Raw genomic sequence first — 72,089 nt, 5'->3', positions numbered from 1 at the left:
TTGTATATGATCTGTTTGCTTGTTTAATGTTGTTGATTAATACAGCACCTTTGCTTAGATGGCTGAGTCAGATGACCGCTTTCTCCCCAACATATCAACGTGAAAGTAGTCCTGTGACTGAATTCTGCAACCTTTCAGCACATATTGAGGTTTCCAGCCCTTTGTGACGGGCGGAAAGGAGGAAGCCTTCGTGACACAACCATTCACAAGTCACTGACCACAAGGAATTCCCCTACTAAGTCTTTCCAAATGGCATGCTAAAAATCAAGTCAGTGCTTTTTGCCAAGCTGCTCCTGTGTGCGAAATCAATGCCACCTTCCAAGAACTGAGATTATTTCCTGATTCCACTCACTGATGTAGTGTTATTTCTGACACTTCAGCACATCTCATAAAAGTAAACAAAAGATTTTGGACATACTGTACATTCCATTAATTTCAACAACCTAACTTTAAATATGGTAGTAACCTGCATTCTGCCCCCTTGGATGTGCCACTATGCTAGCATTTATAGGCCAATAGCATTCTGATGCTTCAGTTGTTTGCATTAATGTTTAGTCAGCTGTCCCGGCAGTAGCGATTTGTTCTGATTTGTTGCTGATGAAATCCACCCCACATTGTGAGAGCTATTCAGATTTACTGGCCACTGCCCTGTTGCAACATGGCTGCAGCATTACTTTCTGTCTGCGTAGTTCTGTGTGATCTCCATTTTGTCATTACATAAACCAGAGATCCCCCCATGGTAACCCACGCTCAGCCTCATGCTCGTGCAAAGAGCGCCTCTTACCTCCTTCCACAAGTTTGGAGAAAGCCCACCTGTGGATCCCATGGACAGCTGCATCTGCTGACCAAGCAAAGAGGATGCTATCTGTATTGAAAAGCTGTTTCTCAGAAATGCTATATTTATCCTTTCTAATGCACTTGGAGCGGAGGGAAAAACCAGAATTGATTTAGATGCTAGAAAGATCCAACACAAAGAAATAGAAAAAATAACATTTTTATTTACAAAAAAGAATCCAAATATTGGATGCTGTAAACAAGTTTCACAATCTGTTCCCTCTAGCACAGAAGCAAACGCTTTTGTTGGTTACGAGTGTCTGTTTCCCACCCGCTCTTTATTTCAACTGCTAACAGAACCCAGAGTTTAAAAAAAAGTTCCAAAATGAGCAGTGAAGGGAGCAGTCGGATGGAAATGGATGTTTCATTGAAGACAAAAGTTGCATGGAATTTGAAGGAGAACAAAACCAGCATCACTTCCCACAGACTAGACGTGTTTGCAAGGTCATGCCCAATCCATTCCAAAGTCTCTGGACCCTTCTGGTGTTAACTAGTTGCAAAAATAGCAAACAGCAATACCTGTACATGGATTTTGGATTTTCTCCATTGCAGTGGAAACCAGAAAGCCGTACAAAAAGAGAGAAATAAAATAAAAAATAAAAAGAAATAAAAATAAGAACAAAACAAAAGTGCTGATTATGTTTTTAGATATATATATATCTCCTCCTCTTTCTCTCTTTCTTCCTTTACATTTTTTTCTTTCCACAAACCCTTTAAAGCTTCCTCTCAATTGGTAAGAGCCTTCAATATAATACAACTTGCATATAAAGCATTTTACAACAGGAATTTATAAGCTGTGCATGAAACATTGTGCAATATCTAGCAGCAAAAAAGTTTAAAGCCTTTAAATAAAGAAAAGTATGGAAACAAGAATTCTCCTTTTTAACTTGATTCCTAGTTTTTGTCTGCTTTCTTTTAAAGTTTTGTTTGTTTTTGCACGTTGCAGATTATATATACAGTACAACTCGGTTTAGCTGCACTGAATGTGCTAGGATTGAAAATGAAATGTTTAACTATATGAGAGTGATATTTACATAAGCATAACAAAGGTATGCAATCACCTAGCGTGTACACAGCAGACATGGACAAATGAGAGTTTCAGAATAAGCAACATTAAAATGATTGTGCATTATTTTAAAAGAATCTAACATCTTTCAACTTTTCTCCACCAGCCCACTGAGAACTTCTTTTACTGACAATTAATCCAACAAAACACAAACTATTTGCAATTAAGAGACTCTCAATTGTGTTAGCACTGAAAAAGAAGCCTTGTTTATGTAAAACAAACTTTAATCTTCAGTTCTGTTGAACTGATAGCACTGGATTCTGCAGAGCATCACACCAAGATCTGAAGTCATGACATTTTCTCATTGCTTACCCCAAGACACCTTTTTAAAAAAAGCAACTATCCAGTTGCAACCAAACCCCTTGAGTTTAAAGACTTGGATTCATATAGAAAAGCAAGAGCAGATAAAATTGTTAGACCTTTGAAATAAGAGAAATCATCTTTTCTTCATCAAATGAATCAAGCCCTGCAGCATTCCATATAAAGACAACTGTTTCCTGCTTCTCCTAAAATGCAGCTGAGATTTGAACGAGGAGGAAAACTCCAGAATTTAAAAAATTGGGAAAAGCTGTTGCTTTAAAGGATAATGTATAATGTATTATTTGTAGCAAAATAACTGTGGCAAGGACGGACCTACCACATTACCAACCGATCCTATTTCTCCAGCCTCTATCAGCTCAGCCTCCATCGGAAGGCCCCTCCAAACAGGATAACCTGTGATTTTGGCATCATCTCAATTTGTGAGAGGACAAAGCCGATGGAAGCACACACTGCCTTTTTAAATCTGGGCACCTACCAAAATGTATATTTATATATTTTCCTTTCTGGCCATTTCTTGCTGAATTCATACTGATGGCAGTTGAGTAAACAAACTGAGATCCTGTTAAACTGCCCTTTGGACATGAAAAAGCACAGCGAAAATAGCAAAGGCTTTAATAATTTAAAATGAGTTGTGGGATGGGGGCGGGCACTGCCAGTAGTTTTATTGGGACAAAGGGAGACTGAATTGCCTAGTGAGCAACTGACTTAATCCGTCCACTTTAAATATTTTATGCTGCTTTAACGTGATGTTGCGTGCACTGCATGTACAGCACAGCTCCGTCTGACTCTATACTGGTGGGAGGCATGGTGACATTTCCCCTTCAGCACTGTAACCTTTAGTTCGGTCCTTAGCATCAAGAAAACAACGCACATGCCACAAGCCAATGCAAAGTTGTAGAGTCTTTGCACCCAAAGATTTTGTTTTAAAGGCCTGATTGGCTCTGTGTTTGGATGCAGCCAAAGCAATCACTGTTAGATGTTGTTTTCTCTTAAGAGTGACCCAAAAGGGTAAGGAGAGAGTCAAACTATTTGGGAGGACAATCACAACAAGAATGGAAGAAAATGTCCAAGCAAGACCCTTTTCTTGCTCTCTTCTCTGACTCTTGAGCAAAAGAAAATTAAGTCAGAATTAGTTAATGTTAAACAAAAGTGCATTTTAAATAAGGTACAGTACTGATCTGAAAAATGCAGTGTGACAACCAGATCAAAGATGTTTGAAAGTTGCATAAAACATATCTCTATATAACATATAAATTTTAAACTTCCATGCAACACTCTTTGTAATGGTTTATTTCACATTTACTCACACCTAGTGGTCTTGGAATGCACAGTGCATTTTGTTTGCTTAAAAAAAAATTAGTAACAACTATTCAAATCACTGGCTATGCCAATATTTTTTTGGCTGTCAGGGAAAACTAGTAACTCTTTGAGCCACATTCCAATGGGGGTGTAATACATCATGCCAGTATGCAGTTAGGGAACTAAGTGAGTTAAGTGTCCAAACCATGTTACAGTATCAAACAAGAAAAGTAAGTCAAAAGTTTGCCCAGATATGAATGTGCTATGGCTCACAAGTACCCCAATGAATTATTTTTTATGTTCTCTCATTGCAGCTAAAAGCACAATTTGAATTCCACTTTATTTGTGACCAATTTATGTATCCAGATTTTCTGGTGCAGGATAACCAACTCTTGTCTGCAAAGTGCCCACAGTATTCTCATGTTCTGTTGCAGACTAAAAAACACATTTTATTTTATTTAAAACATTTTTAAATGCTACATTTTCCTAGACCATATAAAAATGTTATGTGTGTCTCTGTGTGTAATATATATTTTTATATATATATATCACACACATATACACACAAACACACACACACATACAAAACAAATACACACATACATACACACATGTACCTGTGGTAACATCACATCATCATCATCATAAACTTTATATAGGTATTTTTCAGGAAAAAAATAGGCTTTTCCTCCACCATTTATTCACGAGCTTATTTTTAGTTTTCTTGTGTCCCTGATAAAAACAAAATGCAATATTCAATCACAAAACTATATTTTTCTCACTTCAAATTTTCTGAAAGCATCAGGCACTTTTGTTTAATGTTTTGTGTATACAAATATAGTATTATATATATTTAATAGTCTACTGTGTCCGTCTCGTTGCTTGGATAACTTATCTGTGAAATCTTTGGTCCTGAAGCATATGTTGCTTGCTACAGCTGGTCTTCCTGCTTTTCCACATTTTTAAAACAATGTGAAGCATGCACACAGCTGGAAATAATGATATTTGCCGTAATCCTTCAGACAGACACACACTGCTTCTCTTTTTCAAATAACTGTACCCATCCACTGCTCTTTGTCTGGAGCAAGCTGTTTCTCTTAAAGCATTCTATTCAGGCAAGCTATACATTCTATGGGATCATTCCACTGACAGCATTTAACTTATGCCCCAAAGGCAGTAATTCCAAAATATATCTTATTTCAATGCTTGTCATGATATGCCTCTAACTTTACATTCCTGGATGCATATTTATCTTCCACCCAGCCCTAACTTGAATTCTCCCCCATCCCGCACTTAAAAATTATTATTATTTTTTTGCAGATCCCATTTTTAAAATTAAAGGCTTCCCAACTTTCACTACACCATAGCTATGGGAGCAGGCTTGGCCCACCCATATTGTCATCAAGCATTCCTCCCTGGTTTATTACAAGGAGACTCTATTTGCTTTTCATGACAGGCCTCATGCTGTGGGGTGGAATCCAGTAAGTGTTTGGTTCTTACCTACCTTTAACATAAGAACCAAATAGCTTTCCTCCATCTTAAAAGCTAGAGCAGACGACCATTGCACAGAAACCACCCCATGTGTGTGTGTTGTTGTTTTTTTAAAGGGGAATACTGCCCTCCCCCTTTCGTTGGCTTGATAGAAAACATGTTCCCCCACCAAGTCTGTCAAAACTGTTAGTTACAGGGCAACCAAGTTGAGTACGCATGCTGCTGACACGGGAACACCGGCTGAACCTGGGCAATATAATAATTGCTGAAGTTGGCATCGGTTACATATGGGGCAGGCTGGTAGTAGCAAGTGACATTGGCCACGTTGGGAATGATGTTTTGCTCAGCTAGCACCCGGATGGCCAGCATGGTGATCAGATTTAATGTCTGTCTCCTCTCATGTCCCATCAGGCACACTGTGCTCTCATTCACCACGCCATGAAGGGTCATGAGATAGTCATACTTGCGGTCCTCCAGTCCCACAAAGTGGTTCTGCAAGTAGGACTCCAGCTTCCGCTGTTGTTCTCCAATGTCTGAGAAGTCAATGAAAAACCTCGAACACATGTATCTCTGAAGGGATTTAATCTCCGATTCGGAGGCAGCCCTGAAGCCTCTTACTAAGAGATTGCAGTACTTGAGGAGACCACCTCCCCTGATTTCTTCTGGATTTCTGGTGGCAATGATCTTGTTGCAAAGGTGATCAAAGGCTTCTTGGAAATCCCCATAGACGCTCTCCCCAATGATGGTTGGGTGGAAAGTTTCGGTCATTGGGTTTTCTGAACATTCATAGAAAAGAAGAAGAGAGTCTAGCTTGATCTGGAAAGAATCTACACTGAATTCAAACTGCCTCCTCAGAGAGTCCACAAATTTCAGCTCCACGTTTTTGCCACTGTTGTTGGACAAGGAGATGAGACTCCATCGGTCTGAATCATTGCACACTTTCACCATTTTCTGCACATAGGCCTCCTACAATTTAAGACACAGGGGGGGGGGAAGGAGAAAGACAGGAGGAGGAGAGCAGATCAGGAAACCAATTAAAAAAAACCTCCTCTTTGAGGTCTTCATTTGCATCTGGATCCCACCTCCACCCTGCCCTAAGCCTGCAGCAGAGCAATTTACATAGCCTAGGCGTAAGAAAGAGACACACTGTAGACAGATTTAGCATGCGGTTTTGCAGACATGCAGTTGCACAGAACCAAAGAGAGAGGGAGCGTGCGCAGCATGGTAGCTACACAAAGGACATATTCTGTAAGGATTTCCTTAAGGCTTTTATTCCAAAGATATGAAACTGGTACACACAAGAGTGCAGACAGTATGCCCAAAGTCTTTAAAATCACTGGCAGATTCTCCTGCAGAGGGGGGAAAGTGGCTAAATATTGAAGTGGGTCTGAGGTGATGTACATCTCCATTTCCAAACCAAAGACTTATTTAATAGGTCATTTAAATCATAGGTTTTGAAGGTAGTCTCCCTGAAGCGGAGAGGCAAAAGAGGCCTGATTCACAACCACATTAGAAACACTAACTGGGATTGAAAGGGACTGGATTTCACCACGCAAAAAAGTGACTTCCAATGCTGTATAAGCACCAGCTTTCCACAACCTGGGGTGCTGCAGATATTGCTAAACCATCATCCCTTGCCAGTACAGCCACTGGCCATGGCAGCTGGGGGATGACAGGATGCCCAGTCCAACCCAGAGGGTGCCAGACGCGACTGGCAGCAAGCACAGCTTCTTGGAAGAGAAAGTAGGCAAGGCATACCAGGCTGTCAACATAGGGCAGAAGAGAGATCTTAGCCCACTTCAGCAGAACAAACTTGGGAGCTCTCTAACTGGGCACATTTGTTAAGATGTAAAATTTCTGAAAAATTCCATTTTTCCCCCAGGGGAAAAAAACAACAACAGGGGGAAAAACTTTTCTTCTGGAAAAAAATGGAAATTTTCAGTAATTTTACATCTCCTAAGCATTTGTAGGGCCACAGGACAAGGCAGGAGCACTGTACTGTTTCCCTCTAGCGGGCCCTCTCCATAACCCAATGAAAACCCAAGCGGTAATGAGAAAGCAGGAACAGAAGTGACTTTACCTACTAATCAGGCTGTCATTAAAGCAACATGGGCTTCTTTCTCCTCCACAGGCCAATAACAATTAAGTTGATTACTGATATATGTACGCCCCCCCTTCTCTCCAAGGAATGGTGCCCTTCCAAGTTCACTTTTTCAATCAGTTGTGTAGAAGAGGTGTGTTTGTTAACACCCTTCACTAGCAGCCCTGGAAAGGCTGCGGGCCAGCGGTAGGGGGGTGGGGGGGGGAAGGAATCTATTCTGCATTTTTGCAGGAAGCTTTTTTTTTAAAAAAGGACCAGCTTCTCTGCCGGGGGCTTCCCTGGCACAGGTCTGGAAAGACTCCGTTCGCAGAAGAGCCAAGCAGGGGCTGGTGGCGCGCAAACGCGCGTGTCGGGCTTACCTTCAGGGTCAAGGGGGTGATCTTCTCCTTGTTAACTCCTTCGGGTAAGAAATCCAAAAGGCAGTCCAGGACCACGTCTTTGACGGTCTGGAACTCGGCTTCCCCTTTCAGGTCGGCGCAGAAGATGAGGTCCAAGTCTTTGTAACCCAGGCCGCTGTCTTGGTGCAGGACGTGGCTGGCCGCCGAGCCGTTGAGGCGGACGTCCCGCACGCCGATGCTTTTCTCCTCCAGGCGGCTCCGCACCACGTTGACGATCTGCCGCGGCTGCATCTCTAACGTCGGGAAGTTGCCCCGGCCGTGGATCGGGATGGTCTCGCTCAAGATCCGGTCCAGGCGCTGCACTTGCTCCCAGGTCAGCACGTTGCAGCGGCTGCTCTCGCAGCAGCCCGGGCAGGGCTCGCGGACGGCCGCCTCGGGGCTGCTCCTGCTCGGGGGAGCGGAAGGGATCGTGGGGGTGCTGGGAGCAGTATGTTCCTCCTCTGCCATGGTCCGGCGCCGATTGCAATTTTTCTTACAGCAATCTATCTAGTGATGTATTTTAAAGATGCAGCTTCGTTCCCGCGACGAAATTTCTTCTTTCTTCACTTCCTAGGGAGGGAAAAAGAAGACGAGCAAAAGCCATCAGCGAGATAAACGCAGGCACATGACGGGCACGGCGATCCTCAAGCCTTTGAACGCTTGTCATAAAGCCTCGGAGGATCGCGGCCGCTGTTCTGCGCTCCCCCCCCCCCCCGGAGGCGCTGACTAAGGGGTGTCTTCCCGGCGCCTTCACGAGGGGAAAAGTGGGAACACCCCACCCCAAGCCGGCCTTTGCTTGCGCTTTTCTCAGGACAAGTCCTCTCGCTGAACCCAGGCAGGGCTCTCAGCGCCCCCTCCTCTTCGGTCTGCCCCCCCTCCCCGTCCCCGGTCTCGGGACCCTGACCTGTTCTCCTCTTCCCCCCCCCCCAAGATACACGCCGGGGCTTGCTCTTGATCACCTGCAGTGCACGGGGGGGGGCGCGGCTCGGGCTGCCTTTCCGAGAGGCTGCGGGGCAAGGAGGTGAGTGGGAAGAGCCGAGCACGAGCGCAGGGCAGACCGCACACCCTCCGCGCGGCTGAAGGCGCCCCCGGCGTGGCGGGCACGGCTTGCTGGGCTGCGTTTAAGTCGGCATGTCCCGCCGGCCCTCCTCCCCAGCTCACCGGGGCGCCGCCGCCGCCTTCTCCTTCTCCTCCTCCTCCTCCTCCTCCTCCCTCCGGCTCGGTCCCTAGAGCTTTCGCTAATTCTGCTTGGGAAAGGTCCTCAGTAGTTTGTTATATGGGGCTCCGAGCCCTTCCGGGGATCCGAGGCACCCTCGGCTCCCCACGCCCCTCTTATCTGCATACGGCGCGGTGCCTTTCCGCCCCCTCGGTTCTCGACACGCCCCCTTATTTGCATAAACAGCTGATTTCTCTTGCTTTTCGCCGCCGTTTTTCCCCTCCCTCTAACAGTTGCTTCCTCCGCCTTTCCTTCTCCCCCCTCCCTCGGATTTTTCCTCTCCTGCTTAAATTTCTTCCCGCTGGACGCGGAATAAAGGTGAACGTTGGAACGATCTGGATCCTGCTGGAACTTCCTGGAGGGAACTGGCGGCTCCCTGACACTAAGAAACGCGGGGGGGGGGGTGGTCCAGGGAGCGGGGAGTCCTTTGCAGCCCAAAGGTCCGCGATCTTTTATCAAGTCACCGAGGGAGCATCAAGAGAAGGAGGCGGGGGGATTTGTATGTCAGCAGCATGTGGAACATTCTTCGCCTCTCCCTGCTGAGCGTGTGCTTTGCAAATGTGGGGAGCCGAAAGGGGCGGGCGTCCTTTACAACCGAGGGTTGACTCCCTTGCAGTAAAAGGGGTGTGTGTGCGGTTGGATTAATAATGGGGAAATCTGGGAAATAATAAATCTGCTTTGCCCATTTTCAGAATCCCCTCCTGGATTTCTAGATTCCAGAATCCTTCTTTCCCTGCATTTTATCGCTCCCTCCCTCTCCGGGGAATATAGAAGAATTAATCAGCACCTTAAATCTTATGGAGGGGGCAGGTGCTCCCGGGGGCCAAAATCCCGATTCCAACGATCATCTTTGGAAGTAATTTCCAATGGGAAACTTTGGAAGTGTATTCAGAAAGGGCCAACATCAAAAGAAGCGACGCCGCAAGAATGTTTGAGACTAGCCCTTAAATACCCAAATATTATAGGTCTTTATCGCAGATTCTCAAATTCGTGACTTGGAGCTGAAGATTTTTTTAAAAATGTCACCGGAAACTGGCTACGCATGAAGTTGGCCTTGGCCAAGGCGTCCTCCCCCGCATGCACACACCTGTTGCTGCAAGGGACAGAAGTAGCAATGTAAATAATGGGGGCAGGTCTGGACCCGACCACCTTCAGGCCTCCCAGCTAGGTAACGACTTGCACCGTTTAAGATAGGAAAAGCTGACCCAGTTTAAAACACGGTCATCGCTTTCGCCTCTTTTGCATATGTTCTCTGCGATCGATCTTCTTCAACTTTAACAATGTAAAATTGCAGCCATAGATTTTTGCTTCAATAAATGCAAGTCACTAGTGAAACTGCACACTACGCAGAACGGGGGGGGGGGGAGGACAGAGAAATATCTGTGTCGTAGCTCATACAACACACGTCAATTGCAGAAAACAAGTAAACAACGGGACATAGAATGAAAGGCAAATGTCTGTTTGAAACAGCTTTTTCCTATTACCGTTGCTACAAAGTTTCAAGAAAAAAAGACAACATAAAATGTTACGAAACATGCACGCGATAGTTTATATTCCCGGACAAAAGCCAATAATGCATAGCGCATGCATAATCCATAGAGAACAAATTGTACAGAGAAAACTCACTCTCTTCTTCCCTTCCAGTGTAATCCTTCAGTGCGTACTCATACAATCCCCTGACAACAGAACAATATAGAAGTAAAGGGCGATTTTCGAGGGAATCCACCTGCTCTCCTTCAGTTCCTCTTTATATACTGCTGCGCAGGACTTTAGAGGCATGACAAGGCGCGGGATGGGGTGGCTGATGTGCACCGATGAAGAGACGGCTGTCACGCTTCCTGCGGAAAGATGAAGGAGAAACGGTAGGAAAATAAGTCGCGGGGGGTGGGGGGGAGAGAGAGAAGAGGATGGACACAACAGCAGCAGCTGGAGGAGCAGTAATAGGAGACGGGCAGGACGTCACCGGGACTGACGTTCCAGCAACAGCTGCAGGGCGATTCCAGAGAGCCGTGATGTGCGAAGGGTTCCGCCAATCACCGCGGGCTTGGCCGTGACGGCGTCCTTTCCTCCTTTCAGGCCCCCGGAGCGAGGAGCCAATGGGAAAGCTGCTGGGGGGAGAGAGAGCGAGAGAGAGCGAGAGCGCTTCCGCGTGCCAGTTTCAAGTGAATGAGCTCCCTCCGCGCAGCGGGGGGGGGGGGGACTGGGGAGTAAACACGCCCACGCGCTGCTGAAGACCTGCCTATTCACGGGCGCGGGAAGATCCTGCCACCCGGGGGCGGAGGGAAGAGAAGTCCCTGTCCTTCTTCCTCTTCCATGAACTTTTATGGCAATAGCAAAGCTGCCGCCTTCGGGTACCCTCGAGGTCTCTTCTTCCTTGTCAGGACTGAAGGAAGCGTATGCTGCAGGAAGAGCGGGGTGCTGTGAAGCCCCTTACTGAATGAATCATTTTATCTTTTATTGTATTTTAATTGAATTTTAATTGTTGTAAGCCTCCCAGAGACCTTTGGGTAGAGTGGGCGGCATATAAGTCAAATAAATAAATAAATAAATAAATAAATAAATAAATAAATACATACATACATACATACATACATACATACATACATACATACATACATACATACATGATGCCGGCTCCCCTGGACTTGATCACGCTCTGTAGCCCTCTGCTGGAACGGTGGGGGTTCCTTCTTTAAAAAATGTCGTCCAACTACTGTACAAGACGTTTTTGGTCGGTTCAGGGTTGGGGCCCACTGTTTATTTGGAATGGTTAGGAAGGATCCCTCCAAAAAAACCAGAGTTTTCCTGCTGGGCAATGGCCTGTGAACTCCAGTGTCAATTTGCCAATACTATAGTGAAGTGGCTTAAGTGAACCACTTCCAGATATTGGAAAATTAATCACTTCCTCTGCTCAGCAGAGGGCAGGGGAAGTGAATAAAGTATATATTTTTTCCTGTTTAAGATTATTGCTGATGTGCTATGTCTGATTTTTTAAAAATTTTCTTTGCCTAGCTGGGTTTCTCAACCAAATATGAACTCTATTTTTAAATTTTTAATATCTGATTTAGCATATTGGCAATCGTTTTAAACAGAAAAAAGTAATTTTTATTCCCTTCCCCTGCCCTCTGCTGAGCAAGGGAAGTCATTAGTTCGCCAATGTGAATATTGGGAAAGGGAATAATTTGCCAGTCCAGAAATAGCTCACTTATTAAGCCACGCCATGATATTGGCTTTGGAATGGACACAATGAGAACGATCTACTCAAGCCTGACCATTCACACAGAAATGGCAGGAGCTGCAAGGCTTAGTCATTAGATCCAGTGTGGATTTACAATGGGCTGTAACCTGTTCCAGCAAGATGTGGTGCAAACTCTTGCTTTTGCTGCTGCGTGTCCTGAAGTTGCTTCAAAAATTAGCAAATTTACATTTCTTGCTGAGGTTCAAAGCCTGCCTGGACGTCACACCTCCACCCTAGAGGTGTGAAGAAGTGCCCATGTATGGTGGAGAAAAACGTATCTTGCCTGTTAGAATGGGCATGCAGAAATTATGATTACTGTTACTCATGATGGCAAATGAATTAGTATTGTGCATAATCCAGGACGACGCGGTAGCATTTTTACCAGTTTAACACAATTCAAAGCTTGGTTGGTTCATACTGGACCTTATCAACGAAGAGGAAAGGGGGGGGCGCCACTCCCTCAAGGGTTCAAGGAAGGGGGGGAGACTATGTATCTTTCATGAAATGTTTAAATCTTTAGAAAGTCTCTGCCTCACTTTTTGGTCGGGGCGGAGGGTGAGGTGCAAACCCTTCTCAACTTTCCCCCCCCAAATCCCTCGGAAGGAGCTTCTGGGCTCGTCCTTTGGAAGGGACCTGGACCGAATCGGCCCCCACCGTAGTTTTACGTCCGAACCCCCCCCCCCCCCGCGAAGGCAGCCTTCTCCCTGAGGTAAACTTTTGCTGCCACTTTCTAAGTGCCTTTCCCAATGTTCCCGCCTCCCTTGGTCCTGACAAACGGAACCCGTCCACCCTCTTTCATGACGGGGCGGCGAGTGGGGGGGGGGAAGGCTCGGTGCTACCAAGAGTCACCCCCCCCAGAGACGGCGTGCCGAAAGCTGTCCCGGCAGAAAGCAGCGAAGCCCGACCCGCCTCTGCTCCCGCGGGAGAGGCGACGGGGGGGGGGGCGCGCGATGTGGTTTGTGATTGTTGTGTGGTAACGACGCCCCCTGCCGGCGAAGAAGGAAGGCACATCCCTCCCACCCCGGCCTCAGGAGGCAGAGGGTCCTCCGGCTTGCGTCGGGGGTGGGTCGTCTTGCTGTTTGTTTTGAACCGCTCCTCGGAAAGACCTTCGGCAAGACCGTCGCCTCCTTTCAGAGAGCGGAGTGAGGCGCTCCCTCTGCGGAGCTGAACGGCTTTGAACGCTGAGCCGGAACGGGGAAGTAAGCCGAATGGGCCGCATTATTGCTGCCTAAGTGGTCTGGGATTGACCACGTCCTTGCCCAAGGATGGAACAGCTGTGCAGAACTGAGTTAGTCGCCTGTATTCAAACATCCAGGCCAGTTTATGGGTCTGATTTTTAAAAAAAAACTTTCCCAAGAGATATGAAGTCCTGTTACGCCAATAAATATAGAAAATAAAACATGGCCCATTTTTTTAGTAGTACAGTACTTGTGTTTTCCATTTTTGTGTTTTCCATTTCTCAGAGTGACTTCTCTTTGTTTTTAATATTTATATACTTCTCGTTCTTAGCTTTAACATTGCTTTTTAATGATGTAAGATGCCTCTTTACCGTATACTCCTCATTGTTCTTAGCTTCAAATATTGTGTTTTAATGGTGTTAACCACTGTCATACACTCATTGTTTTCAGCTTTAAATATTGTCTTTCAGTGTTGTAAGCTGCCTTGGGTCCTTTTCAAGGAGAAAGGGATGAAATATGTGAAAGAAAAGAAAGAAAGAAAGAAAGAAAGAAAGAAAGAAAGAAAGAAAGAAGAAAGAAAGAAAGAAAGAAAGAAAGAAAGAAAGAAAGAAAGAAAGAAAGAAAGAAAATGAGAGCATTAAATATGTATATTGAAGAAACATGCATTTCTTCATATACGTTATCTTAATATATATTTTCTTAAAGAAAACAGATACCAATGAATTCCACAATTGTAGGACTTTGGCATTAATTTCCCATGCAAGCAAAGTGGGGCTCAAAGTGTTGCAACAAAAATTCGTGCCCTATATGGAAAAAGAAAGGGCCAGTGTTCAAGCCGGATTCTCAGAAGGAAGTGGCACTGAATATCACATTGCAAACACACTTTGGCTACTGGAATGTACATACCAAAGAATTTCAAAAGAAAATCACTCTTGTGTGTTATAGCTGCAACAAAGCCTTTGAATAGGCAGCTCCTGGGCAGCAGCTGAAATTGACACGGGTAGAGGAGATGACACTCAAGCTAACTTTTGTTAGCACCATGAAGAAGGTGACAGTGGTCAACCCCGGCTGAACTTTCATTACAGGGGTTTCATGGTAAGGATAGTCTGAAATGAAACAACAAATAATGCTGGAAGATAAGACTCCTGGAAAGCATTCACTCAGGTACTGGAGAAGAGCAAAGGGCAGGTTAGAATTGCTGTGTCACTAATGAGGGCCTTCTCAGTGGTTGCTCCCAGGCTTTGGAATGCGCTGCCCCAAGAAGACAGGTTGCCCCACCGCCCCGTCCTTCTCCTTCCCTCATCAGGCAAAGACTTTCCCCTTCAGGCAGGCTTTTAAGCAGCAATTGTCTCAGGGATATTGGTTTTTGACTTACAGATTTTAGAATTGTTTTTAATCTTGGTTTTTAACTTTAATATAAGTTTAATTGGTTTTAATGTGATGTTTATATAGTGTTTTAAACTGTGTTTGTTTTATAGTTTTATCTGTAGTGAGCTGCCTTGGATCTCTTATAAGGAGAAAACTGGGCCTGTAAATAATATAAACAAATAAATAGATTAAAGCTAAAGGATGTCTAGTGGCTGACATGCACAGATGTGAAATGAAAGTTCGATGGTGCACAAGAGATATAATTGGACCGTAGAACATGAGAAGTGTGAATCAAGGTAGATTAGTAACTGTAAAGCAAAAAATGGAATGTATAAATATTACAGTACTTGCAGTCACTGAACTAAAGTGAACTGGAACAAGATATTTTCACTTAGACAGCTACAAAGTGTCCTACTCTGGAAATAAATGAAGCAATTCACTGGCTCCAATAATGAGACAAAATGTAGCCCTGGCAGCTAGGGGCTATAATGCAAAATCGGACAAAAAAATCAGACTGTTTATTGCAAACATATGCTTCAGGCAACCAGACAGACAGCTGTACATGTGGACTTCACCAGATGGTCAATATAGAAATCAAATAGACTGTGTAACTGAAAGATGGAGATTGAGATACTGTATTCTCTCAGCCAAAATGAGACCAGGAGTGGATTGTGGTATTGATCATGAACAATTAATATCCAACTTCGGAGTAAAGCTGAAAAAGAACATTAAAAGTATCTTAGTGCCAACATGTAATTTAAAGAATGTTCCTGATGAATTTAAAGTGCACTTAAGGATCAGATTTGCATTACTAAACTCAACTGATTGTGAACCAGAAGAATTCTGGTTTGAAATCACACAAAAAGAATGCAAAAAGACAATTCCTGTAGTATAAAGGGAAAAGAAACCTAGATGGATGACACACTTAAGAAACACTTAAGAAACACTTAAAATTGTAAAAAAAAAAAAAAAAGTGAGAACCAAAAGTAAAAGGTGACAGAAGTAGTCAATACCCTGAATGCAGATTTTCTGCAACTGCCACATAGAGTGCTTAGCACTCGGTCAGAGAGTTCAACAGGCCTCTTACCTACTACCTTTGTGCTGGGGCAAGCCCCAAGACCTCAGCAGTGTGTAGTGTAAGCCCCTTGAACAAGTCTGACCTTAAAAGAACATTGTACTTTTACCCAATACTTTGCAAGTACTGACACATGGGCTTTGTGATTCCTTAGAATTCACAACAGCTCAGTTAGGTAGGACTCAAAGATAGCTAGTTTGTGGCCCTCTCCACTCCCTGGATTTAGCCAGACTGCTGTTCAAGAGATCAGTCCTTTTGTAAGAATTTTTATAATTATTTTTTATTAGAAAAATAGTTTCATGGAATCAGTTTATATTGCTCAAGCTTTAGCATAAAGAACATATTCAAAGATTATTACAGTTAAATAAAATAATTAATCCCAATTAAAATAAAAAACACTACTAAGCTGGGCTAGACCCACCTCCTTCTTTCTCTTTACTTACATTCTTTCTCCTTCAAGCCACATGCTCAAACCATCAAGTTCTTTTTCTCTCCCGTCATCATGGAATTGAACCTCACCCACATAATCCATCATCCAGTTTCTACATTCTCTAACTCCTCCCTTCTTCTTGACACTCCATGGCTGCTAACCAATTAGCCTCAATGGGCTGTAACACCTTCCTCCATCCTCAATTCCCATGAAGATCTGGATGTTATATCTCTTCCACAATTAGCTTGGAATGCTGAGCCTTTCACTGGCCTCTTTGTCCGACCTTCAGCTTTATCTTGAACCACACTCTACCGGTCTTCAGAAAAACACTCTCATAGCACTTAGAAAAGCGCATTCCAATGTCTCTCAAATCATCTTCACACAGAACCTGTCTGACTCCATCTTGCATTTCTCTGACTACATAGCCCACACTGCTTCAACTCCATCACAGAGGTAAAGAAAAATGTTGCAATAACCAGTGCAAAAAAAAAAAAAAATACAGGAGAACAACAAAAGGGGAAAAACAAGGGATCTCCTCCAGAAGATCCAAGAAATCAAAGAGAAATTTAAGCCTAGATTAGGAATGGTGAATGACCAACAGGAAAGCATACTATTTGACCAGGAGAAAATAAAGAGAAGGTAGAAACAATATACTGAAACCTTTATAGAAGATATTGAAGGAGGGCAGACTCTTTTGAAGAGGATTCCTATGGAGAAGAACCTGCAGTTCTAGAAAATGAAATGAAAGCTGCTCTGCAAGTACTGGGAAGAAATAAATCAGCAGGAGGAGACGGGATAACAATAGAACTGATTCAAGCCACAGAATGAATCTGTCAAAATCATAACAAGAATATGGAAAACAAAACAATGGCCCACAAATTAGTGGTGTTCAATATATATGCCAATCCCCAAGAAAAGAGATGCCAAGGACTGCAGTAACTATAGGACCATTGCTTTAATTTCTCATGCAAGCAAAGTAGTGCTCAAGCTGTTGCAACAAAGACTGCAGCCAAGAAATCAGAAGAAGCCTGAGACTTGAAAGGGCAAGGATGAAGGAACTAGAAAAAAATAATCAAGTATAAGGATGTGTTACTAGAGACCAAGGACAGGAGCATCTACACTACTGTATTCTTTATCATGATGTACGGGTGTGAAAAATGGATAGTTAAATGGGGTGGGGGTGGGGAATTGCTTCATTTAAAATATGATGCTGGAAGAGAGCTTTACAGATAACCTGGATTGCCAAAAAGACAAGTCATCCTAGAGCAAATGAGGCCTGAACTATCTCTGGAGGCAGAAACGGCAAAACTGAGATTGTCCTACTTTGGGCACGTTATGAGAAGGCAGGGTTCCCTGCAAAAGGCAAAAAAAATGCTGGGAAAGGTTGAAGGCAGCAGGAAAAGAAGACGACCACACAAGAGATGGTTTGACTTCCCAAAGGAAGCCACGTGCTTGAATTTGCAAGAGCTGAGCAGGGCTGTTGAGGACAGGCCATTTTAGACATCTCTCATTCACGGTCACCCTAATCTGGAGTCAACGACAGCTGTCTCCTGCCCATATTTAGACCCCACTGCTGCTGAATTTGGTACTGTGGTGGGAGCAAAAGAAAAAAAGGGGGGGGGCATAATTTCTGTTTTAAATAGGACATGAGGGAATTGCATCTTGTTTTCAATGCTCCAAGAAGTTTGAGTTGCTTAAAAAATTAGGTGTGTACTCTGCACATGCCATGTATTCAAGTGAAACTGTGGAGGCTTTGAAGCAAATTCGTCGGGCTTGTGATGGAGGTCTTGTGTGATCAGAATGGGGCTGAGAGGGCAAGTTACCCACCTCTGCTATGCCATCTAATTATGCTTTAGTACAGAATTCACGGTATTGATTTTGGAGACAACTGCAGTTTTATATAGAATTCTTTGAAATCTGCCATAGTACATTTTAAAATTTGCTCCATAGGCTCCATGATTTTTTTAAAAAATAATTGTGATGCTGATGTGAGATAAAACAAAGATTTCTGCTCATTTCTCCTCCAGCTCATATATTGCAATAATGTCTGTGGATGACAGCGCCATTAGCATCATGAATATGGCATTTTGTGATGTTGCTGTTGCCTAGGGGCATGGTAAGAATCCATCACCAAATTGCAACACAAATTCAGGCTGATGGACTATTAAATTTACTAATCTAACACAGCCTGGCACTATTATGGTGCAGATAATGGATTTTTAAAATGTTGTTTTGTTGTTGTTGTTGTACCATTTTACTAGCATAACAGGTAGGCATGGACAACCTCCTTTCAGTGTTTTTTTTAAAAAAATAGAAATAAATGAATAAATAATCACGATCTGTCAACAAGTCAATTCTGAGTTATGGCGACCCTTTTCAGGTTCTTCCTATTCAACAGTACTCAGAAATAGTTTACCATTTATTTACCAAAATTTATCTTGCTGGATGACGTACTTTGTGAGCTGAATTTATAAAAATATTTCCCAAAATGACCATGTGTGGTATGGTATACAGGACATCCAAAAAAGAAACGCTCCTCCTTTTGAGTTTGATGTAGCTACAAATGGATGGTATTGTGTCTCTGTAAAACCCCATCCCCACCTCAAATGGCAGCAAATGGTGCTGATTTTTCCAGCACATATCTTAAATTAGAACGAGTGCACTCTTCAAGAAACTATAGACATTTACACATTTCCCTGCATGAGATTGAATTTATCTCTATTTCAGGCAAAGAAGCCCCACCATTATTCTACCAGTATTGCAGGAGACAAAATAATGGCTGAGAGTCTGTGGTTTATCCCAGCTCTGTGTAATAAAACAGTGTTATTATGCCCATTCTGTTTCTGGGAGTTAAAGGGTGGTATGACAACCCTGCAGTGTAGTTTTATGTTTTCTGGTTTCTCCGTGCATTGGTTTTTGGTAGGTAAATGCAAGAGATGAGAAGTTGATTGTAATAGCAATACAATTTATTCAGGGACGGAGAAGATTATAGTGTGCGTGTTTGTGTGCGCGCACACACATGTGGCCTGAACAGAGACTGCACCCCTTCCTTCATAATTCCACTTAGTGATACGGCATGATTCAACTTCTTTCCCCTTCTCCTTCCACTGCTGTTTGTAACATCCTCCCTCATGAAACAATCTTGCGGACAATATGCTACAGAACTAAATTGCTGGGAGTTATTTCGGAACCAGATAGAAGATACCACAACTACAGAAGTGGGAGAAACATAGGGTCTAGTATTAAACAGTTTAGCAGAGGTTAAGCCACTCAGTCACATGCAAAAGCACTTATACACTGGAAATTGTAAGTTAAGATATCATTTGAGGAAGGGGAGGTTGAAAGCACAATCCACAGATGCCGTCATCATTCAAATATATTTACCAAGATGAGACAATGACCTAAAAATAATTATAAGACAAAGGCTTGTTCAGAATGCATCTAGTGCTCATTTATAACAAATCTAAGAATGCAAAGGGCAGGATCTACAGTACAAAGTAAAAACAGAATAAACAGAGCACGAGAGATGTTGTATATAAAAGAATAGATTTGCCTCTCAAAGCGGATGTAATATACATATCAAGTATGTGATTTACCCTCCCTGTCCTCTGGGGGCACCCTGGAGCTTGGCCAAGGGCCACACAGCCTGGCTCTACTCACAGGAGGCACAGTGTGGTGTCGGATTCCCTACCTCCAGCGCTGTAGCCAGATACCTAAATGACCAAGCTATCCAGCCAGCATATGTGCCATCAAGTCACTTCTGGTTTAGGCTGATCTTTTCCAGGGTTTTCTAGCTGAGAGTACTCAGAAGTGTTCCACCATTCATAGATTATGGCTATTAGACCTTGCCCAGCAGACATTTGACCACCTTGCCTGACAGTAATAGAATTTATTTTTAGAAAGATAGCTGTGCCAAGCTGTATTAATCAATTAGAGCAAAAACGACTGAGTCTTGTGGCATCTTAAAGGTTAGCAAGTTTCATTTGGTACAAGCCGTCAGAGATTGCAGCCCACCTCAGATGCCATAATTTATGAATGGTAGAACACTTCTGAGTATTCCCCTTCAAGTGCATTTAGGGCTGCGCGAAAGCTAATGCTCAATGAAACTTGCTACCTTTTTTGGAGAGATTTTATCTGAAGTAGTGGACTGTTAAAATTACATGGTAAAAAAAATCCTTTAAAATATGACCAGGGGATTTCTAAATGCCAGCGTGTTCCATCTTTTGAAATACTTTGTAACTGAGAAGGAATCCAGTGTTCTGTCAATTTTTTTATATTGTGCTTCTCAGTTCTGGTTGCAAGGTATGCAGGGCAGTTCAGTGGATCTCAAACTATTTCAGGCTGTCTTAAGTTGCCAACCACATTTCTCACGAGAAAATATTAGGTTTGTGGTAAAGAGGTTCATAACAGGCCTGCCCAGCTCTGCTTTTCAAGCACAAGGTGGACTAATGATGCAACAGACAGTCATGATAGTTCACATCTGTGTCTATACTTATGCAAATCTACTTGGTCTTTGTAACACTGCGGTTTCACATTCTCAAAATATTTATGGATTCTCCCCCACCCATCGCCATATAGGACTCAACTCTTAAGAGACTTAACAGGAGTTTTTCATCATATTTCAGAAGCAGAGGAAGCTGTGTCATCCAATATCATCCACTCACACTTCTAAACATTTGGGAATGTATTTTCCAAGGTTCAGTCCTCACAGCGAGAATCATGGGCAGTAATGTTCACGATCTACAAAAATGAGATCACCTTAGAGTGTCAAGGGAAGCACTGAATACTTGCTAGGAAACGATAGCAATCGCCTTTGAGCATAACAGGGTGGTGGTAGTCTTAAAATGAATGAATCCTCATCTTCCAGATTTTTTTAAAAAAAACTTGCACATTGAGTGAACTCTAGAGTATTTCTGACCCTTTCATACAACATGTATTCCCTGGATCGATTAAGAAGTACCCTCCGTCCTGACATGGGGTTAACCTTCTGACAAGCAGAAAGTGGGACTTCTGGTTCTCAGCCTCATGGTTCAAAGGAAGTTTCTCCCTTCCATATATTATAGGGCTGGGAAAGAATAATGTCCAATGGCAAAAAGAAATAATTTAAAGATGTAATCCTTACTCGTCAAGACGGCTGGGGGCTGATGGAGCTAAGGCTGTGATGAATCCAAACCTGTCACAGCTTGGAAATAGATGGTTGTTGTGGGTTTTTCGGGCTCTTTGGCCATGTTCTGAAGGTTGTTCTTCCTGACGTTTCGCCAGTCTCTGTGGCCGGCATCTTCAGAGGACTGGATTAGGAACTCTGTCCATGCTTTGTTGCCGTTCAGGTGTAGCAGACGTCAGCTCTGGCTCTGTGACAAATTTGGAGAAGTTTGGAAAAATGTTATGATTTTCTGGAAGTTAAACTGTTTTACAAATGTTGAAAAAGAGCCATGACAGTTGCTTTGTGTTTGGGTGAGAAGTGGTTAAAACTGATGAAAAGAGGAGTCAGCTTCTGGGATTTTCCCTTGTGTGGTGTCGCTTTGTGAACGGTAGTGAGCAGAAGAGGGTATCCTGTAGACCAGTGGTCCCCAACCTATTTGGGACCACGGACTGGCTGAGCCTCTGAGGAAGGCGCGGCACACACCCCCTGTCTTCGAGTGGGTGTGCATTCACTCTCAGGCGCATGCGCAAAGCGATGGGGGAGTGCCCACCTGCCCCCCAGCACCGGCGTGAGCGCTCCCCCACCCCTTCGTGCATGCGCAGGAGCGTCTGCATGCCCACCCATGTGCCCACCCACCCCTTTGGGCAGGCATGCTGGCGCATGCATGAAGGGGTGAGGGAGTGTTCACACTGGTGCTGGCACACATGTGCACACACAAAGCAGCTGTGGGAGGAGAGTGCGTGCAGGGGCCAGGAGGTCTGTCTCCATGGCCTGGTCCGGCTCAGGCCCTGGACTGGGGGGAGAGTGCGTGCAGGGGCCAGGAGGTCTGTCTCCATGGCCTGGTCTGGCTCACGCCCTGGACTGGGGGTTGACGACCTCTGCTGTAGACCATCTGGACTGCAGCTATTAGTGTTGTCAACATTCAGGCTGCCTTTACTTTGTAAAGCTTGGCATCCTCTTCCCTGCTGGCAACACAGGCACAATATTGCACAGCGATATCAGGCCATTTCCTCGGATTTGGAATCACGGATACAGAAGCACCATATCTCACATTCATCAACCAGAAGGTTTTTTTTTTTTTAAAGAATTGAATATTATGATGCTTGTGTAAGTTTTGACTACAGAGTTTGTGGAACTGCATTTCAGTTCATTATGTAGTCCGTTGCCCTAAATGAGATGAAATCTTTAAGCACAAAAATAACTAATTGAAACTGAGATAATTTCATTGCTGAAATTGTGGAAACATTTGCATAGGTTAAATAGATCATCATCTCAGTTACGCTTGTGTGCTGTTCTTCACGTCACTAGTTTTATGGACATTAATTCAGTTTGTGAATATATTTCATATAATTACAAGAGAGTACGTAAATGTCATTAAGGGGAAATGATTTGTAGACTTCTTAGGGTTCATTTTAAAGGTTCACTATTCTAGACCAAGATTCCCAGTGTGACATAGTGAACCGAGTAATGGACTAGGACTAGAATGGGGTTCAAAACTGTGCTCGGCGTTTGGGACCAAAACTGGTAAAAACACTCCCCAAGTATTTCACTTGCCTTTAAAAACCCTGTTAAGGCTTTTATAAGTCAGTTTCAACTTGACAACACATAATAACAAGCCTAGAACAAGACTGGGCAGACGAGGATCTACTGGTAGATCTCTGAATGATTTGCCAAGGTTTTTTTTAGTTCCCTATTGTTTAACAATAAAAGCAATGAAATGACACTCTCTCCATTCACCACCCCGATTTATACTGCTGAAACAAAGAGAACTTGAGGCAACTAGGTGTGATGCAGCTGACAGAGTGACAGATCCCTGCTCAACAATGTGAACTCATTGGGCAGGGCAATGGTAAACTCAGGCCCTATAGGGGAAGGAGGGCATCAGGCCCCTTTGGTACAAGCAGTCCCTGTGTCATATACCGTGACATGCTTCAGTAGCCAAAACAAACAACATAAAGGAAGTTCATCAAATCTTTTCTGGAGCTGAGGAAGGGACCTACTGTATTTAGGTTTGTAGGTTACAAATTAGACAGACCTGGTCTACACACACCCACACACCCAAAAAAAGAAAACAGAAAACACACAGATTAATATACTGCATCCAAATTACATTAAAAAGGAAGATTTCCTCAGGGGAAAAAAGAGGAACAATCATGATCCATATGTAGAAAATATATGAAAGTAAATTAGAAACATTTTTCATTTTATGTATTCTTGAAAGCTATCACGGCCGGGATCCAATGGTTGTTGTAGGTTTTTCAGGCAGTTTGGCCATGTTCTGAGGTTGTTGTTTTTTTCCTAACGTTTTGCCAGTCTCTGTGGCCGGCATCTTCAGAGGACAGGAGTCAGAACTCTGTGCTCTGGTGCAGTTTTGACTGTTGTCCTCTGAAGATAGCCATCATCATCATGTACTGTGGTTACCCTTTTCAGAGTTTTTCAGAGAGAGAGCTTCTTCTGGAGGTGCCCTGGGACTGTGCAGCTTGCTAAAAGTCACACCGGTCGGTTCTACTCGCAGGAGGTGCACCAGGGAATCAAACTCCTGACCTCTGGCTCTGCAGCCAGATACCTAAACTACTGAGCAATCCAGCCAGTTACTTCACTATGCCTTCACATTTGCCCACATGGAGACATTTGTGGCGGACAAATGCTATTTAATTTCATTAAACAGCTCATCAGGTAGATTAGAATATTTGTCTTTTGAATTTAGGAGCCATTATTTGACTTCTTATCCGAACTAAGAGTCGGTTTGCAGAATCAATTGCTGACGAAGTCCTTAGTTATGTAAATCCCATTAAATTAATGGATCTACACTTGGCCAGTACTAGTAACAGAAACCGGCCAAGAATTCAGAACGGTATGTGTGTGGATACCATGTACATCAAAAGGACAACACTATGCCTCGTAAAACTTTTTGGAGGTGGGCAGATAAATGATAGCTCAGACCAAGAATGAGTAAAAGTCATGTGGAGAGTCAATTTGTAGAATGGCTAATACAATTTTTACCCTTAGTGGAAAGAAATTACCTTCAAAGCAAGTGATCGGGCTGACCTGGCTATTTTGGGTTCACAGAGAAAGCCAAATCACATTATTTTTTTAAACATGGTAATAGAAAATGAGTTCACTTTTATAGATTTTGACCTTGTAAACATTATGACTTGTATTATAATAAGATTATTAATGAAGCCAACACTGGTTCATTCCACTGGTTCAACACTGGAATATTTTCCATCATACAGCAAATTGTAATCTGAATATATGGCACTGTGTTTTCCCCTGAGCATTGTATGATTTGCACCCACCTTCCATGACTTGATGTCATAAGTCCATCCTGATGTCAGATACAGCAGTGTTTGTTTATTTATTTTGCTTATATGCTGCCCACACTACCCTGCAGAGTCTGCTTCCACCAGAGAAGTTCACTCATTTCATCAGCAGTCCTCAGCATCACCTCCCACTCTGGTTGGGAAGGTCCTTCAACACTCCAAAGCAGACCTGGAGATGGGAGAAGAGGACGTGCATCCCTGGGATTCCTCCACTGGATCAGAAGAGGAATCATCCCAGGGATTCCTCCACTAGATCAGAAGTCTTCGGTTGGCAGAAGCATTTCTCCTAATCACAAGCAAAAACATCTATGCAGAGATACAAATGGCAGTATACAGTTTGACTCTGTAGCTCCCATTGGCTTAATTGTGGATTTGATGGCAGCTTCTGTGAATGCTGCTTAGGGCAAATGGCTCCATTACAGCCCTAAAGCTTCTGGCTCGATCCAACAAATGTACAAGGAAATGAAGGAGCAAGTAGCTACATGCTACAAATTTCGCACTAAACATTTGTCACATAATGCTGAAATGAGTATGATCTATACCCCTAAGTCATGCTTCCCATTGCATGTGACCATGTAGAGGTTGTGCAAGTGGAGTACATTTTGATAGGTTTTCTTTCTATCATAACAGACTGGCAAGGCATAAACTCTATCTTCCAGGAATGGAAGGTACCCTTCTAAGTAGTGATCTAACCTAGGAGTTCAAGATTACATATTATTTACCGGTTTTAGTTTATTAATCACCTATTTGTGTTTGACCTGATTTATTAATTTGACAATTATATTTGCATTTTCCCCTCTCATATACCTCAGCATGGTTCCTTTTTGAGAACACCAGGGCAAAACTGTGTAGTGCCGATAACCCATAATTAGAAATGAAACAAAGTTAATGTTTGAGAGATATGACTTTGTGACTCCGTGTCTCTTCAGATCAGTGGAGCAGGGACTGTATTCAGGTACAGAATCTGAATGGATTAATTTGCTGCCTTTACTAAGCAGCACATATGCCCTTTGTTGAGATATTGCAGTTGCCATATCCAATCTCAGCATGCAGTAAGAGAGCTATAGAGTATCACATCTGACTGCACTGGAAGAGGTTGCTGTACAACTTGTGATTTCCCTTAAAGAGACTCTTTGCCCACAGAAATAGCTCCATAAAATCACAGAAACATGAAGCTGGAAGGGGCCTATAAGGCCATTGAATCCAACCCAGGCCCAGAAAAGAGTAGCTCTGCAGCTGGACCAAAAAGTTCTGGATTCAGCACCAAATAGGGTCAGGCTTGTTACAGTGTCTTGCATGTCATCTAGTTGCTGGAAAATAGCTTGCACTGGACCGGGCCAAAGGCAGTCCAAAATGCAAGCAGTATCACCGTCTGATTACAATATATCAAACTGATCTTTTCTTGGGATATGGTCTTCCGCACCCTTACCTTGGAGCTATACCCACTGAAGAGAACAGCCTTTCCACCCAACAAGACATGCTCTGTCTTCAGAATCCTGACTGCTTGCTGATGTGCAGCAAGAATGCCAACTTTGTTTTTCACATTCTGTGCTCAAAACATGTTTTGAAGCTGGTCTAAGCTAAAACACAGTTGTCTCTGTCTCTTGTATGAAGGTGTCCTCTGATTTTTTTAGTTTTAATGTTAAGTCTGAAAACACTTCCTTCTTTGACATCAGTTTAAAAAAGAAAAAATGGTCACTGTTTATTTTGGAAGGCACAGTGCCACTTAGTTTCAAACAAAAGAGTTACTCAAAATGCATATTTGTTGGCTACAGTGACATAAGTGAGATTTGTAAATAGAAATTTGTTTACAAGAAGAGTCTTCTCTTTAATATTGTATAGTGGTGTTCTGCCTCCTCCTCCTCCTTTATTGGAATAAAGCAATATTTATCGCAATAAGGTTCCAGTCATTAACCTACATAAAATGTCAATGGCCAAAATCCTGTTGCATAGCATAGTAAATTGCACTAGAATAGGCCCAATGAATCAGTGAGGATTTAGTGGAATTCACTATGCTTCAATTCAATATGCAACAACAGGATGTTGGCCAGTATCAAGAGTTTTTTTAAAAAAAAAAATCACTGGGCAGTATTCTGTTTTCAGTCAAAGAGTAAAATGTCCCATCAAATGTCAGAGATCAGCCCATTGCAACAGCTGGCTCAACAAGTTACTGGACACCTCCCTGGTTAAGCTGAGAAAAATGTCATGAAACGTACAGTTTCACGTGCTGAGTGGGCCAAGAAGATTCTGACCAATCAATGTACATTCTCCTAAATTATCCCAACATTTGGTTTCTTGGAGAATTTGTTCTGTTATCCTAACCCCACCCCGCCCACCCCAGAAATAACCTACGTCACAGAGTTGTGTTGAACGAGGAGACTTTTGGTTTCCTTGGCTCATGTCCTAACCATATAAACTGAGCAACAAAAGCCATACATCAAAGTTTATGAGGATGGGAATCAGAAAGTTTTTAAAACTCAGTCAACATAAGAAATGATTTTTTTTAAAAAAAAAGATCTTATTTTTGTCATCAAGAAAGGCAACAAAATAACATGTAATTGCTTCCAGAAATATTATTTCCATGGTATAATGAGAGAGGGAGAAAAGAATGACAACAAGGCAAGACAACAAGAACAGGGAGCAAAAAGAAAAAAAACAACACATAATAATATGTGCTGGGGAGGGGGAATCTCATAGAATGTTGTTTTCTACAAAGTAATATTTTCCCAAAGTGAATCAATCCTTTTTAAACTGGCCTTTGGCCTGTGAATTGGGCTTTTTAGGGGGTGCTGTATGTTTTTTCTAGTCATGTGTTTTAAATTTGTTTATATTTGTTTGAACAAGTAATGCTTCAATATGGGTCCAAACTGCTTAGGGTAGTAAATTGCTCTAGAGTTGGCCCATGTTGACTCAATGGGAGAACTCCTCTGTACGTTCCGTTGATTCAAATGGGCCTGCTCTAACTGTGACTTACTTTAACATATTAAGTCATTATCACAGTAGGTCCATTTGGATCAACAGAATTTATTTATTTATATTTTATTTATTTATTGGACTTATATACCGCCCCATAGCGCTAGAAGCACTCTCCGGGCGGTTTACAATTTTAATTATAAAGGCTACACATTGCCCCCCCAGCAAGCTGGGTACTCATTTTACCGACCTCGGAAGGATGGAAGGCTGAGTCAACCTTGAGCCGGCTACCTGGGATTTGAACCCCAGGTCGTGAGCACAGTTTTAGCTGCAGTACAGCGTTTTAACCACTGCGCCACGAGGCTTATGTATGGAGGAGTTAACTTACCAAATCCCCATTGATTCAATGGGCCTAATCTAGTGCAATTTACTATGCTAAGCAACAGGATTCTGGCTGTTGTTTAGGTTTATTGTTGTAGCGGGCACCCTGTAGCCTCTGCTAACTCAGGCCTCCAGGAGTGCTCACTACTTTTCCTCTTCAACTGCTGCCACCAATTATAATCAATATTTAAAAAGGACAAGAGTTTCTTCCAAAACAAAACTTGTTTATTGATATAATAAAACAAAATGAATAAATCACAGGTAGGTAATCAAGTTGTAAATCACTGTTTCTCATTCATTAAATCACACAGACTTTTCCTCACTGACTATTTTGGCTCACAGGCCTTCAAACATGCTAATCACTAACTCTCTAACTCTCAGTCTCTCAGAACCCTTTCTCACTCCTCACACATCCCTTTTATATTTCAGCTCCTCCCCCTTCTGCACCACCCTCTGTCCCCTCATTGGCTGATGTTCCACTGCCCAGCTGTGACGGACAGGTGAGAGCAGGGCTCAATGTTACAATTGTATTTCAGTATTAGTATCTTAAGTTATTGTGATTTGAAACATATGTATTTTAAAGCTCTTGTTTAGCTGCCACAATTCTCTTCATTGGGAGAAAGGTGGGATATAAATAAAGTAAATAAAGAAAAATAGGTCATAAGAATAGTGCAAATGTAAGGAGTCCACAGTCACCATGAGAACATAAGAACATAAGAAGAGCCCTGCTGGATCAAGCCAAGGGCCCATCTAGTCCAGCTTCCTGTATCTCACAGTGCCCCCACCAGATGCCTCTGGGAGCACACGAGACAACTAGATAGCTGCCTCATGATACCCCCCCCCCGTATCTGGCATTTGGAGGTACCTTCCTTTTAAGTCTGGAGATGATACATCCCCATCATGGCTTGCAACCTATGATAGACTTTTCCTCCAGAAAGCTGTCCAATCCCCTTTTAAAGGCATCTAGGTCAGATGCTGTCACTACATTCTGTGGCAAAGAGTTCCACAAACTAACAACATGCTGGGTAAAGAAATATTTTCTTTTGTCTCTTCTCACTCTACCAACACTCAATTTGAGTGGATGTCCCCTGGTTCTAGTATTGTGTGAGAGGGAAAAGAGCTTTCTTCTATCCATTTTATCCACCCCTTGCATACTTTTATACATCTCATTCATGTCCCCTCTCAGGTGCTTTTTCTCTAGGCTAAAGAACCCCAAACGCTGTAGCCTTTCCTCATAAGGGAGGTGCCCCAGCCCAGTCATCATTTTAGTCGCTCTCTTCTGCATCTTTTCCAGTTCCACTATGTCTTTTCTGAGATACGGCAACCTGAACTGTATTCAATACTCCAAGGTCTCTATCCTGATCCATCACGGACAGCTCAGAAACCATTAGCTGACAACGAACGTTTTGATTTTTTGCCCCAATATGCATCACTTTACACTTTCTCATATTGAAACACATTTGCCATTTTGCCACCCATTCTCCCAGTTTGGAGAGATCCTTCTGGAGCTGTTCACAATCCCTTCTGGTCTTCACTACCTGGAAAATTTTTGTGTCATCTTCAAACATCGCCACCTCACTGCTTATCCCTGTCTCCAGGTCATTTATGAACAGGTTGAAAAGCACCAGTCCCAGGACATATCCCTGGGGCAGACCGCTTTTCACCTGTCTCCATTGTGAAAATTGCCCATTGACACCTACTGTTTGTTTCCTGGTTCTCAACTAAGAGGACCTACCCTCTTATTGCTTGACTGTGGAGTTTTCTCAGCAGCCTTTGATTAGGGACTACATCAAACACCTTTTGAAAATCCAGATAGGCAATATCCACTGATCCACCTGCATCCATATGTCTGTTGACATTTTCAAAGAATTCTAAAAGGTTTGTGAGGCAAGACTTACCCTTACAGAAGCCATGCTGATTTTCCCTCAGCAAGGCTTGTTCTTCTATGTATTTTGAGATTTTATCTTGGATGAGGCTTTCCACCACCTTCTGTGAAACAGACGTTAGGCTAACCAACCATATCTTAACACCTGAAAGAACTTGCTCTCCTTCCGTGAACTGTTTTGCTGGGCTGAATTTTGCAGCTTGGCTTATTTCAGGACTGCAATGTTAATGGAATCTATTCTGCTCCCAGTTAGGCAAGGTCCTGGACAACTGACGAGTTTATTAGGCAGCAGCATTTGCCTAGATCCTATCTGAGATTATTACACTTATTTTTTAAAAATGTGAATGTTCTGGCTGAAACAGATATTATAAATGGTCTGCAACCGGAAAAGGAAAGTTCTTCTAGGCTTACAGTATGTGAGTGTTTCACAACAGGAGTTTATCTCACTCCCTAAAACTTTCATATAAACTTGCTTTGTTTTGTGCTTAGTCTTCAAGGCCTAAACACAGGATTCTTTTGAAATCTGACTTGTCAAACATCAATAATTTCCCAGTCACTGTATCTCCAACACTCATGTCTTTTCCTCTCCAATTACAAGTGATCTATATAGTGTGTGTTCTTTCAGCCCTTAGTCAGTCTTAGAAATCAAGGTCCTCTTCGGGTATTCATAAAAGTATTAATACAGTATTTAGAAGTGTGAGGAGGGAAAGTGTTGTTGCCTTAACTCTGCCTCTCACTGTCTCCACAAGAAAGGGGCTGTTTGAGGAGGAAAGCTTCTGCTCAATGTGAAGGCTCTCCAGGCAGCTGGACAACCTGACAAACCAGGCCCTGGTTGTGTGGACAAGCTCCCTTTCTAGCAGACTATCTAGACTGTGATTCTTCGTGAAGGGAACGGAACAGGTAAGGGGTGAGTGTTTAGAAGTCTCTCCCTGTTCATACTTTCAGATTAATTCTGAATAGGGTAAAAGTATTAATTAAAAATAGCAGTGGAGGCTCAGGTTCTATGGATGTAAACCATACTGACTCAATTTCTTTGTTCTCATCCATTTAAGCTGCCAAGAAACCTCTCCATGGGGAATTTTCAAGCTCTGTCAGATTCCTTGCCTCCAGGTTGTATGTAGGAAAGACAAGGAATGATATATATATTTTTTCTTGTGAAAGTCCCTGTCATTAGCAGAAGCTGCCTCTGAGTAAAGCTAGTTTCTTTTCCATTTGAGAAGCAAAACAGAGACACCTCGGAAGAACTGGCTAAATGGTAGGAAAGACTCAAAACAACCCCTCTCATGCTTCTAATTCTTAAAAGTCGAAGTAATAAACCCTGACCATTGTCATTTTGCACAGTTCGTATAATTTGAATTAAAGTGTTAGTTGTGCAAATTTGCCCAGTCTGTACACACCCGCACACCCACACACCATTCCTGTTCTTTTGCTTTGTCAGGAGTGCCTGACTTTGCCTTCTTGCAGAGAGAAACAAATAAGATTTGTGTGGAAGGAGGGGACAAGTGAGGATTTACATCCCTAATAGGTATGGGGAGGATAAACCCACCCACCAAAGGAACCTGTTTTCTCCAGTTCTGCACATCCATATCCCTCAATGGGAATGGTATAGCTTTGTGCCAGCAGGCATGCTTTCCAAGCTGAAGACGATCCCAACTTCACTCTCTAGCATCTCCAGTTAACAAAAATCCACTGAGCTAGCAGGTGACAAGGAAAGTGTATGTTTGAGATCCTATAGAGCTATTGCACTGGAATAGACAAGTCCAGGCTTAAAGGGCCGTGTTCCAGCTTAGTGTTTGTACAAAATCTGGTTTAGGATTCTTAGGAGTTCAGGCTCACACACTCCTCACTCCTCCTGCCACAGCAGCAAGAGAGGGTTTGGAAATCCTCTTTTTCATTTTTAGTCTGACTTACTTTTGAATTTTTCTGATGCTCCTCCCTACAGGTAGTTTTAGTTCATACCATGATTTATGAAGCTGGTGCTTCAGTTGCATGATTTTTCCTTCCTTCCTTCCTTCCTTCCTTCCTTCCTTCCTTCCTTCCTTCCTTCCTTCCTTCCTTCCTTCCTTGTATGAAAGCCATCACCAAACATTTAGAGAAAAGACTTTGAATCAGAGATTGAAGAAGTTGCTCTCCCCCAACTTTTTTTTAAAGGATAGCCCACAGAATCACTCACCCAGTATGGTCATACTGGTCAGGGCATCCTGGGAATTGTAGGCCAAAAAAGTAACTTGACCACACAAGTGCAGGGAATAACCCTATAGAGAAAAGTGCCTACTGGCATGCAGCTTCTTCAGCCCATCTCTGCCATCGCCCAAAGAGCTGATCTGCCTATAGGGAAGCTAAGACAATTGACCTGAAGCTATACATTGTAACATACCCTTAAGAGCAGTCAGCTGCCAATTATAGTGCCAAAAGCTCCTGTATAGCTGCTTAGATAATAAACTGTTCCTGCCTTGGAACAGTTTGATGATGTCTGTAGCTTAAATAACGTGAACACCAGAGCTTTATGTGTATGTTTGTGTGTTCTTTTTTCTTTTTTTGAGAGGATGAGTTCCAAAGTAATTTTTGCTTCCTTTTGAGTCAATATCTTTCAACAAATTCCAGCAGATAAACATCCACATCATATTTTTATCACCCTTAATTGCCATAAGGAATTGGATTCTAAGTAACACATACCCAATAAATGTTGAGAGGTCTGATATTGTTCTAGCATCTGTGTCAGATTAAATTATCCTTGTTAAGTAAAGCAATAAAGCAGTTAAAAAAATAGTTTAGAAGCCAGTCAAACCCTTGCAGGCAAATGGGATGTGTTATTTCAGGGAATTGTTGCACATGAATGTTAGCAATTTATTACCTCCAGTTTGGCCTTGAAAAAAACATAACACACAGCAGCATCTGCAGATTGCTTGAGTTTGCTAAAATTACTAGTGTGTTGAACACACCCTAAAATGATACATATTCCAAAGATGTTAGACTTGGACCATTAATCAGTATTGAAGACAAAATTAAAGCAGTGTGTCAAAGAGGGCTGGAAACGATTCCATTGCTTCAGGTCTAATAGTCTTTAATCTCAAAGTGATTGGATTTAAAAGGCCATGGCTGTGTTCCAAAAGTATGCCTCTGCCAAAAAGCTACTATCCATTGCCTCCTGGCTTGCTGTGACACTGCTTGCCCGGGATCTTTAACCCTACTCATCCTATTTGATCCGCTATGAGACTATTAGTGGTTTGTAAACTGAACAGCAGCTGTAACCAAGCAGAGGAGAGTTTAAACAAGGTGAAGGAATTCTGAGATCCAATGCATTCTTTCTACACTGGAGAGTATGTAAACAGATTTTTCTAGAAAGAATTTACTAGAAAAAAATGCACTATGAAAGTGTAACTTTTTTAAAAAAAGATTGTCATATATAGGAATAAAGAAAGAGGGATTTATTCACTTCACAATTTTAGGCAAGCTTGCTTAATTTTACAGTTTTGAAATAATAAGCAAACTGAAATCCTATCCTTTGAACTTTGCACTTCTTCAGATTCCTCACTGAAATACTTCAGTACAAACAACACACACACAAATGTATCTGTTAGGGAAAATAATATTAAAATATATGGCATTAAGACATTGCTTGTAGAATGTTTACGTTAGGTTTTAAAATGTGTATTAAAATCCATATGTCAAAGATTCACTTGAATGAAGAGGTTTCAGTTTGAGAGAAACTGAACGTCTTGTTGAGAAACATTTTTAAAAAGTTTGGGAGGAACTAAATTTAAGACTGAAGTAGCAAGAAACCAAAATTAACAGGTTTATCCAACCCTAAAAGGCTTAGCCCAATTTACATCCAGATATACTCCCAGTCCTTCACTGAAATACAACTGCAGTTAGCCTCTTACTCTTTAAGGTGTGAGGGTTTTTATTCTTGCTACAGTACAATAAAGAGCCAGTGTGGTGTGGTGGATAAAAGCTAAAATCCAGTATTAAGTTGTAACTAGAGTAGACCTATTGAATCAGTGAGCGTATGATGAGTCAACTCTTCCATAAGTTGCATTGATTAAATAGGCCTAGTCTTGTTGTGACTTATTACTGGATTTTAGCCACTGTGTCAAGCTAGGAGGGTGTCCACACTGGCATATAGATATGATATATGGATTGCTGATGGATCGGAAAAAAGACCATGTCTGCATATGTTTCTATTTCAGTTGAGCCATCCTTCCCCTTTAAGAGCTGTTGTGCACCTTGCTGGCCCAGCAGTGGGGCATGCATTCTTTTTTTGTCATGCTCATGGTTTAGCCTGTTTAGACAGGAGATAGGAGCCTCCAGCAGCCCAGCATCCAACTGCTATCGTGGCTGCAGATTTAGAAGCAAAGTGAGAAAGAAACTGGGGGAGAATGAGGGGAGGGGAAATGAGAGAAAATGGAATGGCACTGACAGAGAAAGAGAAAGATGGGGAGAGAGTGATGTAAAAAAATAATTTCACTTCCCCTGACCTTCCGCAGATGATCAGGGGAAGTACTTAATTGACAGTTGATTAGGCTACAAGGAGTTATTTGCTGTTCAGATGGGAGGGCCATTGTTCCTCTTCGTGACCTCAACAGACCCTTTGTAGCCTGATACACCCCACCCCCCAGTCTGGAAATGCCCTAGGACTCAGAAACCAGGGCTCAAATCCCCATTTGGCCATGGAAATTCACTTGGGGGAGGGGAGTAGCACTGGTAAAATCACTCATTAAACATCTCAAAGCTCTTGAAAACCTTATTAGGGGCACTGAAATTCAGATAAAATCCAAAGAAACAAAACAATTAAAAATGTGGCACCTTAATTCAGATGTGACTTGACTCCACTTAATACACAAAGGAAAGTTCAAAGGAAGGTCAACAAAATGTTTATTTGTAATTAGAATTGGCAATACATGACTGAATCTCTTTATGAATGACTCTGATGCCACTCAGCTTGTTTAGTTACTTCTTGTACTGCTGAAGAGAGAAGCAAAAGATGTAGCCATTTGGCTGAACAGGAGCCTCTTCTGTTTATACAGTGGTGCCTTTACTTACGAACATAATCCACATTGGAATGATGGCTTTAAGTCAAAACGTTTGTAAATCAAAGCACCATTTCCCATAGGAATGCATTGAAAACTGATTAATCTGTTCCAGCCGAAGTAAAAAATACCAGAAAGAAAGAAAGAAAGAAAGAAAGAAAGAAAGAAAGAAAGAAAGAAAGAAAGAAAGAAAGAAAGAAAGAAAGAAAGAAAGAAAGAAAGAAAGAAAATAAACAGAGCATGTCCCATGCTGGGACTGCAAAAAACAAAAAACAAACAATTCCAAAAATAAACACTGGAGCAAGTCCAACGCTGGAACTACAAACAAAACAAAACAAAGCAAACAAAAAACCCCAAAAAACAAAACAACACAGAAAGGTAACCCCCCCAGCCCAAACCTACCTTCCGAAACCCACCCAGAACAACTTTATTAAAAGGAAAAAGCAGCACATTGTCTCCACCAGCCTCCCAGACTCCAACCGCTGCTGCAGGGCCTGGCCTCTGCCACCGCTACCAGGCCAGGGCTCCAGCTGCCTCTGCAGAGGCTTCCAGTGCTTCCAGAGCACTGGCACCCATAGGACAGCTGCAGCGATGGGGCCAGCCATGGTGGAGGGGACCCCTACTCATGAGTAGACCCGCACCTTTGGCGGTGCTCACTCATGAGTAGACCTGCATCAGGGATGGGCAGGGAGCGCACGGGCTTCCCATCCCCCACCGCAATCCAGAGCCACCCCGCTTCTCCGTCCTCCTCCTGCGCCGCCCATCCACAGAGGAGCCCCTCCGACCCGTGCAGCCCAGGGCCTTTGGTGGTCCTTACTCATGAGTAGACCTGCACCTCTCCGTCCTCCTCCTGCTCAGCAGAAGTAAAAAAGTTCCCTGCCCCCCCTGCTCTAACCGTTGGGGCAAAAGAGCTACAAAGAAGCAGCCTCTTCACCACCAACGGTTTGAATTTCCCACCTTCCCCCCTGTCTTTTTTGTTCATAAGTCAAAGCTCCGTTTGCAAGTCAAAGCAAAATTTTGTGGCCAGAGCTGTTCGTAAGTCAAATTGTTCGTAGGTCAGGGTGTTCGTAAGACAAGGCATCACTGTATTTATTCAGGGGCTGCAGAAGAGTACATTGGGCTTCCAGCCAGATCAAACCACAAAGAGAAAACAACACTCTGGCAGTTAAATCTTTACTCAGAAATAGCACCCTTACATTTTGTGGGGCTTATACCCGCATGCAATATATAAAACTGCAGCCAAAGTATGGCCTAATTTGTACTGTAATGCACTGGAGCAGTGTGCAGTTGTTCTAATGGATGATACATAAAATAATTGGGACACTTCATTTGACTTACAAGAATTCAAAGAAATACTGTACATTCTTTATGACAAATCCACTCCTTTATTTGGTTCACTCTCATGTTTAATTAAATTTAAGTTGTGAGATTAAAAAAACAAACGCTCTACACAAACCTTCAGAGGTTCCACAAAGGTTACCACAATGTGCAGAAGGTTAGATGGAGAGCAGGAAAGCAGACATAAAGTAAAATCATTAACTGGGGGCTCCCCCTTCCCAGTTGGTTTGAAACTTGGCACATCTGATACATTGCGATGGAAAAGTCAGAACTTACTGGCAGGGGAAAATATATCTCAGCATCACTCCGAAGTTGTTGTGAAGGTTACGGGGTATGGGGTATTAAAATGGTCCCTAGAACAGTGATTCTTTCGCCAATCAAGCTGAACTTTGGCTGGTCTTGACACCTGGAAGGATTAATAACACACTCTTTGTGAAGCATGCCATTTGGACACAGAAGTTACAAGCAGATGAAGTATCTTGGCTGGGTCTTTCTAGGCAGGCTTGTTCACTGAACTGTGAGAGACCAGAATGCCTCTTATGTGTCCCTGAAGTAACACTTGTACAAGGTTTGTCTCACCCAGAATTTAGAAGTATAGTAACAGGTTACAAGGAACATTGTTACCTGTAACGAACTAGGTCTCTTTTTGTGAAGTGACGGTACATGGAGTTTCAAAAGTAATGAAATGAGCAGGAGTTAATGAGTCTTTCTGGTCTAACAAATGTAAGTTTTTTGGCCAGTTTTTTGTTTTTTAATAATATTTTTAGGCACGCTTAGGGAGAATCTGTGCAGACATTTTTAAGTTTTGTGTCATCCTTTTTTCAATGTTAAGACTTGTTGTCAAAAAGGTGTGCGAAAACGAACTTTAAAGAGACAAATAAAACAGTGTCATTATTAGCAACGTATTGTCTATTACATATCAATTACTTCCAAAAATTAACCCTTCAAGCCTTGATCTCCCTTGCTTCATCTCGACACTGTCATCAACGCAACTGCATCAGGTTTTGTTTTGCTTGGTCCCAAGACCTGTTACCTTATATAGAGAGTTTGTGGGATTTTAATTTGTTATGTTTTGTTTCTGAAAGAAACAATTTTTTAAAATTTTGTTTCTGAAATAATACATTGTTTATGCTAAATGTGAAACATCTATAATACATTAACTAAAACATAAACAGGGACAAATGTATTCTCGAAGGCTTTCTTTGGCTATGTTCTGAAGGTTATTCTTCTTAACGTTTCACCAGTCTCTGTGGCCGGCATCTTCAGAGGACAGGAGTCAGAACTCTGTCTGTGCTCTGGTGCAGTTCTGACTCCTGTCCTCTGAAGATGCCGGCCACAGAGACTGCCGAAACGTTAGGAAGAACAACTTTCAGAACACAGCCAAAGATCCCGAAAACCCCCCAACAACCTAGAGGGACAAAGCTTATCATTAAAGTCTATTTGAATTCCTCAAGGTGATAACATCCTTTCTATAACACATAAAGCTAGAGGTGATGCCATCCAAGCAGCCAGGATTATATACTGTATATATAAAAAAACATTCATTATGCTACCATAGGTATTCGAGGCAGGACTCCAGTTATCTTCTGTCTGTTGAGTCAATGGGGGCTTTGAGCATCTAGCTATGCATTTCAGTAATGTATAGCCATGCATCCAGTCACATGAGCTGCAATCCAGAAAGCTTACATCAATGTGTTAGTGGTTAAGGTGCCAGAGGACCCCTTTGTCATGCTGGTGTCTCTTGACTTCTTCTGAAACAGACGGCTGGCCTCCATCTACAGCAGAGAGCACTTTGTTAAGCTGCAGAAGTTTGTCAACTGTCAAAGAATGTTGTCAGAGGCAGCAGAGTTAAAGTTGGTTTTAAAAGGGTGAGATAAATATATAAAAGGTAGAGCTATCCATGGCTACGTAAGACACAATGGCGAACAGTATAATCTCCATGTTCAGAGATAGAGTATCTCTAACTGTGGCATTGAGGGTGTGGCAATTACAATGGCCATGCCTTGCTTTTCACCTTTCCTATGGCATTTGGCCAGTTGCTATCAGGAGCCAGAATACGAAGGTAACAGCACTGGTGATATGACGCAGTATGCTTTTCTTCTGTATTTACAGAGGACTTCCCAGCATTCAGTAGAAAGATTATTGACATCACTACCACTGTTAGAATTACATTTATTTTTATTTATTATATAACCCCAGTGGTGAGAACATCCAACCATAACAAGAAGAAACTTCCTTTCCAAAACTATGTACATAAAATCACAAAAGACAATGATTCCTCAGCCAATACATTCTCCTTCTGCCTGCTCCTCTCACGACATTTGTTTCACCTTGAATGTTCAGATGGAAAATACTCAACCCCCCCCTTTTTTTGTTTCTCATTGCATGACCAAAATATTGTAAATTTCTGCACTTTCTGAACTTTGTGACCTTTTGGTCTTTATTCATTCACATTACTTCTTCCTTGTTGGTTTCCTCTCAGTCCAGGAAATTCTTAGCATCCTACAATAAAGCTACATTTTAAACATTTCTATCTTGTCTATAGTAGCTCTGTTAAATTCCATGTTGCACAATAGAACTGAGAATACACAAGTCAACTTTAAGCTTTTGTTGCATATCACATTCTGCCTCTCTGGGCTATATCTCTATTCTGATTTCTAATCTGTAGCTCTGATCTCATTCTTCATCCAATAGCAGTATGTCGAGCTACAACACCATTAGCATAGGCATCCTTCAGTCTCGAGAGACTATGGTAACATGCTCTGAATCGAGGAGTGTCCTCTCCAGAGCATGAAGCCCGGGTAAAGTAATATGGAGGATAGGCTGTTACCCAAGCAGCAGATCCCCCCTCTCCACGTTGCTGAAATGGTCCAATGGAAAGGCAAGAGCCAATACAACTGGTTCCAGCAACGTCGCAGGAGTTGGCAGAACGACACAAACTGCCTTCGGGACTCCAGCTCTGGATTTTGCCTCTAGGTTAACTCCTGAAGCCTTTCCCATGAGTGGATATAGCCACAAGGTAGTGGACGTTTGAAATTGGAGTTTTCCTTCTCCTAGATGGGCTGCCTTCCATGGCTGACGAGCCCCACCTACCCGGCAACGCCATTAGAACATTAGGATATACATTGCACATGTAAAGCAAGGAACTGTCATCAGCAGATCAGAGCTGTACACAGCTTTCAATCTGCTCTGTAGAGGTGATCCATTCAGGCCTCTGTAAAAGAAATCTGGCTCCTCCCCAGCAACATGGGGAGAAAGAGGAAAATGGAGAAACAGGAGGTGGTGTCAAAGGGAAGGAGGCAGAGAAAGAAGTAGGAAAAAGATAAAAAAGGAGCTTCCATTCACTTTCTGCAAATATGTGGCCCTTAACAAATTACCCCAAAGGAATACATCCCAGAAGGCGCGGGGGGAGCTTGCCAGTTGCTTCTCTAAGCCCTCAGACCATTGGATGTAATTAAATAGCCAGGCATGCTAAGAAAGAGTCAGAAGGATCAAATGGCATAGCATACAACCTTGCGTCAAACCACCGCTAAATGTATCTGAAGGGTAGTAGGGAATTATCACTTACTGTACTAATCATGCACCAAGTCTCTAGAAAAACTTTTCTTTGATGGAGAGAAGATAATGCAGGCTAACAGTGCCTTAGCAAAATAGGATTAATTTGCAGGAAGCTGACTGATTAGTTGCTGCTGACCTGTAAAACCGAATAAGAATGAGGTCACTGGAAAATAATAGAGCTCTTTAGAGTTTAGGTCAAAGTCAGGTAATAGATAAGGTCACCGAAAGATCAAGCTGATATCATGAAATTAAGAGGCAAGAAAAGAGTTCACATACTACACAAAGATGTCAGTCTTTAAAATAGGCTTTTTTTTTCCTGAGCAGAATCACTTGGCATTCCAAAACCAACAATTACAGCATATACGTTTTCAAATATTGTTGGACCCAATCCTTTCCCCTTGGTTGTGGCAAAGTTATTTGATCCTGCTCCTAACTTTGTTATATAAATCCACCTTATCCGACCCTGGCTTGTGAGTTAAAGCAGGATTAGGCAAATGAGGCTTCCATTCTCTCATTAAGGAAAAGCCTAGAGATTGTTATTGTTGTCACTGCAGTTGTTATGATTCTTGTTGCAATTGCTAGCAGAGCTTACAAGCGATTTTACAGACCTTTATAGGTAAAAAAAGGGGGGGCAGGTTCCTTTCTCAAGTAGTTTTCAGCCTGAGAGTTAGCAGGAATAAAGATAACAAAAAATGGGTGATGAAAACATGCAAGATATCCAGTGGTATACATATAGAATCAATCAATCAATCAATCAATCAATCAATCAATCAATCAATCAATCAATCAATCAATCTATCTATCTATCTATCTATCTATCTATCTATCTATCTATCTATCTATCTATCTATCTATCTATCTATCTATCAAACTGCTTTGTTCTCTTGTAATTTTCACTGTTATTAATTATTTATTATCTTCTGAAAATGTTTCAAAACTTTTGAAGCTATAATCTGCAGGCATGGGGTCTCACAACTTAAGTTGCACCCGTGACTTGACTTGGGGGTTTCTGGGGTGACATGTGATTCGACTTGCGGCTCAGATCCATTTGTCCGAGTCATGTGCTGCCGGTCTACCTGCTGCCGCCGCTGCCATCTTCATATGCAGCACATTGGAGGGCCTTTCATGGTGATGTGGTAGCTTGCCGTAGTCAGAGGGCAGGTCCTCCAACCTGCCTCTTCCTGTAAAGTTGCCCTGGTGGTGCTCTAGACTGCCATAGAGCATCACCAGGGTGAGTTACAGGAAGAGGCAAGTCAGAGGACTCACCCTCTGAGTACAGCAGACTAGAATATCACTATACAAGGCCCTCTGCCTGTGCTGGCCTATCTGCTAGTAAGCACATGTGTCAGGGGAGGTAGTGGCTCCCGAATGGAGGCAGCAACAGCAGGAAGGCTGATGGCAGTGGGAGGCCCAAGTCTTTGGTACCGAGTCCTGAGTCCCAAGCCTCAGTTGTCAGGGCAAGCAACCCATGGATTGGACTTGGGACTTGGGACTTGTTACCAAAGACTCGGACTTGGACTTCAATTTGAGACTCAGGTCCCAAGACTTACCAACATCCCTGGTAAACTGTTTAGAGATTCTATTACGACAAACTGCTTAACTGTTAGAACAGCATGGCAATGGAACCAGTTACCTCAGGAGGCAGTGAGCACTCCAATGCTGGAGGCATTCAAGAGGAAATTGGACAACCAATTTACTTTGATTTGAATTTCTGCGTCAAGCAGAGGGTTGGATTCAATGACCTCCTTCCAATTCAACTATTCTATGATTCCATGAGATGATATTCAAACACAGTGGGGTCTTGACTTGAGAACTTAATCCGTATTGGAAGGCGGTTCTCAAGTCAAAACGTCTGTAGGTCAAGCCTCCATTGACCTACAGTGCATTGAAAACCGATTAATCCCGTAACAGGCCGTTTTTGTTCCATTTTGGTTTTTTTCTGGTCTTTAAGTCAATTCTCAGGCTGCAAGTCAAACCTAAATTTTGCGGCCAGAGAAGTCTGTAACTCAGAAAGTCTGTAAGTCAAGCCGTCTGTAAGTCAAGGGTCAACTGTACTATACTGTACATTCACATAAGGAGGTTGTGGTAAATGACTTATAGGAAAAGCTTGTTCCCTTCTCTACCTTGGTAGGTGACCTTCAGCATACATTGGATGGTATATCCTGGTTTTCTTGAAAGCTTTTGATCCCATTGCTATGTCAGTGGTTCCCAACCTTGGGTAGCCCAGGTGTTCCTGGACTACAACTCTAAGAAGTCTTCATCACTAGCTGTCCTGGCCAAGGTTTCTGGGAGTTGCAGTCCAAGAACCCATGAGTTACCCAAAGTTGGGAACCACTGGCCTATGATATTGTTCTGGGCCATCTGGTTGGACAGGGCATAGGAGGTGCTGCATTTCCAATATTTCCTGTTGGGTCTCACAAAGAACCAGTGGATCATGGTCCTTGAAGTGTTGCCTCCCACAGGGTTCTTTGAGGCTACTCTAAGCTTTGGGATGAGGTGTCACTGTATGCAGTAATGTAGTAGAGCTGGGGTTCGTAGGGTCAAAGCCCTGAGACTTTTTGAATAGCAGAGCCTATGATCATCAGCTACTCTTCTCACAGTTCCCTGTTTGCACTGAGCAGAGCTGCAATCCTCTCATTGGCTGGGAAGGAAGTGATTTTTTTCAGGAGCAATATATTTTTGCAATGTATCAGTGCTCTAATGCAAAATATTTGAAAATGGTTTGGTTTTGAATGGGCAATTTTATTTGCCTACTTCTCATTTATTGATAGGGACTAATCCAATTCTAACCCCCCACTTTTTTTTAACTGCTTTGTGCACAGTTGGCTGTGGGGACAGTAATGGAGCACACTGGCATGTCTGAATTTACCACTACACCACTACCAGTAGACTGATAATGTCCTATATATAACAGCAAGGAAGCAGGTGGTATCCTTGAATTTCCTGATTTTACGAATAGGCTGCATGAGAGTGAATAAACTAAACATTAATCCTATCAAGGCAGGGGTGCTGCTGGTAAATAGTCAGTCTTGCTCAGGGAGTGATATTCAGCTTGTTCTGGAAGTAGTTCAGTTCCCCAGGGAACATCACGGTCTTAGTCTGAAAGTACATTATGAGAGAACTCTTCAAATTTGTAGCAATGTCTTGCTGCTATTACAGACCTGCAACAAAAGTGATGAATATCCCCTTAGGGATCAGTTTTATCATTTGCCTGACATTACTTTTAAATGTCTAAAAACTCCACTTAAAAGCTTTGGAAGAAAGAACTACTGTACTACAGAAAAGAAAAAGAATTACAGATATTCCCATTTTCACTTGTGAAGAATATGCATTACCAGAAAATATCCAACCTTAATTTATTATCTAGGGAAATACTTTTTTTCCCTTCCGATATTAGGCTGATGACAAATTCTCTTCTTCATTTTTCAAATTAATTAGATGTCTCAAGAAGCTTACTGGGTGCTGAAGATGGATTCCATTTTGATCTTGCCCTTTAAATAATGTTACAGGTTCGATCCCACACTTCTCTTTCTCACAGTGCTGTGCAACCATTCCTCACAACAACACCATGCCCCATTCAGTGACTGGAGGCTGTGCTCAAAAAGTGTCTGGAAGACAAGGATGCCGTCTGTTTGTGCCAAGTCAAACAAGGTGGGTAAATGGAGATGGATGAATTAGTGGAGCAATTACCGTAGGTAAACAAGTCTGCCAGAGAAAGGTATGACCTTAAGGTCCCTGAGATAACATTGTTTGCTTGCTTCGGCTTCATAAGGCTTGATCCACAAACATCTTAAGGTGGCTTGTTTGCCCTTAAGGTGCCTTACATCCTGATTATAAACACTTTTATCTAGAGGGAAGCCCACTGAGTTCAGGGGAACATATTTTTTTTCTTAATGACACATAGCATTCTTAGCCTTAATTCTACTTGGTAAACAATGGCTAAATCCTGTTGATTAGAGCTACATTAGAGTAGGCCTACTGGTGCTGGAGGAGACTCTTGAGAGTCCCCTGGACAGCAAGGAGAACAAACCTATCCATTTTGAAGGAAATCAACCCTGAGTGTTCACTGGAAGGACAGATCCTGAAGCTGAGGCTCCAATACTTTGGCCATGTCATGTGAAGAGAAGACTCCCTGGAAAAGACCCTGATGTTGGGAAAGTGTGAAGGCAAGAGGAGAAGATGGATAGACAGTGTCATCGAAGTGACCAACATGAATTTGACCCAACTTCAGGAGGCAGTGGAAGACAGGAGGGCCTGGCATGCTCTGGTCCATGGGGTCATGAAGAGTTGGACACAACTAAACGACTAAACAACAACAACAAGGCCTACAGAATCAGTGAGTCAACTTCTCTGTAAGTTCCATTGATTTTTAATAGGCCTACTCTAGTTTGCGACTCACTATGCAACAAGTCACTGTACCTGGAAAAGGATGTTACAGAAGAACTGGAAGGGGTACAAAAAAGGGAACCCAAATGAAGATGTTGGATCAGCTCTTTCTTTGGGACTATAACTTAGGAAAATGGGGAGGAAAGAGAGACAATGCTTTACAGAATTATATAATGTGCACAGAAAGTAAATGGGGTAAGTATTCCACTCTCATAATTCTAGAACCCAGGGTGGTTCACTGAAGCTGAATGAGGAAAGAACGGATAAAAGGAATTGTTTCTTCACTCAGTTCATAATTAGATGGTGGTGTTTGCTGCCACAAAATGTAGTGCTGGCTGCTAACCTGGATTGATTTAAAAGACAATTGAACAAATTCATGAACAATAAAGCTACTCATGGGTACTAATCATGACAGTTATATATCACCTTCAGAGTCAAAGATAGATACCCCTATATATCAGCTGCTGAGAGACACCAGTGGGAGGGTGCGGTGGTGTTTATGTCCTGTATTGGGGGGGGGGGCTTCCCATGGACATCTGGTTGGTTATTGTGTGAACAAAATGCAAGATAAGATGGGCTTTTTGTCTAATCCAGTATAGCTCTTCTTATGTTCTTACTAGCAACACTCATCTAATATTCAAACATTTTGGCTAGAAAGACAGTAAAGATAAATCTCCTACTAACAAGGACGATCATGTTCAGCTGATGTAATGTTACTAATGCAGGCTTTAAACCCCGTCTGCCCTCGTTATTGTTAGTGCTTCAAGAATGTAGATGATCAAAAGCATCATTGATTTCTAAACTTGAATATTTGCCTGCAAATGGGTCCTGAGTGGGAAGCGATCTCAATACCACTAACAACTTGGGTAACAAACAAGCAATCATGCAGAGTTTAAAACAAATGTTTCAAAATAATGTTCAGATTTCAAACAATGGGATTGACGTAAAAGCCCAGCCGCATATAACTGTAAAACACATCGTGTGGGTTTGAATGTCAAGATTTATGTGAACTGTTGCCACTTGCCACCACTCTTATACACATCTGAGTCAAAGGGATGTTGGTTTTGTAATGTGACACAACACACGTCTTTCAGCTGTTTCTCAAAGGCTACTGCAAAATGGGTGAAAGTGATGCCTAAATCAGAGTGGGGACAGTGTAGATCCAGTAAGCCATGGGCTCACTCTGAATTGGTCTCAACCCAGACTAGCTGGGAAAATGACTGGGGAAAAAAAAGGAAAAGAAAAGTAACTAAGAAAGAAAACAAAAGTCTGGTGGCCAGGCTGGCTGAGGGATTCTGTCAACTGTAATCCAAAAAAGTAACTTTCCCAACCACTGACTAAAACTAAGCTGAGGTTGTTAGCCAATTAAACTGTCTAAAAGCAAATGGCGAAGAAGAATGATGGACCAGATGTAGAGAGAGGCAGGCAGGATGTTATATTACTTGCATCAAACCACTGAATGTGTTTATTTTTAAAATTCAAATAACAGCTCCTGGGGAGAGGCAACAAAGTCCATGAAAAGCATGTGGGATGGGCTAAACCTTTCCAGTATATGTTGTTGTCTTGATGAGAATCAACGTTTCTGCCCTGGAACTTTCTGTTTACTCCAGGACTGATACTTGCTCTTACCTCCATCTTTCCAAAGGGATGAACTGACTTCTTTGGGAGGTGTGATTACGCAAAGTGTGAGAGAAGCCTGGGAGATCAAAGCTGGCAGCTGACAGGGTGTAGTGGAAACCCAGCTCACTCTCTTTATCTTGACCAATGTAAAATCGGCTTTTTCCTGAGGAGAAGCAAAAGCGACGGGAAGAAGCAGCAGGGGGAAGGGAGGAACAGGGCAGGCAACAACCTCTGCAAAATAAAAAAAATGTTTTGAATGAGACTGTAGGATAAATACAGACACTTATTGTGTCCAAACAGCCTCTGTCAGTTTGTTTCTTGAAATTATGTAGGATTTATTTTTCTCGCTTGGAAGTTAGGCTAGCTACATTCCTGCACTTGGCTTACAGAAAGTCACCCTGACTTACATTCCTTGCCAAACAGTTTAAAAAGGGTGATTTTTGTAAACAGCCACTTAATGAACTTTGAGAAACAGTTGAAAACCATTTTACAGGGCATGCAAATAAATGTATAAACACACAATTGCTAACAGCTTTGGTCTTTCTCATGGGAAGTGTAATATGCTTTACACCGATTGTCCACATGCCAGGACCTAAATGGCAAATAGAATAATAGTTCCATATGTGTGACAAATCAGAAACATATTCAGGCAGTTCCTTCTTCAAAATCTCACCAAATCTCTTCCATAATGGAAGCTCATTTGTTCATATGCATCTTTTCTTATGAATCTGAAGCTGCTTCAGAAAAAAAAAGCATGTCAGGATGAACAAACTGTGTCCCTAACCACTTGTACGAAGTTATAGAATCATTGAATCATAGAATAATTGACTTGGAAGGAGCCTATAAGATAATTGAGTCCAACCTCCTGCTCAGTGCAGGAATACAAATCAAAGCAGATCTGACAGATGATTGTCCAGTTCTCTCTTCATCCGCCAGCACTGGAGAGATTATCACCTCCCGAGATAATTGGTTCCATTGTCATACTCCTCTAACAGTTAAGACATTTTTCCTGATATTCAGCCTAAATCTGGATTCCTGTACCTTTAGCCCATTATTATGCATCCTGCACTCTGTGATGATCAAGAACAGATCCTGCCCCTTGTCTATATGACTACTTTCAAGTATTTGAAAAGTGTGATCATATCTCCCCTCACTCTTTTTTTTCTGAAGGTTAAACATGCCCAGTTCTCTCAGTCTTTCCTCATAGGGCTTGGTTTCCAGTCCCATGATCTTCCTTGTTGCCCTCCTCTGATCCTGTTACATTTTGTTGGCATCCTTCTTAAAGTGTGGTGTCCAGAAGTTTGGAGACTATACTCCTGTTTATTGTTTAGTGTTAAGTCGTGTCTGACTCATCGTGACCCCAAGGGCCAGAGCATGTCAGGCCCTCCTGTCTTCCACTACCTCTCGGATTTGGGTCAAATTCACGTTGGTAGCTTCAATGACACTGTCCATTTATCTCATCCTCTGTTATCCCATTCTCCTATTGCCTTCATACTTTCCCAACATCAGGGTCTTTTCCAGGAGTCTTCTCTTCTCATGAAATGGCCAAAGTATTGGAACCTCAGCTTCAGGATCTGTCCTTCCAGTGAGCATTCAGGGTTGATTTCCTTCAAAATAGATAGGTTTGTTCTCTTTGCAGTCCAGGGGACTCTCAAGAGTCTCATCCAGCACCACAATTCAAAAGAATCAATTCTTCGGTGGTCAGCCTTGTTTATGGTCCGGCTCTCACTTCCATACATTGCTACTGGAAAAACCATAGCTTTCACTATGCAGACCTTTGTCGGCAAGGTGATGTCTCTGCTTTTTAAGATGCTGTCGAGGCTTGTCATCGCTTTCCTCCCAAGAAGCAGGTGTCTTTTAATTTTATGGCTGCTGTCACCATCTGCAGTGATCATGGATCCCAAGAAAGTAAAATCTGTCACTGCCTCCATATCTTCCCGCTCTATGTGCCAGGAGGTGATGGGACCAGTGGCCATGATCTTAGTGTTTTGTTTTTTTATGTTGAGCTTGGGGCCATTTTGGCTCTCTCCTCTTTCACCCTCATTAAGAGGTTCTTTTATTCCTCTTCACTTTCTGCCATCAGAGTGATATCATCTGCATATCTGCATATCATCTGGGTTGTTGGCCTTTTTTCCCGGCAATTTTAATTCCATCTTGGGATTCCTCCAGTCCTTCCTTTCGCATGATGTATTCTACATATAAGTTAAATAATCAGGGAGACAATATACAGTGGTCCCTGACTTACGAACTTAATCCGTATTGGAATGATGGTTGTACGTCAAAAGGTTTGTAAGTCGAAGCACAATTTCCCATTGAAATGCATGGAAATGGGATTAATCCGTTCCAGCATTTTAAAAAAAATATGAAAAATAAAAATAAACAGAGCAAGTTCCACGCTGGGACTGCAAAACACACACACACACACACACACACACACACACACACACACACACACACACACACACACACACACACACAAATCCAAAAACAAGACAACACAGCACAGAAATATAACCCCCCCCGTCCAAACCCACCCTCCAAACCCCACCTACAACAGTTTTTTAAAAAGGACTTACCAGTCCGAAGTCTGCAAAGCCTCCCAGCACTTCGCTGCCTCTACCGCAGCCGGGGGCGAGTGGCCAAGCTCCTGGCCAGCTCAAGCTTCCCGGTGCTGAGTGACTGCTGCCTTCAATTGCTGTGGTGGGGGGCCTCCGGGAGGTCTTCCAGGGCTTCCCCGCCACCATTGGAGACCTCCTGGGGGTCTGATCATGATGGCAGGGGAGCAATTTTAAGTTTCCTGCCCTTTTTCGCTACCGCGAACAGACCCCCAGGAGGTTTCCAATGGTGGCGGGGAAGCCCTGGAAGACCTCCTGGGGGTCCCCCGCCACCGCAATTGCCACCTTGAGGCTTTCCCAAGGGGTAGACTGGGCCTACCAGGGGACACCCTTCCCTCGTAGGCCCAGTCTACCCCCTGGGAAAGCCTGAAGGCGCTGATCATGGTGGCGGGGGACCCCCAGGAGGTCTCTGATGGTGGCAGGGAAGCCCTGAGAGACCTCCCAGGGTCTCCCGCCACCATTGGAGACCTCCTGGGAGTCCCTTTTCCTAACTGTTGGGGCAAAAGAGCAGCCTCTTCACCACCAACTGTTTGAATGGAACGAAAAAGGCAGGGGAAATTTGAATTTCCCGCCCTTTTCCCCTGCCTTTTTTTCATTCGCAAGTCCGTTTGCAAGTCAAAGCAATATTTTGTGAACGGAGCCATTCATAACTCAAAATGTTCGCAAGTGGAGATGTTCGCAAGTCGAGGTTCCACTGTACAGCCTTGTCATACTCCTTTCCCAATTTTGAACCAATCAGTTGTTCCATATCCAGTTCTAACTGTTGCTTCCTGTCCCACATATAGATTTCTCAGGAGATAGATAAGGTGGTCAGGCACTCCCATTTCTTTAAGAACGTGCCATAGTTTGCTGTGATCCACACAGTCAAAGGCTTTTGCATAGTCAATGAAGCAGAAGTAGATGTTTTTCTGGAACTCTCTGGCTTTCTCCATAATCCAGCGCATGGTAGCAATTTGGTCTCGAGTTCCTCTGCCCCTTTGGAATCCAGCTTGTACTTCTGGGAGTTCTCAGTCCACATACTGCTGAAGCCTACCTTGTAGGATTTTGAGCATAACCTTGCTAGTGTGTGAAATGAGTGTTTGTGCATTCTAAAACAGCATTTGCATTTTTGGACAAGGTTTCCTCCATGGCCCCAGATGCTGTTTAGTTGTGGAGTCTTACCATTGGCTACTGTACTCAGGGCCTATAGATGTTGCAGCCCAACAACATCCAAACTACAACCCTTTGCTCACCCCGATGTATACACTGATCTACAGTATACGCTACACAAATTTCTTTTGTGCAGCTCTGCATCACAGGAATGATGCACAATGACAGATGGCTGCTGATCAAAGGCTTCCTTTTGCCATTTCAGGGTGCATGCAGCTCACACAGAATGCAAAGAAGCCATGTGCACCCTACTATGGCAAAAGGAAACCTTAAATCAGCAGCCATCTGCCCCTGCCAAGGATGTCATTCCTGTCATGCAGGCAGACCTCACTCAACAGGATTTCCACAGATGAAAAATAAGTTACATTGGATTTGGTGGGGAGATTACATATAAAGGGAATAGGATGCAGTTGGTAAAAGTTGTTTGGACTGCACTGTATTTTAAATAAGGTTCATGTTTTTCCTCCCACTGTTGTGTTTATTACAAGTTCTTTCTTAACATTTATCCATTTCATTTCCAAAGAAGAGATATTTCCATTTCAACAATAGAATGGACAAAAATGGCTTATCTGAGCATATTTCTACTGGAGATGTGGTTCAGGTGAAGGAGCCAGTGGAGAACCCTGTAATGGTGAGAGCATCCAAGTTTATGGCCCCACAAACAGCCTGGGAGGGATCTTGTGAACACTGGTATCCTGACTCTTATGAGATATCATGTGGCTAAATCTCACAAGATGAGTTAGCCATGACTTTTGAGAATAGGATTTGGGGATGTAAACCTTCGACTTGTTTCTTTTGTTCTGTGCTGTCAAGTTGCATCCAGCATTTAGTGAGCTGACAGAGTTTTAAAGGTGTGTGAAATATTTAAGGAGTGGTTTTACTGTTGCCACCCCTTGGATTTGAACTCAGGTTTCCCGAATCCTACTCCATTTTTCCATCCAATACACTCCACTGGTTCCCACTGCCCATGTGAAATGACTGCTGAAATGGTTAAAAACTTCACTGCATCTTCTAGCCCTCGGAGTTCAAGATACAGAGGAAAGTGGGAACAGAAAATGATGGTTCAGAAAATAGGTCTTGTATCTACGCTGTCCCTGCCCAGAAAACATGACCACTTCAGAGTAGGCAGTACTCTGGCCATGTTTTTCTTGAAGGAGAAAAGTAGTCTTACGTACTCTTGTTCTTACATGTGATCTGCATAGAAATAATGTGCACATTTATAAATAGATGATACCTGGAAAAGTGCCTAATGCTATTTCCTCATGTCCTTAGTGATGCCTCGGCATTCAGCTTACCATCAAAGTAATCATGTCATGAGAGCCAGGAATAGGGTTGCACCCTTTAGCAATGCCTCCAAAAGTCAGGCAGAATATTACTCATGATAACAGAGCTAGCACAACTGCATTCTCATCCTGTGTAATCACTCCTTCTATAAGCTGAATGCCCGGATACGGTGAGTATCAGATCCAGTAAACTATTTAGATGCACTCTTTTAGCTTTAAGTGTAATGAAATCAGAACTCCCTAACCCTCTCCTTCCTTCGGTCAATTCTCTATCTAACAAAATATCCTATTTTTAATTTCTGATACAAGTCATGGTTGATATAAGAACCTGTTATCAAACAAATTGATAGTCATGGTAGAAAAATAAAAGGGAACACACAGGATGCAAATTGTGTGAGGCTTCTTGGTTTACGACCTAAGATGTCCACCAAACCAGTCAAAAACAAAAGCTAGATTGTTTCTGCGTAGTCTGCAGAAAGCAGCTGATGAGGCATGGAAAGCCATACTGATCAGTTGATTATCACATTGTGTGTTTGCTTATCATGTCAAGTGGCTGTTAAAGGCATAGCTATAGGAACCAGTTCAAATGTTGGCAGTCTTACAGTCTACACAGAGTGATGGCAAACACCTGCATCATATGCTGATAGATCTCTTAAGAGAAATGGGACTTGCTATGTTCGTGCAAGAGCTGACACGTACAAACTACTGTGTGCACAGCACTTCCCCTACACCGTTCATTTCAATAGCCCACTGCTTCCACTAGAATCAGTGACTTATACCTTCTGAAGTCCCCTATTCTAGTGTGTGTGTGTGCATGTGTGTGTATGCGCACACACATGCACACACATGCACACACACACACACACACACTTATGGATTTGGCCAGTATCAGAGACCAATACCTTCAATGCAACATACAAAGCTTTAGATCACAGTTTGCAAGCACGCATACAGACTGTCTGGGGAGGACCATAATTTCCACCATCCATGGACATTGAAGTGTTCTGGGAAGAGTAGCTCAAAACGGTACCTCTCCCAAGCTGTGTGTGTGTATCGGAGCTGCTGAGAAGATTATGACAAACAATCAGCGAATGGTTCCCTGAGTTACAACATACTCCAGAAAGAAAAAGACAACAAGAATTAAGCTTAGCCATAAATAAATGATATGTGTATTGGTCCCTTGAACTGATCCATGGCACATAGATTGGCGCCCAGTCTACTCTGTGCCCTTTTGAAGGCACTCAGACTTGATCCTTCTCTGTCTTGGTGATGGTATTTGCTATATGCATTTCTAATTGTTTACAGGAAACCTGATCCCTAGAAATGGCAAAATGCAAACAGGAAGGCTGTGAGTCAAGCAGCAAGGCCAGCCAGGCCATAGACTATACAGAGTTGGTGAGACAGAAGGATGCCTGGCCAGGGCAGTGTCATTTGAAGAGCTGGGCACTCTGCGTTATTTTTATTTTTACCCTCATATACGTATTCCATATTTCCAGCCCCAAGCAGCTTCCTAAGCCCGGCAAAGGCCAATGCATGACATGTGCTCTTCTCTACACTTTCTATCTGTTCTTCCTCATCTCTGGATCTGAAATTAGTGGTGCTGAGGGCACAATATACGCTTTGGTGATTTTATTGATGATTTTGCCATAAGAAAGCCAAGGATGGTGGATTTCTAAACTAAAGCCCCTTCTCTCCTTTTCTGTTGCTGCTAAGCTAATGTTTTGTTTTCCTTTTCCATACTTCTGCTCATGACATGGGACTGCCAGATTTAACCATTGGGTGTCTGTGGGGGTGCTGTTCTGGCCTTCCAATGCCTCTGGATTCTTTGCTCCATGGCGGGCTTGGCCCAGAAGTGCATATTTCCCTCCAACCTAATTTATATTTACAAATGTGTCCAAAAAAGCATGCACATCCTTCGTAAACGCAATCCTGTTTGGCTCTGAAGGCTGAAAAGCGAGTCAAGAATTACTGGCCATTATTTTCCTTGGGTGCGATAGTTCCTGCTCCAATAATTTAACTGTTAATTTGTGTTCCACCATTTCTGAGTGATCCACCCACCCCTTCTGTGTTTGGCTGTGTCTAGACAAATGTTAGCTTTTTAATGAGCAATGCAGTTGAGCCAAATAAATATTAGCAGAGAGGTAAGTGATGTTTTGTCTTTCCAAAGGGTTCCATAAATATGAAAAAGAAAAATCTGTGCTCCCTTTGAGTGCACTGCTTTTGAGCTGTTTGTTTTGCAGCTTGGTGTTGTTGTTTTGCAACCAAAAGAAAAGGGAAGAGAATCATGCAGAAGCTTGTGACCTTCCTTGGGCTCTGCCAAGAGTCCCAACTATATAAATGGTATCATTGGTTACTTCCTTCCCTTTTCTCCAAAAACACAGCTAAGTTTGGAAATGAAGTCTCAAGCTGAACAGCTGGCATGGGCAGTTAAATCAACAATGCTCCCCATTTCTGCGCCGAAAGAGACTATAGTAAAAAGTGTATGGGGGAGGGGGGAAGGAACTCCCTTTGATGGGATAGGTACCACAAGAACATGGGGAACATGGTTTATGGTATGCATGGGGAGGCCCCCAAAGGGTCGGAAGGTTGGGCCTGGATCAGCCCTCCACTGCTGCTTGTCTGTCTAATATTGTAGGACTGTAGCCTGTGCAGTGGTTTAAAAGATTAAAGGCAAACCAACATCTCAGGTCAGAGAGGAGGGCTGCATAGGTACCCCTGTGTATTTGAGTGGCACCATTATTTATTGTTATTGGTGAATGAAGTATTAGGCGGGAACTGAGGGAACCCACGTTCAAATCCTCACTCAGACTTGAGATGGACTTGGCCCAGTTACTAACTCTCAGCTTAATCTCCTTCAGAGTCAGAAGAAAGGAGGTATAGAAGTAAAATCGGCACAATTAATGCTACTACCATTAATACCTAAGAGCCCAGGATGCCAAGACCTTACTGAAGGATGGCAGAGGAAAGAAAGAAAGAAAGAAAGAAAGAAAGAAAGAAAGAAAGAAAGAAAGAAAGAAAGAAAGAAAGAAAGAAAGAAAGAAAGAAAGAAAGAAAGAAAGAAAGAAAGAAAGAAAGAAAGAAGGCTTTCTGCTGCAGTAGCATGGGATCACCCACTGCAGCCATTCTCCATGGGATGATTGCCATCAATACAGTGTGCTTTCCACTTGGGCACTCGAGATCCTGGCCACCTCTGTGGAAGGTCAGCAGAAACATCCAAAGGGGCACCACTGCAGTCTGTTGTAGGAGCAATCAAGCCCAATAAGGTCCTCCTGACCCTTGTGTCTCAGAGCTTCTTACTATGAAATAGCAAATGTCTTTTTTGTTCACCGTTTGTAAGCTCACTAAGGGTTCTGCAAGTTCCAGTTCAGATTAAAGAGGGAACACTTCCAAGTTCTCAATGGGCGTAGAAATGGTTTTTTTAAAAAAAGAAGAAGCAACAAAGCAATATATTAAAAAATCAGAAGGAATCAGAGTGACAGTTGTAAAAGCTGTGATAAAAACAAGTGTAGAATACTTTTAGGGTCTGGGCTTCAAACACTCTTTTGAAAGGGGGCAACAGAAGGCTTAGGCAGTGTTTTCCCAGGCCTTTGTATCACCTAGAGAACATAAAAACACAACAGGAGCAAAAAAAAAAAAGGCTGCCTCTCCTATACCTATCTACCCTTCCAATAAGAAGCATGCATGAGTGAGTGAGTGAGTGAGTGAGTGAGTGAGTGAGTCAGTCAGTCAGTCAGTCAGTCAGTCAGTCAGTCAGTCAGTCAGTCAGTCAGTCAGTAAGTAAAAAATGTTGTGGCACCTTAAAGACTAACTGCTATGTTTTAATGCAAGCTTTGGGGGGATTAATTAATTAATTAATTAATACCCCGCCTATCTGGTCATTGCGACCACTCTAGGTGGCTTACAACACAAATATAAAACAGATATATATATATATAATAGAAAAAATAGTTTACACAATTAAGAGAATTTCTACAAGATGGCAAAAATGAAAAATCATATTAAAAAGGGGGGGAAAGAATTAGGAATTAACTGTAGGGGGGAAGGCCTGCCTAAACATCCATGTTTTCAGTTGATTTTTAAAAATGCCCAGTGAGGGAGCCGCGCAAATCTCTGGACGTAAGTTGTTCCAGAGGCGAGGAGCCACCACCGAGAAGGCCCGGTTTCTTGTTTTTTCCTTCCGGGCCTCCCTTGGCGTAAGGCTCCTCAGCCTCACCTCCTGACTCGCTCGAGTGACATGGGTAGAACTGGGTGGGAGTAAGCGTTCCGCCAAGTATCGAGGCCCTAAACTGTTTAGGGCTCTAAGAGTGACAACAATATATTTGTTTTTTTAATGCATGGAGCTAAATGTCTCAGGCACAGAGGAAGGTTCTCTGGTAAGTTTGTAAGGAAGGAACTGTTTCCCCAGTTACAGACTCTTTTTCAGAGCTGAAAGGCACGGTCTCAAACTTCATATATGTTTCCAGGATTTGCCACAATAGTTGGTCTTCACTGTTGCCTTAAATTATCTGCATACAACTAATTTCATTATAGGTACAACTGGAGTTTTGTCCTTGGCTTACATATCATGGCAATGCAGAGGTCTGGTTGATGAATCACCACAAGCATTAATGGTTTAATCAAGGGCAGCCAAAATTCCCCTGTTGTCTTTAATCAGCTACCACCTCCATTGTTGTTGTGGTTTTTGTTGTTGTTGTTGTCTGCAGGAGAACAGATATTTTTCCTTATAATAGCACCCATATATTAAATTTTAAGTACCTGAAGCAATTAACTTACAGTGGTGCCTCGCTTAATGAGCGCCCTGTTTAACGACGAAACCTCTTAGCGAGGAAGAATTTGCGATCGAAAAAGCGATCGCATTGCTATGTTTTAAATAGGAAAAAATTGCTTTGCGATGATCGGTAAGCGGTTTCGCTTACCGATTATCGCATAGCAATCTTTTTCCTACAGCTGATTGGCAGTTCCAAAATGGCTGCCGGAAAAAAACATGGCCTCCCGCTGTGTTTTGGGACGGATTCCTCGCATACTGGGCAGTGAAAATGGCCGCCGTATGGAGGATTTTCACTTAAAGTTGAGTTTTTTGCCCATAGGGACGCATTGAAGGGGTTTCAATGCATTCCTATGGGCTTTTAAAAATCACTTAGCGATGTTTTCGGTTAGCGGCAATTTTTGCTGCACCGATTAACATCACTAAGCAAGGCACCACTGTATATTAATTTGGTAATTCTCCAAATAATCTTCTCAGATCCTTGTTATTACCATTGTCATTTTAGGGGGAGGATTTCCATGATATGTCACATTTTCTGTGCAACCTACACTTGAACCCATAAGCAAGTTCATAAGCTCAAGTATAGGTTGTGCATGTGTGTGTGGGGGAAATGGCATGTCATAAAAATCCTCCCCCACATTGTTGTCACTCGAGCCCAGGCTGAAAGAATAATGGATGACCAAATGCATGCCTAATGAGTTTGTGACTCAGAATGGCATTGGAATATGAATGTGGGGAAGTGTAACTCAGCCCTTGGAGCTAAACTAGAGGTTTTCTAAATGTGCTGCAAAAAAAAAGGAAAAAAAAACATACATTAACTGACCATTTTATTAAGAAAATCAAATTCATGGGCCCACCCTTCAAATTGCACTGTAGATCAAGAATTGTAATCCCAGTTTTCCTGCAAAAAAATTATTAATAACAACCTCCCACAACTACTACAGTAGTTGCCCCCAGTGGTACTGTTTCTGCTCAACAACACCTTCAGAGATGACCGTTATGGGAATGTTTCAGTAGGAAACCAGCAGAGTATTGGAGCGCGGATTGGAGTCTTCTTCCAAAAATATGTCAATAAACGTATGCCTTGCCTGGCCTTGCCTGTTCCAGCTGTTGCTTGAATCTGATGAAGTCTCTCATCAAAGGCTTCTCAGCAAACTTAGCAGTAATAGGATAGGAGGAGAGGGCCTCTGACAGATAAGAAAGTGGCTAAGAAATAAGAAGCAGAGACTAAATAAATGAACAGTTCACACACTAAGAGGTACAAACATTGGAGTTCCTCCAAAGATCTCTATTTTGCTCAGTACAGTAGGATCCCTGTATCCATAGGGGAGCGGTTCTAAGCCCCCCCCCATGCCCAAACCCAGAAGTAATAGCAAACACCCTTCTCCTCCTGCCTTCACACTTTCCTAACAAAGACGCTGATGTTAGGAAAGTGTGAAGGCAGGAAGGAGGAGAAGGGGATGACAGAGGACGAGATGGATGGACAGTGTCATCGAAGCTACCAACATGAATATGACCCAACTCGGGGAGGCAGTGAAAGACAGGAGGGGCTGGCATGCTCTGGTGGATGGGGTCATGAAGAGTCAGACAGGACTAAATGACTAAACAACAACATATATTGTGTGGCCTCTGGCTCCCTCTAGCGCCCAGTTCTGGTAATGATATTGTAGAAATATGTATTTTGGGTTTGTTTGTTTTTTAATGTATAGTTAATGTTTTCAGACCATGGATAAGTTGGTGCATCACTTTGAGCCATGGTCTTACCTCCTGATCTGAACCAAATCTTTAACCATCTTTTAGTTATTCAGATGTAACACAAAGGCCCTCACAGAATAACCAGCAGCTTGTTTTGTTTGTCATGTGCCATTGTCTCACCTATAGTGACCTCAATACACTTTTCAAGGAAAACTAGTTATTTAAAGCAGTGGTTTTACTATTGGGATGTGGTGGCGCTGTGGGCTAAACCGCAGAAGCCTCTGTGCTGCAAGGTCAGAAGACCAGCCATCGTCAGATCGAATCCACGTGACGGAGTGAGCTCCTGTTGCTTGTCCCAGATCCTGCCAACCTAGCAGTTTGAAAACATGTAAAAATGCGAGTAGATAAATAAGTACCACCATGGTGGGAAGGTAACGGTGTTCCGTGTCTAGTCACACTGGCCACGTGACCACGGAAACTGTCTTTGGACAAATGCTGGCTCTATGGCTTGGAGATGGAGATGAGCACCACCCCCCAGAGTTGGACACGACTAGACTAAATGTCAAGGGGAACCTTTACCTTTACCATTGTCACCCCATCCACCATTGTCCCACTCAGATGCATTTCCATGGCCAAGGAGGAATCTGAGCCCATCTCTCCTGAATTCTAGTCTGTGACTTTATCCACTACGGCACACTGGCTCTCAACCAGCAGTTTAGGAGAGATCTTTGAGAGCAACAAAGCAGTGGATTAAGCATCCCTGGCTCCCTGCTACTATTCATAGTCAGATGCTTTTAGGTATGGGAAGTAGCAAAAGCTCACATTTCTTCTTACCCTCTTGGCAATAGGGGGACGGAAAGTGGGTAAGTTGTCAGACTAGGTAATCATGATTAGGAATGGGATTTTCAGATATTTTTTTTAACTACTACTACCTTAATTCTCCTTTCTGTGCCTTCTTCTTACTTTTCAGTCACTTTAACAAAGACCAAAATGTGATACATGTGAAAGAAACGCATAAATCACAGGGCTTTGAGACTTAGGTGGGCCGAGTTCCACCCAAATTCCTTTCTCAGGAAGAAAGCTCCGAGCTAGCACTGGGAAAAGAGCAGGAGGCTTGAGTGATGCTAGACCTACCTAAACCTTGAAACCTTCTTATTTAGGGTTTCCTACAGAGTGTATCACATTTTGGCTTTTGTAAGATGTCTGCAAAGCAGGTACAACCCCCAAAATGGAGAATCATGTGGATTTCTAGTCCATAAAATCTGAAATTCCTGTCAGTAATAATGACTTGCACTGGAACAACTGAAGAAGAGATGGAAATCCTGAGGTGGAATGGCAGTCTCTTCAAGAGCACAGGTTGGATAGTTCAGTGAGTTGGAATATCTGACTGTGGTGCCGGGGGTTCAGAATCTGATCCTTCACCCTGATTCCCAAGAGAAGAATCAACCTGTGTAGCTTTGGACAAGCTGAACAATCCAATTGTAGAACAAGACAATGGTAAACCAATTCTGTGTGTTGTTTACCTAAAAAAAACCTGGAAAAGGTTGCCTTAAGTTAGATTTAATGACACACTATGATGATGATGATGATGATGATGATTTTATTATTATTATTATTATTATTATTATTATTATTATTATTATTATTATTATTATTATTATTATTATTATTATTATTATTATTATTATTATTATTATTATTATTATTATTATTCCTCAATGCATGTGCCAACAGGACAGTACATAGGAATTGGTTCTATTGCTTCTCTTTCTGAAAGGATTTCCCTCTCTTCATCTCCCCCCCCCAGCTCTAACTTTACAAGGGATGTTGTTTGCTTGTATCGTGACCTTAAGTCAAAGTCCTTTATTCTTTTCAGAAAAGAAAGAGGTTTTCCTCCCTCCAATCTACTTAAGGTCTTTGTGAAACCCCAAGACAGGGCCAGGAAGCATTTGTGGGAGTGCCATTGCTCCCATCTCCCTCTAAGGAAACTCCGCCTTCTCCCCCTAGGAAGGAAAGTAAGAAGGTGGACACTAAAGAACTGGAGGAGCTGAGAGACAGAGAGGGACAGAAACATCAAGGGGTGGATACCCGGGACTCGGTCTCAGGAATAAAGGGGTTAAACGTGGCAGTACAAACCGGTGAAAATTTGGCGGGAAAAGGGAAAAGGTTGATAGAGGCGGGGACAGGAGATATAAGGGAGAAGCGGGAGGACATCCCGGGCGGTTGGGAAAAGATTTGGGTCCAGGATCCCTGGACAGGGAAATGGGAACAAGTTAAGGTTCCTCATGAGGAGGCTGACCGGCAAAGGCGCCAGGGTCAACAACTACGTCCGTCCTATTGGGGAGAGATGGAGGCGAAGGAGTGGAGGCGCCATCTTCGTGAAGAACGTGAGGTGGTGGCAAGAGAGATCGAGGCCAAGAAGACATGGCATCTTACAGAGCTCCAGAAGATGGGAGTCTTCCTGGACTGTGGCTGGCCAGTCTGAGAGGGAGTTCACCACTCTGGGGTTGGAGCGGAGATGAAGAGACCTTACCGCTATTAGCAGGTGAAGGGGAAGGTAACCCCCCAGTGGTAGAGAAAATGTTACTGTTTCTGGACCATGGGAGTTTGACGAACTGAAGCCATTTGTTAATGATGTTTGGACACCCTTGCAGTCAAGGTTTCGACAGCAAGAGACATTAGACTCTGTTCACAAAGAAGTTGCAGTTGATGTTGGAACGTTAATAAATGAAGAACCTGTTGTTGAAGTTAAACCGTCTTGTAATTTATTGGGTGTGACAGAAGCCCCTAATAATGAACCCTCACAGTCTTATACTCTTCTTTTCTCTTCACTCTCATAAAGTCTCACGGCACGATCTGTTTTTTCTCCAAAGTGCACACATATCCAAAGGAAACTCAGCTTCCACCATTTGGAGAATACAGCATTTCACACCTTGAGATAACCAGCAAAGTTCAACATTAACACTATGAAGGGTGTGGAGCCAGGTTTCTTATGTCACTTGGGGCTTGGAAATTGAATTTTATAACAAGATGGGGGGGGGGGGCAAGTCTTAGGGCACGACCTGAAGTCTAATGTTATGCTTCTCTGGATCTTCAGACAGAGATACAATCCTCAGGTTAGTAGTGCTGCACATGGTGATAAACTCCATTTTTGTGGAAGGTGGCTTTAAATCCTGAGCTGCCACCCCCATCCACTTCTAGCTAGCATCACAGTTCACTTGGTCAGCATGGAAGTGTATGTCTGCATTGCCACAAATGCCACAATAAGCCCAGGCCCAGCAACTCTTATCCCAGGCTGCTCGTATTACTCATGTTTTTCGCTTGCTAACATTGGGCCCATCATACCATACGGAGCACGGCACAGAGTGGAACACCAGCATCATGACTCATGGGCCTTCTTGTTGCACAGGGTCTGGCAACAGCAGCATAACATGTGGGGGGAACCTTGGAGTCATTAGTGAATAGTTCCCTAAAATGCTGGTTTCAGCAAGCTGTAGCTGTGAAAAAGGTGAATGTAATTCCCAAAGGTTTCTAAAATGAAAACAATACAGATCAAAGGAAAGATGTGAATAATCATCCATCTGGTTACAGTCCATAGAAAGTAACGCCCAATAAAACTTCGAAGTACCTCAATATCCCTTGTTTTTGCAGCAACAGGCAAATACAGCAACCATTCACCTGAAGATTTCATTTCAGGAACATATTGTTACAGCACTAAATTCAGTCCCTAAGAAAGGTGCCATTGCCCCTGTTATAATGCCTGCACCCACCTGATAGGTAGATAAATTCATGGATGTGCAGTAGTGTAGACACCACATGAACCCAAGGCGTTTTTCTGCTCCACTTTTCAACATCACTGCTTCTCTCTCTAATCAGCAGACAGGGCAGCATTCACACGTTTGCAATACAACTTCACTCACAGGCCTAACAATTTGTCAGCTATAGATGACATTTTATATGTATGGCATTTTATAATCGCATTTTAGAAGAAGCAGTGCTTGGCTAGGATTTTTTAAAAAAAAAAACTGATAAAGATAATAGTAAAAGGCTAAGACTTTGCTGGATTTGACATGTACAACTACAACTATGGAGCAACTGGCTGGCTAAATACATAAAAGGTCATGCCGCATTTGTTTCTGAGGATTCTGGCACATGGTACGTGAACAAAATCAAATAAGAGAGCAAGAATAAAAAGGGTCACTGGGACTGTTCTGGACTGGGGTTTCAATCTACATCCTGCCTTCTCTCTGAGAAGCTGGAATATAAGTTAGTGCTCCTTTCTGTCACACAAGACATTTTTCTGCTGCCATTGCTGCTGTTGTTTTATTTTTATTTTACAACCTGCTACAAGTAGCAAACGAAAGGAATTGTCAGATTCCCACAACACTTTCTGTCCCTCTCCCTCATCTCTCTTTGATGAATTCTGTCCTTTGTTCTATGCCTTACGTATACAGTAATTTAAAAAAACAATATGTCAGTTAGGACAGATCTAACCAGGCAGCCTCAAAACCATGCTTTGAAACTGTACTTTAAAGTAGGATTATAAACTTTAGTTTCAGGCAATCCAAAACAATTCTAGTCAGATGATGTGAATGGAATGCAAAAACTACAGATGCCATAATCCTCGATTGGAAAAGGAAAATGACAAAACTAATGTAAGAACCTGAAAGAGACCATATGTGACAGTGGCTCATGGTCAAAGCACTCCTCCTAAATTGGTTAGGTGAGACACACACCTTGCTTCCTGCTGAGAGCTCAAGCAAAGCCAAGCTCATTCATAACTCAGTTTCAGCTGAGATATGTATATTTGAACAAAGCCAATGTCTATAGCTACAGAATTAAAGCTTACTGTGACTTATATCTTCCAACCAAAGTTACTTTCAAAATATCATTGTAAGGGGCATTTTGAAGCATATTAGAGGCACTCTGACAGGCACTTTTCAGGTTTCATGTCATTCTTGTGTCCGTCCCGAGTGACATGGGGAGTATTCCTTGTCTTTGTTTTGGAATCTTGCAAATACAGTGGTGCCCTGCTTGACAACAATAATCCGTTCCAGCAAAATCACTGTAGAATGAAATAATCGTCAAGCAAAAGTAAAAAGCCCATTGAAATGCATTAAAAACCGGTTAGTGCGTTCCAATGGGCAAAATATCTCACCATCCAGCGAAGATCCTCCATAGGGCGGCCATTTTTTGGTGCCTGTAATGTGAGCAATCCATCCTGAACACAGCGGGGAGCCATTTTGCACAGCAGGCAGCCATTTTGAAAACCCAGCAATCAGCTGTTTTTGATCATCATAAAGTGAAAAATTGGTTCCCGAAGCAGGGAACCGATCATCGTCAAATGAAAAAAAACCCTTCAAACATCGTTTTGCGATCGCAAAAAACTAATCGTACAGTGGATTCGTCATACAGCGAGGTAATCGTCAAGCAGGGCACCACTGTATACCCAAGGTGCAATATCAGAACTGGCTAGTAGAGGAAACTGCAGAGTAGCCCCTGTATTCCTCTAGCCCAGCCATTCTCAACCTTTTTTTGGCCATGGCCATAAATGCAACGTGAAAGAAATCTAGGCTGAATCAGGACTGTATAAGTCACATAACAAACCTTATAATGTGGTGTCTAAAGAATTGTTTCCAGTTCTGTAATCCCCTTCAAACGTGCCAGGGCCCCCCATTAGACCACATGCCTCCCCCCGCCCCGGTTGAGAATGGCTGCTCTAGCCAATTAGTAATCACAACATATTGAATTAATAATGCAGAACACAATAAATTAATTGTGCAATAGGAGCGCTGAAGCAATAATGCCAATCCAGCTGCTCAAAAGAAATAAGTGACAAAATAGTTCCATTTAAATTGTAACGGTCTGCATTCTTGTCCTATGATCAATGCATGTTTTTCACGTCATCTTGCATTTGGATTATTGGGTTTTTTTCATGGAAATCAGTCCAGATATAAAAGGCCTGGGGACGGTGACAACATCCCGTGACTCATCTGGTGCTAATATGTTTTTTGTGTTTTTTCAAAAAATAGCTGGCTGAAAAATACTGGAGCATGAATAATATTTGATTTGTTGTGAACAAACTGTATGAGCAGGATGGAGTTAGCCTGACTGGATTCTTTTATGATAGATGTGAAGAGAAATGCTTTGAGATTTTCCTTTTTGGTCAAAGGAGTCACAATTTACCCAGCAGTCCGATGGCAAAGGTGGGGGTTGTTTTTCAGAGAGACATCTGCAAGGGGAAGGGTGATAATAGCAACATTAAATAAAGTCAGATCTCTGCTTCTACACCCAAACATTTGACTGCAGAGGCTTTGTAAATATATTTGCGCACCAGGACATACTGTTAAAAGAGAAACAACAGAAAGTCTTCCCAGCAAGAGCTTAATTAGTGAAGGAAGTTGGGTTAAAAAGTGCAAATGCTTACAGATCTCAAAGATAAAAATAAAGAAGATTTATCCATCTGGCAATTGGTTGTAGAAGAGGAGGGTGCATTCACAACCTCCTCCACTCACCAAATCTTTGTTCTCTACAGTGGAGATGCAGTATACTGTGCTCCTTAGAAGAACTTACTTTGCCCAGAAACAGTGCTCCTTTCCAAAGGCTACTCTGCAACCCTAATTTATTTACCTTAGAAAGAAAGAAAGAAAGAAAGAAAGAAAGAAAGAAAGAAAGAAAGAAAGAAAGAAAGAAAGAAAGAAAGAAAGAAAGAAAGAAAGAAAGAAAGAAAGAAAGAAAGAAAGAAAGCCTTACACCTCCAGGACCAGCCAGCAGGCCCAGCATTGTTTGGTTTCCAAATGAAACAGAAGACAAATATTACTTCTAAAGCAATAACACATCTTTTTAAAAATTACAAGGATTAGGGTCTAGAAGCACACAGCAGACAGGCAGACAAACAAACAATCCAATCTCTGGTACAAAAGATACCATTTTAAACAGACTGAAAAAGTAGAGCCGGGCAATCCATAATTACGAAGAGCGAGGGTTGGATCTGGCAGAACATCCTCTCTATCTGAAGTCCTGCCGGTCACAGAGGCCGGCTCAGGAGGCCGCTGAATTTAGAAGGAGCGTGTTCCCAATAATCTTGTTACCTGCAATGTGTTGCTTTTTAAAAAAAAGTGATAAAGAGTTAGTAAGGCTACTTTTAAAAATCCACGTAGCAACCTACAACGCAGGTTTTGTTGTGCTTTTGCTGTAATCAGTAATAGAATCATATTCATCTGCTATCAAATCAATTCTGAGTTTTGGCAACCCTTTCCAGGGTTTTCCAAGTAGAGAATGCACTGGTATATCCTTCCCTTCTTCTTAGGGCACCCTGGGATCATGCAGCTTGACCAAGGCTACACAGGCTGGCGGTACTCGCAGAAGGCACAGCAGGGAATCGAATTACCAGTCTCTGATTCAGCAGCCAAATATCTAAACCGCTAAGCTACCCAGACAGCTGCTGTAATCAGTAAAGACTACTAATTGTTCATTAGACTAAAAATATTGTTTCGGGGAATGATATTTACAGCTGGCTGGACTGGCAGCTGAATCACATTTCCACTCTGGCCAAGGAGATGGCAGCTCTCAGTACACCTGGCGAGTTTAATAGTCCAAGAAGATCGCGTAGCGTTCAGAATTCTGTCCTGCGACAGCAAAGGACTTCATGGGCAAAAGGCAGGAGTCTGCCACCCTGACAATGTCTGTTGAGTATATTGGGGCTATCCTACCTTACACATATAATGAGAATACAGAGCTAACCAGAGAAATCCAATAAAACTGTCTCTCCACCCCACCCCATTTCTCTTCGCACCAGTACGAAGCATCTCAAAGGGCCATTTTTAGCATATCAGATTTTTTACAACGATGTAGCCTTCAGACTCACAGAACTTTAAGTACACTCGCAAAAACACGAACTGAGAAAAGCGAAGTGTTCCAATTACATGGAAACAGAATGTTCTTCTTCTCACAAAAAAAAACACCACAAAGCGCACTTTCTCTAGAGTTCAAGAGGAGAAAGGAAGACATCCAAAGGGACTGCTATGTAAATCCAGTGCATTTCAAACCATGGAGACACTTCCATAGGGAATTTTCTATGGCATTTCAGGAACAAATCTTTCTCACATAATAAACATTTTGACTGACAGCATAACAAACAGTTTCCTTCCCCACTTTTGCCTGCCTTTTCTGACTGTTGCAGCCCTTGTGTGTATTGGTTTCTTTTTCTCTAGATAGTTGGCAACATTCAAAATAAAATATTTGGGGACCTGGAAGGGATAAAGAAAGAAGGTCTACAAGTGGAGGATAGGAAAGCTTGAAGTGTACAGTGTCTACAAGCCCTCTGTTACTAAAATGAGCCACCCGCACATCTTGGGCCATTACAGAGCAACTGAAATTCCATTTCATTAATAACATTCAAAATACAACATTATGGACAGAATCCTATTGTGTAGCTACGCAGGCATAACTCAATAGTATTATGCCTGCAGTAGTTAATGTAGCACCAATGCATAATGCCCAGCAGTTATGGCAGTATAATTATACTTTACATGGCAATGAACTGGATTCTGGTCTATGAAGACACAACACAGGAGCATAAAGTACATACAAAGCAAGTAATTATTCAAGCAAGGAAATAGAGTGACAGATCTAAGAGGAAGCAGGTTAAATAATGAGCAAATATTGATAGGCCTGTTCTGTAAATAAATACCCCCATGTTATTTGAGCAGGGGCTCTGGAATTATTTTTAAGGTTATGGGGGGTGAAGGCTATCAGGTATTTATGCAATCTGTCTACCTCTTGGTAGGCTGGTATATCTGCTTATCACTGAATCAGTCAAATGGTTACAAGGAGGGGTGTGGATACTCTCTGCTTTGGTTTTGGTTGGAATTATTTGTCCTACAAATAGCAGCCAATTCACTTTGAGCTGATTTGTAGCCCCTCTTAGCACTGCAGAGCTGGAAGGGATCCTATGGACCATTGAGTCCAGCTCTTGTCAAGGAGGTACAGTACAGTGGGGAATCTATTCCCACAGCCAAATACTGTACCTAAACCACTGAGCTATTCAGCAGTTCTTCCACCTAAACATTATGCATAATGTCACATATTGCTGGCCAAAATTGCTGCAGGTTGAGAGAAACTAGTTTCAGTGCATATGCAGAGTATAAACAAAAAATTGCAGGAAAAAGAACATGATTTTAAATGCTGTTCACTCATGGATGACTCTGAAGCACGGTGGCTGAAACCCTGTTGTTTAGCATACAAAGTCACATTACAGTAAGTCCATTTGAATCAATAGGACTTCATCAGACCCTCACTGCTTCCATGGGCCTACCCCAGTCCAACTTACTACACTATGCAAAAGGATTTCAGGCAGAGTTGTATAGGCTTTTATTTATTTATTTATTTTTTGGTGGGACCGAGCAAAATGCTTTTACCCCTTATTCTCCTGTTTCCAGAATTTAAGTCTGTCTTGGGTTTTTTTTTTTTCCTGCAGAATGCAGACATTCCTAAGTCACTGAGCCTGAGATCAGAATGTTCTACTTCTTCCTGTGACTGGACTCTCCAGTTAGGCCATAAACAGCTATCATGGTGCCCATGGGGATGCAACCAGCGGACAACATCATTAAATCAGCCAAATAAAATCAGAGGTGGGTTATAAAGTCTAACAACAGTGACTCCCTAACCTCACACTACAAGAACAACATCTGTGGAAATCTCATACTAGAATGCCAAGGAATGGATGGAATACGCTTGGAGAATATGTGAAACAAGTTGGATATAACAGACATAGTCAATATTATTAAAAAATATCTACAGATTGGAGACCACAGGTACAGAAGCAAGATACTATAAAGAAAACAGGAACACCAGTACAGAAGCACTTCCCAGAACTGACTTAGAACACCCTGAATCAAAGATCTCTCTAGACCAGTGGTCTCCCTGAAGTTTTGAACATCTCAAACGCTCTTCAGTTCTCTAAGTTGACTTTGCCAGATACAGCCAGGGCTCTCTAGACCAGTAGTCCCCAACCTCGGGCCTCCAGATGTTCTTGGACTTCAACTCCCAGAAATCTTGGCCAGCAGAGGTGGTGGTGAAGACTTCTGGGAGTTGTAGTTCAAGAACACCTGGAGGCCCAAGGTTGGGGACCACTGCTCTAGACCATTCTCGGCTAGTTTTAAAATACCACACTGTATGTTTCTTTGGGTTAATCTTGAACAAGTTCACTCGGAGATTAGCAATGGCATCTTCAAAGCTGTAGGTTACAATCAGTTATTCTCAAAGGAATATGGCTATGGTCTGGCCCTATGGCTCTATATGAAGTATAGAGAATCAGTTGTAAGAAGAGAATTCTCAAAACAAAATAAAAACTAGCTACCACACAGCCTAGCTGAAACTATTCAAAATCTGTAAACAGATCCCCCAAAAAGGGGAAAGGGGGGTTAACAAAAATGTCCATCTATTATTTGAATTACTTCTTGATATGAAGCCCTGGTAACATTCAGTCTTTTTTGGAGCATTTCCTCTCCGCATTTCTGAACCTTTGTGGAGTCAGAGACCCCTTTGAAAAGCTGATAAAGCTATGAACCTTGTCCCTAGGAAAATGCATGGAGACCACTTACCCACTTGCGGATAATGTCAGTTTATAAACCTCCTGAAGCCCATTCATGCCATTGCTTATCTCTGGGTGAATGTGTTCATGCTTAGCCTGAGAAATCCCTGCTCTAACTGGTACTGTTAGGAATTTCTCCATGTAAAAATGGTTTCTGTATTGATTGATAATCCTCTCACTATAACAGAATTTTTACAAAATAAGTTATGGAAAAACGAAGGGCTTGTGAATAATATCTTAATATAGAAATACAGTCCTTCTGCCTGCACATCATGTATAAAGTTGGCCGACTCAAAAGTCAAATCGCTCAAAGGTCAAGACCAGTTCCAAAGCATATGCAGCGTACAAACAAAAAATATGGAAAAAAGAGAACATATTTTGTGGATGCTACCTACTCAAAGTTGACAAAAATGGGACAAAATATTGTAGGTGCTTTCTTTCAGCACTGAGTACAAAAGGATGCCCCCCCATTATCTTACCTCTGGGAAACAAGCCCATCCTGGCCCAGGGAATCTGCTCTTTTAGAGTATAGGAGTTTCCTAGATCACTGAGCCTGAGAGACTCCTGCAAGAATCTCCAATTAGGTCACTGACACTTTTCCTAGCACTAGTGCAGGTACAATCAGGGTACTGCATGGAACATGGTTGTGCTTGCACAACAAAGCAGCGAGTAATTACCAGCCCGGAAGACACCAAGAGCGGCTCATGAAAAAGCATCAGAGGATCTAGCCCACCTTCAGCTCCAGCAATGTACTTACTCATCCATGCTTCTTCAGCTGCTTCTCTCTCACAGATATCAGACATTTCCCTTTTCCTCAATGGATTTTCAGTGGTCTCTTCACACCTTGACAAGAATGTCAGTAGCTGCAAAATACACTGCCTTGTTTTGGTTCAAGCGCTGCAACATAAAGCGCTGAAGAGCTACACAATATACAAATGCATTGTTACATGTGGAAAGTGCCTTTCCTTTAAGTAATGAGAGGCATCCAGCACCGGAAGGATCTTCTCCCTCCCCGGCATCACTCCAGTTATGAGCTGCTTTGGGCACTCTTAGTGGGAAAGCACATGAATGAATTAACACATTTTACAGAGGGCACCCTCGAGGTTCAACCTAGTTTAAATTCTGGGTTTTGGCACAATAATTACATTTGTCAGTGATGGATGACCTTTGGCAGGAGAGAGAAAGAAGGCGCATAGCACTGCTCAGCAGCCTTTGATATCATCAGCTATAGTATCTTGAACTGTTAGATAGCTAAACGGTTTATGTATCTTGCTGTGGAGCCAGAGGTTGGGAGTTCAGTTCCCCACCTGGACAAGGGCTGGGCAGTTCTAAGATTATTATTAACTATAGTAGGCTTTATGAGTTGGACTTGGGGCGACAGAAGTCAATAGCCGCCTAGAGTGATCCTGACCCGACCAGATAGGCGGGATATTAAATAAATAAATAAATAAATAAATAAATAAATAAATAAATAAATAAATAAATAAATAAATAAATAAATAAATAAATAGTCCTCTCTCCTTCTTGCCTGATACATTGGAAAATAATGCCTATCATAATGTGTATATTTTGAAAATTCTTCACGGAGATAAATACAACATTGTGCAGACCAAAGAAACTGCAGTTTAATGTAGAACTGGAATGAATTTAGAGATGGAAAAACAAGAACTAAAGTAAAATCAGCCTTGGCAGATCACTCATCCCTAGTAACCCTGACCAAAACTATGTGCCCTCAGTTCTGTGAAGGAAGCTTGTCTCGTTCCACCTTTTAGGGAAACTCATTGATTGGCGATGACAGATTAGAGCCTTTTGCATGGAGGCAGCCTGATTCTGGAGAGGCCTTTCCACAGGAGATACACTGAAGGCTAACTTTACCTGTCCTTCAGCATCAGGCAAAGACCAATGATTATACGACATTTACGAGTGATCAATGAAGACGACTGGGCATTCGTTGGGATTATATTTCTGTCTGCTGATGGTTACTGGTTTTATTAGCTATTTATTAGCAGTTGTTGCAACCTGGGCTTTTAAAAATGAAAGTAGAACGTAACAGAGGTAGATAAGAACAAGCGGCCTCATATGGCCACTCCACATATTTGTGCCCTGGGGTGAATAGTGGGCTTTTCTTGGACAGGGGCCCATGCTGTTGAGTTATTGCTTCCATTTGTGAGAGGAGATGTGAAAGGAAGGAAGGAAGGAAGGAAGGAAGGAAGGAAGGAAGGAAGGAAGGAAGGAAGGAAGGAAGGAAGGAAGGAAGGAAGGAAGGAAGGAAGGAAGGAGGGAAGGAGGGAAGGAAGGAAGGAAGGAAGGAAGGAAGGAAGGAAGGAAGGAAGGAAGGAAGGAAGGAAGGAAGGAAGGAAGGAAGGAAGGAAGGAAGAAAAAGAAAGAAAGAAAGCTGTGACTATTACCTTAAACCACCCTGCTGTCTATTCTCAAGCACATTCCAACTGAAACCTCATAAAGCTCTTGAGTCAGAAAGCAAAGTACAGATTCCTCTGGTTTCTGCTTGGGCTAAGAATATTTTCGGTTGTGTTTCACTTTCCACTTCCCAGCTTGGTTGGGAGCCTTCCAGAACAATCAACTGTCAATTACTTTATGAATATTGACAAAGTTCTCATTCAGTATGCTTACAAAGAAATACTAACCAGATGATATTTATAGCGGCCATTTTTCACATACAGCCTCTCATAGCATGTTGTGGTACTTATCCTCTCCCCACCCCTCAGAAAGTGCAGGAATAGCCAAATTGGCCATAATACAAGTTCCAAAATCCATGTTGTGGAAACACATTCGCTGGGTGAACTAAAAATATAAAAAAATTAATTTTTTTTTAAATCTGTGCAAGCTTAATGAAAACAGACCTTTCATGCATAAAATTACAACAAATTGTCGAGGGGCCATTTCTCCTTGCAAAATGAAGAGTTTAAATATATTGCTTTTTATGCCCCCTTTTGTTTCCAGCAACCTGAGGGGCCTTCCAGGGTGAAGTCTAATAACTCATTGGGCACAACTTCTTTCCTCATTGAATCTTGTCAGCATGCTGGCTTCAAGGTTTTAACATCAACCTCCATCGCACAGAGAATTTTTGCACCTTTCCGTTGGCCAAGAAAATGTATGACCATGACAGGGGTTTTGGAATTATTTGGAGGGTATGTGCATGTTCATGGCTAGAATAATTACCTGGAGGAAGAGGAATGAACATATAAACTATCAGGGGCATCTTGGTTCTTTATTTTCCACTAAGTGACCACTTGCAGATGGTTGTCCTTGGATCGCTTTCTCTTAGATCACTGGTTCTTAACCTTTGTTACTCAGATGTTTTTGGACTGCAACTCCCAGAAGCCTTCACCATCAGCTCTGCTGGCTGGGGTTTCTGGGAGTTGCAGTTCAAAAACACCTGAGTAACAAAGGTTAAGAACCACTTCTTAGATCACCTTCCTCACCTTGAAATAAATAGTTTCATTCATTGTTCTCTTTCTTGTGCAATGAGTAGCCTGCCATTTTGATTTTCACACGTAGAAGCTAGCACTAGGACTTCTCTAACCAAGTGCAGGTTTTATCCCCAACAATATTTCCTGGAGGAATAGAGGTAAAGCCTTCCTTTTAACTTACCGTGGACATTCTGATGGAGCCATTATACTCAATTGATAGTTATAAGCTCACCTTACTAACTTGCAGCATTTTGGTAACATAATTACCACAGATGCCTGCAGCCATCATGTTAACACCAAAAAAATTGTGAATAGATAAATTGGGGAGCTTGTGCTTTCTTACAGCTGGTGACTAGAGAAGGGAATGAACCGCTGGTTCAGCGGTTCAGGCGGGTTCGTTTTTTGGCTGAACAGGCCTTGGCGCTTCCCAGCCCTCCTTCCTCCAGCGGCTGTGCACTCAGAGGCCGTGCCCAGAGGCTGGGAAGCGCCAAACACCTGTTCAGCCAAAAAACCCGAACTGGCATGAACTGCTGGTGAATCACGGTGGCAGGCCTCCCCTGCTCATACCACAAGTGACTCCTGCCTGGACCGACACATGACTGTAAACGAAATTTCCCCGTTTCCTTTGTGAACGCGGACTTATACAGCTTTGTCCCTAATTGGGAAGAAAACTGGAAATCTGTCAGATATCACATTTCGGTAAAAACAAAAGGCATTGTCAATCATATGAATGTTTTTTTTTTATCCTTTAAATTTAAGTTCCAAGAAACAAATGAAAGGAAACATCCTTATACGTACCCACAGAACTACTACGCCGCCGCCGCCACGCACTCACTCGCACCACTAATTGCTGCAGGTTTTCAGAGGGCTTGTGGGATTAAAAACAATTTCCTGAAGCTGCTGAACTATAATAGGCAGTGTTTATGTAAATGAAAAATATGTATCTAAGTTATTGCAAGGTTACTAACCCACCACGGACATATATT

General features: G+C 42.5%; 1 protein-coding gene and 1 long non-coding RNA gene across 4 annotated transcripts; both read right to left on the bottom strand.

Moving 5' to 3' along the window:
* Positions 1–978: 978 nt before the first annotated feature.
* On the bottom strand, positions 979–10,832 carry TENT5A (terminal nucleotidyltransferase 5A). 3 transcript variants are annotated; one of them, XM_020796933.3, is made up of 3 exons: positions 10,332–10,832; positions 7,472–8,059; positions 979–5,977 (listed from the first exon to the last, which is right to left on the bottom strand). In XM_020796933.3, the coding sequence occupies exons 2-3, from the start codon at positions 7,955–7,957 to the stop codon at positions 5,198–5,200; spliced, it is 1,266 nt and encodes a 421-aa protein (XP_020652592.1). In that variant the 5' UTR covers positions 7,958–8,059; positions 10,332–10,832; the 3' UTR covers positions 979–5,197. The 3 variants fall into 3 exon arrangements, with proteins under 3 accessions (XP_020652592.1, XP_072855360.1, XP_020652676.1); XM_072999259.2 differs by lacking the exon at positions 10,332–10,832 and adding an exon at positions 8,449–10,261; XM_020797017.3 differs by lacking the exon at positions 10,332–10,832 and adding an exon at positions 8,651–10,261.
* A 50,717-nt stretch (positions 10,833–61,549) lies between these two features.
* On the bottom strand, positions 61,550–70,136 carry LOC140707499 (uncharacterized). The gene is made up of 4 exons (XR_013540660.1): positions 70,081–70,136; positions 68,430–68,535; positions 64,590–64,706; positions 61,550–64,182 (listed from the first exon to the last, which is right to left on the bottom strand). It is a non-coding gene; the product is annotated as an uncharacterized LOC140707499 (long non-coding RNA).
* Between the last annotated feature and the right edge of the window lie 1,953 nt (positions 70,137–72,089).

Source organism: Pogona vitticeps, chromosome 1 (genome assembly GCF_051106095.1).
Source record: "Pogona vitticeps strain Pit_001003342236 chromosome 1, PviZW2.1, whole genome shotgun sequence".
Classification (NCBI taxonomy): Eukaryota; Metazoa; Chordata; class Lepidosauria; order Squamata; family Agamidae; genus Pogona; species Pogona vitticeps.
This window is presented reverse-complemented; position numbering and strand designations above follow the sequence as displayed.

Bases quoted from the DNA above. Each gene is read 5' to 3' on its own strand.
- TENT5A (XM_020796933.3), bottom strand. From the start codon at position 7,957: ATGGCAGAGGAGGAACATACTGCTCCCAGCACCCCCACGATCCCTTCC. The intron at 5,978-7,471 runs GTAAGCCCGACA...CTTAAATTGTAG, and splicing joins TCACCCCCTTGACCCTGAAG to GAGGCCTATGTGCAGAAAAT.